General features: G+C 39.2%; 1 protein-coding gene across 4 annotated transcripts; it reads right to left on the bottom strand.

The window, feature by feature from the left end:
* Window positions 1-22,165: 22,165 nt before the first annotated feature.
* Window positions 22,166-48,954, bottom strand: LOC104604150 (guanosine-3',5'-bis (diphosphate) 3'-pyrophosphohydrolase, putative (DUF2215)). 4 transcript variants are annotated; one of them, XM_010268404.3, is made up of 13 exons: window positions 48,813-48,954; window positions 48,512-48,606; window positions 48,206-48,290; window positions 45,632-45,854; window positions 42,626-42,783; window positions 42,370-42,515; window positions 41,773-41,835; window positions 41,546-41,638; window positions 35,533-35,694; window positions 25,737-25,834; window positions 23,848-24,032; window positions 23,028-23,328; window positions 22,166-22,480 (listed from the first exon to the last, which is right to left on the bottom strand). In XM_010268404.3, exons 2-13 carry the CDS (start codon window positions 48,512-48,514, stop codon window positions 22,477-22,479), a joined length of 1,521 nt encoding a protein of 506 aa, XP_010266706.2. In that variant the 5' UTR covers window positions 48,515-48,606; window positions 48,813-48,954; the 3' UTR covers window positions 22,166-22,476. The 4 variants fall into 4 exon arrangements, with proteins under 4 accessions (XP_010266706.2, XP_088753733.1, XP_010266705.2 ...); XM_088897607.1 differs by having other exon boundaries at window positions 23,848-24,017; XM_010268403.3 differs by lacking the exon at window positions 22,166-22,480 and having other exon boundaries at window positions 22,835-23,328.
* Window positions 48,955-52,060: the final 3,106 nt, after the last annotated feature.

Raw genomic sequence — 52,060 nt, 5'->3', positions numbered from 1 at the left:
AAACACAATGTATACCTCTGGAGCTTGATGCCTTTCATCTTGTTGTTCTTGGTAGCATACTTTCTTGGGGACAGAGAGAGTCCAATACACACTTGATATAGTTTCTTAAGTAATAATACTTCAATCCTTATTTTGTGGATTCATTCATACATTTGCACACTTGACATTAGCACATTAGTACTCTCCATGAGTTTGTTATCATCAAAACACACAGGACTAGCAATCTCCCCCTTTTTGATGATGACAAACCATTGATGGACAAATGATAACAATTAAAGCTCATGAAGAGAATGTAGTTTTAAATCTCCTGTCAATATGCTACATATCATAGATAAACATATAGATGCACTTAATGACAATGTAAACATTCAAGCATTTTAAATTAACTCTCCATGAATCATGTAAGGAGTGCATCATATATTCTATAGATCTCCTCCTATTTGATCAAGTTGATACCATTTAGGATTTATAGGAGTCTTCTTCTCAAATTTCTCCCTTTCAACTTGAGGAGAAGCTATCTTCCCTTTTTGTGTCATTATCAACAATATCATTTTTCAAGCATATCAACAATATCCATCAAAACACAAAAACATAGACCAACCTTAACCAATATAGCTGATGTATAGCAATCAAAATATATAGATTAATAGAGCACAAAGACAAATCAATAGATAGTTCATATAACAATTCACTTGGTTTATACATTTGTTAAAAGATAAGTGCAACAAGAAGAAGTATTAGAGATTATTCTAGAATGAAACTATCAATAGAACCAAGTAGATCCTCCACAGTCCTTCTAGACCTATCAATTTTCTATCTACTTGAGTCGAATGATCCTTAAACTTGGCATAATGACCTTGTCACGTACATTTGTGAGGCTGTTGATGATTGAACCAAAGTAATGGCTGAGTTCAGCCATACTGAAAGAAGAGGCAGTATCAAAAGGAGCAGTTCCAACATCTATTGTGGGAACATCTCCATGTTGAACATGGTCCTCAACAAGGATCAAAATTTCGGCCTGTATTAGTTGATATGTATCATATTGGTGACCCACCAATATGCTATTATATGGACTGCTTTGGGGTTTGATCTGTTTCAAGGGTAGGTAGACCTTATACCAACCCCTTGAATTGGTTTAAAAAACTAAAAAAATATAAGGTGCCTATTGGTATAGACCGATATGCACCATCTGATGTATCAGTCTGCATCGATATTTAAAACATTGGTAATCTGCGCTCTAACTTGCTAGGTTCTCCTAAACCCTTGGGTCTTCCTCCATTTTAGGTAGAGTTTATTAAATTTCTATATCCACTTAATTTCCTTGAGCATTATTGCACAAATCCATGTTTTTTAGGGTCTGTATATTAATGTATTTCCTATTAAGGGAAGTTTTGGGTTCCTTGCTCATTTTGACTCCAAAATCCCTAAACATTTCAATGAGTACCATCCTATATGGCAGAGGATTATTGTAGTTTATGGAAACTTTTTCCATATATCATGATGATATAGACCAAATTTATCTAAATGTTAGTCTTTATGTAATAGAGTAATACAAGTTTCATCAAGGAAATGCTCCTAAAAGATCCTTTCTTGGGAAGATTGACCTTAGGTATAACCATGTGCGAGATACCCACATGGGAACCTTCAAATCTTTTGACTTAGGCTTGTATGTGTTATCCAATGTTGTGTTTTCAAAGACAATTTGTAGATCATTAACATAGTTCACCCCTTCAAGATTAGGGCACTTTCCTTTTTCATAGATAAAAGGTCCCAAAAGAGTTGTATTTCTACACCTTTTAACAAAAGTTGGTTCTCATTCCTAGAAAGTTTGGGGACTGAATAAAACTATCTAACCAACCCTTGGTAGACATTGTGATGAAAACTAACTAAAGCATCCCATCCCAAAGTTCTCAAACAACAACAATAATAATAATAATGACAAATTTCTTAAACTACCCTTAAGGTTTAGGAAATTGACTAACTTTACCCCTACTATTTTAGTATTGTCTTAACCCTACTATTTTTGACAATTGACGCACAACTCTCTTCCCGTTAAGTTTCCGTCACAAACTGTTTACACATCACGTATTTGATTTAATTTTAAATCATACCCAAAATACCCTTTCTGGCTTGCCGTTCTAGTAGTTATGAGTTCATTTCTACAACCTATGGAGATAGTAGCAATGACAATTTTGGTCGATTGAAAAATAGACAGAGGAGAAGGGGAGCAGAGGAAGGGAGGACCCCGCTGTCAGAAGTTGCAACGGTGATTTAGTTTGAATGACAAAAAAAAGGGAGATGATGGGGTGCGAGGAGGATGTGGTGATGAGAATTTCATGGTGGAGGAAGGAAGCTGCAGGAGAGAGAAAGAGAGAGAGAGAGAGAGAGAACGGTGGAGAGAAACCACCGTTGCAAATGACTGCAAACGTTGTTGCTCAGATCCCTCCACCTCAATCTGTTTAAGAAATCGTCATTTCAATTTGGGCAAGACGATGGGCTATGTTCTCTATTAAGTGCACAAACCGATTTTGCTATTGAACCAGTCATTGGCCATAAATGCTGCTTGACGGAGTGAAGCTCCTCCACCTCCGACATTGGTAGTATCCCGTGAACCACTAATTTTAAAGCTCATCAGGCGGTGGATCCCACACATACTATTCTTATCATAAATCCAAATAGATAGAATTGGTGAACCATCGATTTCAAATCATGACTGGAAAGAGCTAAACCTTAGCAATTTCTCGATCTCAGAACTATCTAAGACTGAGTGGGGTGGGTTTTGATACTTGATATAGCGGTGGCGGAAGAACACCAACAACAACACCAGATCTTGTGATATTGTCAAACCTGAATTCCATGGTTAGCAACCCATTGAACTCAATGGTGCTCATTGCTGCTGATGTTCTCAAAGGGATTTTCAAGTGCAAAAATGATGGGGATGTAAGTGCCGAGATCGCCTACTAGCCACTGAGTTCAAACCAAATTGTGGTCTTGAGGCCGAAGCTGGTGGCACCACCGCTGGGGGAGGAGAGAAGCATTTGACCTAGTGATTTGGGCGCATGAGGTGGGTCTCCGGTTTGGCGGATACCAACAAGGGTTATCCTATTGATTGAAAAGGAGATGCTCGTCCAGTCTCTCTCTCTCTCTCTCCCTTCTTCCCCTTCGTTCTCTTTCCCTTCTTTCATCACTGCCACAAACAGTGCACCCCTCTACCTCCACCCTTCTCTCTCTCTCTCATTCTTTCCATTCGTTCTCTCTCCCCTACTGATATATTTCATCCCCCTTCACCCAAGTCCTTCAAATGCCCAGCTACTCCCAAGACCTAGTCTCCATTCTTGAATACCACTATTGTTGCTCGACCCTCTCCACCTCAATCTGTTATACACCTTTGATCATAATGAGATTTCAAGGCTGGTCGATCCTTAGCATTTATTGGAACCAAAGAGCTTGGAGATCATTGGCAATGTCTTTCGTTGAACAAGGAGTTTAAGTTTACTAAATGATGGGCAAAATAGTCTTTTTAATCCTTCCATTAACGGATACTAGCGGTAAGGAATATTTAGTCAATTGTCAGAAACAGTTGGAATACTTTAAGACAATATTGAAATAGTAGGGGTATAGTTAGTCAATTTCCTAAACCTTAGGGGTAGTTTAAGAAACTTTCCCTAATAATAATAAAACAATGTTTTTAGATGGAATTTTTGGTTTTGTATTCTGCACTCCATTTCCATCATTAAAAAATAATTTTTATTTATTATGTTTATTTTTTTTAATATAATGAACATATAATATCAAGCAATGTGCCTAATTGTGTCCAAATGTTTTTCATATTATTTCTAATTAAACTCCCCACAACTTTTTATGTTTATCCTTTTTAATTTTTTTTTAATTATAACATCATGAATTGACTCATGACTTGAAAGTTTAAACACAATGGTGAATCTAGGAATTCTCGCTTTGGGGGGGGGGGGGGGAGGTATAACTCATTTTTGGCTTATGGCAATGAAAAAGTTATATAGCTTTAAAGAGAATATATACAAGCGAGAATCCACAACAAAAAAATCAAATTGAGAGAGAGAGATCATCAGATTGCTTTTATAAGTTTTTTTTTTTTTTTTTCACAAGGTGTCTTCTTGGTAGGAAAAAAGGAGATGATGAAATAGAAAATAGAGAAGCCAAGGTTTGGAAAAAAATAGATTGGGAGGAGATGGAAGGGAAGAAAGAGGGCAGGAGAGTTTAGGTAAATGTTTCAAATGAAAAATGGAAAGAAGATGATTTATGTTAGATCCCGACTATTTTGGGTCGGTTTTAAAAATATTATTTCATTTTTGTCACCAATGAAAATAGGTATTATTTATCACACTTATTTTCCTTCAACATGATTAATATAAAATATTATAGATGTGCCAATTTTTATAAATTTAAAACATGTTTTGTATTTTTGTGTTTATTTCTATTTTGAAAATTTTATTATTTAATTATATCATCAATGAGAGAATGGTTACATTTTTTTTGTCTTTTCTAAAAGAAAAACCATGGTTATTATACTTTTAAAAGTATTGGATATAAATCAAATTAGTAACATTTATTAGTGAGAAAAAATACCTTCAATAATGTTAGTCGTATGCCCTAAAACCAATTATGTGACACTATAAAGGATCAATTTTATACTATTCACATTTATTAATAAAAGGGCATTTTTGTCATTCATATTTGCAACATTTAGTTTCATATAAATAACCCATAGTTTCTTTGTTAAGCAAAAGTATTCTTAACTATGTTAGAAATTTTGAGATATGTTTCACCAAATACAAAGATCCTAGAATGGTTCCTAGTCATTATCATGAGGGCTTTGATAGTCTAGGATAGACTAGAACATATTATGCTTGCCTCATGGGGTAATAAATCATAAGTCACTTATGTAGATCACTAAAGAAAATGTGTGGGTGTCTCTTAGAGAACAGGTTTGCTAAACATGACCCATATTAGAACAGTTACATGGGATCACTAATCAATATCTATTTTTAATGTCCTAGTCATATAGATAATCTTTAGACTAGAGGCATCATGGATATCTTATATATGGAGCATTATGGTTTGATGGTGTGAATATCTATGCCCAAACTAAAGGATTTAAGCATGCACACATTAGCTATAATGTCTTGTACATGGAGGCTTGTGAATTCATAACATGGAATCTATAACTCCTTATGAAGAGAGAGAATGTCCTATATGGCTAAAGTTGACTGGACTTAGGAAGTCCTTGGCCCAGGCATTATAGTATATGAAAAGAGTTACAATTGTCACCATATGAGTAATCATCAATTTAGTGGAACATATGACTGAGCCAACAGTAGGGATTGACTTATTCACTTCGACTCTTTGATCTCTTGAGACATTTTATGATAGAAGGATTTGACTATATGGTAAGTGGAGATGGAAAGGTTTAAACTGCTGTCAGTCATGACATACTGCTGGGTGTCACTCATTGATTGTAGAACCCTTGTGAATAATGGTTGATAATTTACATTCCTGAGAATTAAAAGAGTTTTAATTTAATTCAGTTAGAAGGAGTTTAGCATCATCTGCCACTACCTAATGACATTGAACCTAAGAGGTCACAAACATCAAGGGTTGAAACACAGACAAAGTATAGAGGAAAGTGTACTCACTAAGAGGAGTTTTAGTATTAGAGGGACCTAATTGTAATTAGGAAGATTTTTTGGATAAGTTTTCTCCTAATTAGAAATTGAGTACAACCTATATAAGATATAGAAGGGGGCAGCCCTAGGGTTATAGAATACACTCTATCTGCTAAACCCTATCCTCCAAATGATTGCTAGTACAATTTTGGAGTCGCCCAACCCTCCTTTTCCCTTTCCTTTTCTCTTGGATTGTGATCTACATATACAATTGAAAATAATGCCTACTACTACTTGTAGATTTATCTTAGAGGCCAAACAATTGTCAGGTTGTAATTAGAATCAATTTTTTGAGGTTCTACTTCAAAAAACCGAATTTCCATAATAGGTATGTAGTTTTTGTTTCACAATTAGTGTTTTATGCACCACCATGGGCATGTTCTTTCTTATTCAAGATTTATTAAATTTTTTATTTCTGCTATATCAAGATAATATAGGATTCACTAGAATCTTTCAATGCTACCAAAGCCATAAGACTGAATCTTGCTACATGTATATGATGATTTTGGGTTTCTTGAGGATCCCTCCATCAAGATTCGACCTTGATGGGTTCTCGGTGTTTCTTAGGCACCAAGTTTTCATTTGATAGCTGGATCTTTCTTCCAAAAGGTTAAAGGAGATAAATTTTACAGCCTTCTTGTTTTTGGTTTATTCCCAAACAAAAATATAGTTGATTAGAGGTTTATTTGTGTCATGGAACAAGTTGGAATGTTTCAAGAATTGAAAAGATTCGATCTTGATGATTGATCCAAATAATTTTTATTTTTATTTTTATTTTTGTTTTTGTTCCCAAGAAGAGAAAATTCCGAGAATTCAAATCTTAGATTGATTGAATTGATTGTTGAAAAGGTATCCCAAATCTTGAATTGTGATTGTTGATCTCCCTTATGTCAATGAAAATGAGATTTTCTTGTTTCCATATCAATGAAAAAGAGATTTTCTTATTTCCACATTAGTATTTTGAGAAACCTAGGTCATTTCATCATTGTGTCCCATAAACTCTAGGGATGAGTTCCATTTGCAATTTGGAAATGAGAAGAGCATCCCACATTTATAAATGATGAATAATTTCTTTTATCAACTATGTTGACATAATAGTTTATTATTTATTTTTGTTTATTCTACTTTTATTTAGTTGTGGGAAGGATGACCATGGACCCAAAACCTAGTTTAATCAATGAGATTGATTATGTGAATGTTTTAGATTAATTAATTTGATTATTTAAGGGTTGCAATTTTAAATAGAGGTTTGCATTTCTCTCTTCTTTCTCAAAATTCTAGTGGTAATAGGTCCCCCATCTCGTTGGTGTATTCCTCCTTGATTTAGTATCAAGGTTTTCTTTTCAAATGTAATAAATTATCCCAAGGAGTTGATGGGTGCGGAGCTTAAGCTCAGTTTGGAAGGAGTACAAATACAATTTGTAGAGTGCAAAATCTTGTATTTTATATTATTTTGTATGTATTTGTATTGTACATATTTGTATCTATACTCCTTCCAAACTGAGCCTAGATTTGAGAAGCAAAAGGAGAACAATTCAATAATTTGTCTCAAAGAGTTGAGATAGTTTTTTATGCTTCTATTACGACTATTACTACCCCTGACCTCGAATCAGCTTTATGTCTCGAGTTGGATCGAACCAAAAGCCATGATCACCCCATTTTGATCATATACGAGATATGCATGTATTATTTTATATGTATTTGTATTATACATATTTGTATTTGTACTCCTTCCAAACTGAGCTTTAAGAACGATCAAATATGACCTTCCACCATCGTAGAGTTGTCGTTTTTTCCCTTGATGTGATCAGTATGCACACCATAGATATATGGGTTGTTCCTTCAAGAGAATGTATGATGAACACCCTATGACATATGAGATATGGTGAGATAGGGCATCATTATGGGCTAAGAAATTATTATGTGAGGTGTTTAGTGATATTCTGCACTTGCAAGTGTAGAAGGGTTGGTACACAATCCAACCAACCAAAACCCGAGTTAACTCAGCCCATTTTGCTAATTAAGTGCTAAATATTCCAGCACAATAACAAAATTAGTGCATAACTAAGGGAAGAATATTATAGAAACCAAAAGAGAATAAACATGTTCATTATAAATGAACATTCTACAAATAAATCCAGCTAAGCATATTATAATGGAAATAGATATGTAATTTAAGCGACAAAAGTGTAAACATGGAAATTGATGTTGCGCGATCCGGACACTCCTATCTGGCGGACACTTGGATCCTAACTAGCGATGGACGGTACCTGAGAAGAAGAAGGTGAAGGATTTCCAGGGAGCTCGCCTGGTAGGAATACTCCGATGCTTAAGTTAGAATACTCGAGAGAGTTGTAAAGAGAGATAAGAGTGCAGAGAGCGCTAGATCAGTAAACTCAAGGTTAACTCAGGATACAAGATGCAAGATACCTTCACCCCTTCGACCCTGGGGCCTTTAAATGCAGATGTTCTTGTCAAATCGGGCGTAACCGCCATTGGCTCTCTATCGCAGTTGTTATTCGCCAGGGTTGCGCAGGTAACTATTGTAGGGTACTGCCCAATCGGATGAGAGACACGATTCGGAAAGGACGAACACACCACCACCTGTCGAGAGACATGGGTGCAGTCTGCTGGGTTGGCAGGGACTGCACCGTCAATCAGGAGACGCGATACAGTCTGACGGGTACAGTTTCATCAGATAAGAAGCTTCCTGTGAACTCCGCATCGCTTAGCAGCAAGTTGCTTTGTAGCGAGCTATCCCATAGCGAGCTGCCTTGTAGGGAGCTCCTGGATTTGTTCTGAGGTAATTCCGCCTGAGGTTGCCTTCAGGGCAGTCTTCTTGCCTAAGTATTGGAGAGAGCTGGTTCTCTCAACTCATGAGCTGGGATATACTTGTCTTGAAGTATTCCCTTTCCACATGTCGGGGTCCATGAGCTCGCGCTATAGCAAGCTCATTCCGTGGCGAGCTGTAACGTAGCGAGCTGTCCTGGGAGGACCTTAATGAGCTCGCTACTCAGTCATAGCCAAACTGTCATGCTGAGCTGTTGCTTATGTTGAGTCACGTCCACGTGTCACCTTCTTAGGAGCTTGGGTCAAATCACCCTCCATCAATTTCCCCCCACTCCTTGGGCTAAGGATTTCGCTTTGGCGCGAGGAGTTCATGAAGTGTGACGGGTGGATTTGACTTGAAATTCAAACTTGATTGACCAATCTCATTAAATACACACACGAATGTTAAGCGGTTTTTGGACTTTTTGAATGCCAAAAAGAGCGCCAAAATGGTTCTCACCTCCGAAAGTCGTGCATCCGGCATTACCTTAATCATGGAAGATGTGCAGCTAGTCACATTTCAGTTTCAGAAGATGTGCGGTCAGGTCAGCTTGACTGCGAACTGTTAGATTTGCCTTAATCTAGGTCATTGGTTTTGTGTGCACAGTGGCTATAAATAGGAGGGCCCCAGACCTCATTTCCTTCACGCCAACTTGCCTTACCTTCGGATTCCGAGGTCGCGCCTTCACCTAGCTGCTTGAGCTCTTCTTCTTGTTCACACCGTCTTTTCGGTTCATCTCTTCCCTGGTGAGTCTTATCATTTTGTCAGTATGTATGGGTATCCATACAACATCTTTCCTCGTGGAGATAACCAAGATGATGACCCCGCAAGCTCAAGGGGAGCTTGGGGGCAGGCTTCGAAGGCTTGGGAGGCCTCTGGCGAGACGGCTTCCACCTCCCGGGGCAGGGAGCCAAATAGCTTTGGTCCTTCCTCCATGTTGATGGAGAGACTTAGGACCTTGGTTCTTCAATTTAAACTCCCTAGGAACCTCATCTATAGTCTCCCATCCGGTGACTACCCTTGGGAACACGGTCACGATGAGATCGTGATCTTCCAAGAGCAACTCATCGCTGGCCTCCATCTTCCTCTGCATCCTCTGATAGTGGAGGTTTTAAACCATTTTAACGTTACTATATACCAGCTTCACCCCAACTCAATCTGAAATGTAGTTGGGACAATTTCTTTATTTTATGAATATTTTCTTCCTCTTAACCTCGACATCTTCTCCACCATCCTCTCCATTAAGAATGCTTCCCCTAGAGCACCTCTAGAAAGGCGTTCCTATTATTTTTCTCCCCGTCCCGACTTCAAGCTCCTGCTTGAGCTACCGAACAAGATCCTAGCCTAGAAGAAAGACTATTTTGTAGTTCGCAACCCCAAAGGGTAGCCCTTTCCAACTCACTGGAGGGCCTCCATCCAAGATTCGGGTGTTAAATTGGATCCCAAAGTTTGGGAAATGCTGCAATCCTGGGCAGCAGCTGGCTTCCATTGGTCGGACTACTTGACCGAGGACAAGTTCGCACAGGCCGGCTTGAGCCCTGGTAGGTTGCCTTTTAGGTCGCGCAATGCCTCGTAATTTTTTTTACTAGACTAATGCTTTGTGATTTTTGGCAGCCATCATGTCTAGTGTAGACGCACGCTGCCTTCTGTCCAGCAACTAGAAGCGTAGAGGAAGAGGTCGCGCCCTGGCCGAGCTTCCACTTCCAGGAGCGTTAAGTTTGAGGCTACTGATCCAGCCTTCGTTTCTTCACCGCTTGAGGTCCCACCGGTCCCGTTCGAGGGAGTAGCCAAGGAAGGTGGCGTAGAAGAGTTCGAGCTCTCGGTGCAAGGGCAGTACCTTCCGCCTGAGCAGTCCCACCCCTTCGCCTTCCCGCAGTTCCCTACCAGAGGATGGGAAAGTGTCACTGACTTCACCGTGGCTTTGCGAAGGAGTCGGAAGGCAGTCTCCCATGAGGAGGTCGCCAACTGGGGAGGGATGGACCCCAACAGATCACCAGGCTAGCCTCCGCTCATTGCATGGTGGAGGCTGAGTGAGCTAAGGCGGTGTGGGATTTCAAGGACTCCTAGGAGTAATACAACCTCCAGGTGGAGTACGACTCGAGATCCTACCATTCTGGATTTAAACTCTGTCGCTGGCTGGTCCGAAAGAAGTTCTCCGGGCTCAACCTTGACGGCATAACAATGAAGGGTCTGGATCCAGAGACGGCGGACTTAGCGGAGGAGGAGGAGCCTGACTCTCCGGAGGATGACGAGGATGTGGAGGCGGTGGATTCCTGAGGCCGGTTGCTGCTCTTCTATTTTCTTTTTCTGAATGGATTCTAGTGGTTCTCGTGTGTTACAACCCAGTTTTAAATATCTCTTTTTTGATGAACTCTCTTGGGCGGTTGGGTCCTACTTTTTATTTGTTTTCTGTTGAACTTTTCCTGGGCTGTTAAGCCCGGTTTTTTGTTTATAGAAATTAGTAATGAAATGTCTTATCTTTTTCTGCTAAGTATTGTGTGCTCTTTACTTTCTACCAAAGCGATTTTTTTCACTTGAGCTGTTAGAGCTACATACACGAAGTAGGATTTTTCGGCAGTTGTTACCCCGAGTTGTTCCTCCATGCCTGGGGTAGTTTTATGGTATACCCCGAGGTGGTTAACGTAGTAAGCCCGAGCTGTATGCTCACAGGTTGTCCCTTATTGGGTTCAACTAGTATACCGAGGCTGGCTACGCTTCATAGGGTTCATGCCCGAGCTGCCTATGCCTTTGGTATTAATACTTAGCCTTTGTCGATGAAACGGTTAGGCCTTTCACAGTGCTGAGGTCTTAGTTAGCTCGGCGTTTTTGCCCTTAGGTTAAGGAAGTGACTTATAGTCCACTCTTGGAGTTCGCCCATGCCATGGAGGCGACTGGGTCCTATCGTGCCGAGGTCTACGTTAGCTCGGCATTTTAGCCCTTAGGCTCTGAGAGTGACTCGTGGTCTACTCAGTAGTTTGCCCATGCCATAGAGGCAACTGGGTCTTATCGCACCGAGGTCTACGTTAGCTCGGCATTTTGGCCCTTAGGCTCTAAGAGTAACTTGTGGTCTACTCAGTAGTTATAGGTAATATTGCCTTAAGTTGACAATATTCCATGATCGAGGTATTTGTTTCCCTTCTAGGGTTTCGAGCTCGTATATTCCTTCCCCGAGCACTCGCTTTACTTAGTAGGGTCCTTCCCAATTTGGCCTGATCTTATCAACACCGGGCTCAGGCACCATAACTTTGCGAAGGACCAGGTCACCGACGTGGAGGTTCCACTTCTTGACCCTAGCATTATAGTACCGAGCTACTCTCTGCTCTTAGGCCCCGGTCCTAATATATGCGAGGTCCCATACTTCGTCAAGCAGGTCGAGGTTGGTGCGTAGCTCGTCTTCATTTGCCTTGTCGTCATACACTTCTAGTCGTAGCGAGGGAACCTCGATCTCGGCTGGGATGATTGCTTCAGCACCATAGGTGAGGTTGAAGGGAGTCTCACCTGTAGCGGTCTTCACTGTGGTCCAATAAGCCCATGGAACAATGGGTAACTCGTCTGCCCATAGCCCTTTAGCTCGGTCCAGGCATGCCTTCAATCCACGGAGGATAGCTCTATTTGTGACTTCCGCTTGGCCGTTTGCTAGAGGGTGTGCGACTGAGGTAAAGTTCTGTCGAATTTCTATGTCTTGGCACCAGTTTTGGAATTTAATGTCCTCGAACTGCTTACCGTTGTCAGAGACCAATACCCGAGGTAACCCGAAACAACACAATATACTTTTCCAAAAGAAGTTCTGTACGTTCCAAGCTGTAATTGTTACGAGAGGTTCGACTTCTGCCCACTTAGTGAAATAATCAACTGTTACCACTAAGAACCTCCTCTGGCCTGTTGCTGGTGGAAGCGGTCCGAGTATATCGATCCCCTACTGGGCAAAAGGCCACGGCCTGGTGAGATACTTCAGATCGGCTGCAGGTTGATGGTGGATATTGGTGTGCTTCTAGCACTTGCCACACTTTCTGACAAGCTCGATCACATCTGCTTTCATTGTTGGCCAATAGTACCCCTGTCATAGCACTTTTTGGGCGAGGGCTGCCCCCCAAGTGTCCGCCGCATAGGCCCTCATGAGTGTCACAGAGCACAAGCTCGGCTTCGAAAGGTTGCAGGCAGCGTAGGTAGGGGAGCGTATAAGATCTTCGGTACAGCCGTTCGTCTATCATGACGTATTTGACCACCTGACTCTCTACCCTTCTGGCGGCATTGCGGTCTGCAGGGAGGGTCCCATGTAACAGGAAGCTCGCGAGCGGATCAATCCAGCTCGGCTCTGCTTGAACGATAGGAGCGACCTCTTCTGCCCCCCGAGAATGCTAGCCCGAGGCAGGTTCTCTATGTACATGGTTCTCATGGTATTATCACTGGTGTTGGCTAACCGGGACATGGCGTCGGCCTCAGCATTCTCCGATCTCAGGATTTGCTTGATGAAGTGTGACTGGAAGTTGAGCAGAGTCTCTTTCACTTTGGCCAAGTAGGCAATCATAATTGGTTCGCGGGCTTCGTATTTGCCTGTGACTTGATTGACCACGAGATGAGAATCGCTGCAGATGACGATATGCTTGGCTTTCAGTTCTTTGGCTAGAGCCAGCCCAGCTATTAACGCCTCGTACTTCGCTTCATTGTTGGATGCCTCGAAATCGAAGCATAGTGCGTACTCCAGTTTTGTGCTGCTTGGGCTGTACAGAATGATTCCAGCTCCGCTACCCTGCTGGGGAGCCATCTACGTGAAGGATCCTGGGCTCCTCATCCCAGTTCGCGCTTGGCCTAACTAGGAGAGATGCCACATTGGTTACTTCCTCATGGTGCTCGAGCTTAACCGGTCTAGGAGAATCGGGCTCGCCCGAGCTGGGGGCCTCGTGTTCGACCGGCCTGGGGACTTCGGAGCTGAAAGTGCATTCCACGATGAAGTCTGCTAAGGCTTGGGCCTTGATAGCAGTTCGCGGCTTGTATTGGAGGTCATACTCACTGTGCTCAATGACCCACTTCGTCAGTCTACTGGAGACCTCGGGCTTGAGTAGAACTTGCCTCAGAGGTTTGCTGGTGAGGACGATGACAGTGTGAGCTTGGAAATACGGACGAAGCTTTCGGGCTGCAGTAACTAGTGCATAGACCAAGTTTTCTATCTCTGGATATCTCGTCTCTGCTCCCTGCAATACTTTACTAACATAGTAAATAGGTCGTTGGACCCGACCTACATCTTTTATTAGTACCGAGCTGACCACCTCGTCACTTGCCGAGAGGTACAACTCTAAAACATCGTCCTCCTCGGGCCGGGTTAAGACAGATATACTAGCGAGGTACATTTTGAGCTCGTCAAATGTGAGCTGGCATTCTTCGGTCCATTCAAAACCTTTGCTCTTAATTGCCTTAAAGAAAGGCAGGCAGCGGTCTGCCGACTTGGACATGAAGCGGCTCAGAGCAGCTATTCGGCCATTCAGCCTCTAAACCTCCTTCAGTTTTGGGGTGCTCTCATGTCTAAGATGGCCTTGATTTTGTCCGGGTTGGCTTCAATGTCGCGCCGTTTAACGATGTATCCCAGGAATTTACCCGAGGTAACACCGAAGACACACTTATTGGGGTTCAATTTCATGTTAAATTTATGCAAAATTTCAAAAACTGAATGCAAGTCTTGTATTAAATCATGCAAAAATTGGGTCTTGACGACCATGTCGTCTACATAGCATTTTATTTTTCTGCCAATCAATGGCTCAAGCAATTTATTCACAAGTCCCTGAAAGGTTGCCCCAACATTTTTCAACCCAATGGGCATGACCATGTAACAGTACAGGCCGAGCTCAGTTATAAAGGCAGTCTTTTCTTCATCAATTGGGTCCATCCTGATCTGGTTGTAGCCCGAATAGGTGTCTAGGAAGCTCAGCAACTCATGCCCTGAGGTCGCGTCCACTAGACGATCGATCCTGGGGAGTGGGAAGCAGCCCTTTGGGCATGCTCGATTTAGGTCGGTGTAGTCGATGCACATGTGCCATTTACCGTTAGCCTTTTTTACCAGAATGGGGTTGGCCACCCAGCTCAGGTAGTGGACTTCCTTGATAAAGTCGGCTGCAAGGAGCTTCCCGACCTCCTCGTCGACTGCCTTCCATCACTCTAGGGCTAAGTTGCGTTTCTTCTGTCTAACGGGCCTAACTACAGGATCCGTATTAAGCTTGTGAGTTATGATGCTGGGGTCTATGCTGGGCATCTCTATCGTGGACCATGCAAAAACATCTAAATTTTCAAGTAAAAGTGTACCAATTGAGATCACAGGGGCTCCTCTATGGAAGCGTCGATCTAAAGTGTCCGAGCTGGATCCTTCGCCGATGTCGGGATGGAGACAATCTCTTCTGTGGGCGCAACTCACTCCTCACACTGCTCCATAGGTCGCTCCAGCTTGAGGTCGTTGGCCACCTTGGCTTTCCCTTTGAGGGTGGCGACGTAGCACTTGCGAGGCTCAAGCTGGTCACCTCGCGCTATCCCGATTCCGAAGTTCGTGGGGAACTTCATCGCCAAGTAGTAAGTGGAGACCACTACACGTAGGGCATGGGTGATCGGTCGACCTACTATGGCATTGTACGGGGTGGGGATTACGACTACTAAGAAGTCATGGTTGAGCCTCGCAATGCTAGGCCAGGTGCCGACTTCCACAGGTATTGTAATCCTTCCCAGGGAACTAACTTCCTCTCCGTTGAAGCCTACCAAGGGAGTGTTCACGGGCTTCAGGTCGCTTTCTTGGATTTGGGTTCATCTCTATTTTTTCCCCTGTCGACCTGCTTTATTATTATTATTTTGTACAAAATTTTTCAAGTGTCCACGACGGATGAGCTCCTCTATCTCGTCGCGGAGGTTTTTACAATTTTCGGTGCTATTACCGTGATCTTTATGGAAACTACAATACAAATTTTTATTCCTTACACTAGGATCAACCTTCAGCCGAGGTAGCCACTTCACATATGGGGCATCCTTGATCGCCATAAGGATCTCGGCCCGCTTCGCGTTCAGGGGCGTATGGTCCGTTCTTTCTGCTACTGGAGCTTGGAAAGGCTGACTCGGCCTTGCCCCCCGAGCTGGGTCTTTTTTCTTCTTACTGTCCCTTTGAATCGAGGACTTGCCTTCCCAATTTCTCTTTTCGGGCGCACTTGCATTCTTCTGGTTGATTTCCTCCTCTGTCCCTATAAACTGATCAACGAGCTTGAGGAACTCGGTCATAGTCTTGGGATGGTTAACTACCACATGCCACTTGAATTCTTTATGACTGATGCCTCGCTTGGCCGCGGTGAGACGAACTACGGGGTCCAGATCGGGTATTTGCGAACAAGCGTCTTTGAACCACTTGATATAACTCCAAATGGACTCCCTTCCTTCTGGACTATGCCATGAGGGCTTTCTTGAGTTATTGGGCACCTCTTGCTTGTGACAAAGTGAGAGGTGAAGACTTGCACGAACTATGCCTAGCTTATTATCGATCAGGGTGCAAGGTTTCGGTACCTTATGCAGGCCACCCCTTTGAATGTGGTGGAGAAGGCCACGCACACACAGGATTCACTAGCCCTTGCCAGGTGCATCTGGGACCGGAAGGCGTCCACATGGTCGTTCGGAAGGATCCGTCGAATTTATCCAGGGGAGGGAGCTTGAAATCATTCGACATAGGGACCGCAAGAAGTTCTGATGACAGAGGGGAAGGGACCGACAGGAGAGGAGTAGCTTTTACTTCATCTGAGCTTACCTCCTCCTTACCCTTGAGCTCGGGCAAGACGCGGGTAGCGGTTTGGCGAGCTTGTCAGTGCCTCCACTGCTGCTTCGTCGGCTCGGCGTTGGTGCTGCTGACTTTAGTATTACCGAGCTCGATGGGCTCGGACTGCTGATGATAGTTGTGAACCAAAGGGCCCTGCCTGTAATCTGCGGCTAGAACATTGAACTGGTTTTTTGCAAGCGGGAGCTCGAACTGAGAGTGCTGAGGTGATGCGGGCCTAACCGACTGGGAGGCCCCCGACCTGCCCGTAGGCTGTGAGGCGGGGGTGACCAGTCTCTCCTTCCTGCCGTGGGATGAGGCTTGGATTTTGGAAGGATTCTAGGTTTGAGAGGCCTCTCCCCGGCGAGGACGTTCACTCCGGTGGGAGCGCTTGGCCTACTTCGAGGCCGGATGTTGAGGGGGAAGCAGCTGCTAGGCTTAAGGTAGTGAAGGGAACTGTTGTTGGTACTGGTACTGAGAAACTTGATGCAACACTTGTTGCTGGTAGAGTTGAAACTATTGGAATTGTTGCATTTGAGCTTGCATGGCTCGCATGCACTGCACCAGGTCTTCAAGCTGGTTTTGGTTGCTTACTGGGGGAACAACGGAAGGTTCAATAAAGGTTGCTCCAACCGCGGAAGGGAGTGGAGCGGTCACAAGTGCCACTGTGTGAGGCACGTTCAAGCTGGGAATTTCGTCCACGGAGAGGGGTCCGATGAACTGTCCGATGCAGACAGTGGGGAGCTGAGGTTGTTCCCCAGGAGCATTCTGGTCGGCACCACGTCTGACATTACTAGAGGAAGCCATGACTGTTGAGTTTTTTGAGAGGGAGTTGTGGAGATTAGAGGAAGGCTTTTTGAAGTGTTCCCGCAGACGGCGCCAAATGATGTTGCGCGATCCGGGCACTCCTAGCTGGCGGACACTTGGCTCCTAACTAGCGACGGACGGTACCTGAGAAGAAGAAGGTGAAGGATTCCTGGGGAGCTCGCCCGGTGGGAATACTTCGATGCTTAAGTTAGAACACTCGAGAGAGCTGTAAAGAGAGCTAAGAGTGCAGAAAGCGCTAGATCAGTAAACTCAAGGTTAACTCAAGATACAAGATGCAAGATACATTCACCCCTTCGCCCCTGGGCCTTTAAATGCAGATGTTCTTGTCAAATCGGGCGTAACCGCCACTAGCTCTCTATCGCAGTCGTTATTTGTCAGGGCTGCGTAGGTAACTGTTGCAGGGTACTACCCAATCGGATGAGAGACATGACCCGGAAATAGACATGTTCATGGGCCGGGCCGGGCCAGGCTTTGACTCTTTATTAATAGAAAACTATTAGGCCCGAGCCCGAGCTCGGCCCGACCAACAGGCCTACAACTTGGGCCCGAGCCCGAGCCCGAAGCCCCTTTCTAATAAAAGAAATTCAAAATTTTCTGACATTTTCTATTTTAATTTAAATGTTTTTTTCACCTATTTAAATGAACAATGGGTCTACAAGTGAATCAATGACCTCAAATCAAAAAATTTATTCAAATAGACATCACATAGGGTTTTTACTTAGGTTTAACTATAGGTCGGGCCGGGTTTAGTTAAGTTTAACTATAGGTCAGGCCGGGCCGGGCTATTTTGGCAAAGCCCGAGCCCGGCTCGAATTTTATGCGGGCTGGGCTTTTTACCCGAGGTTAAGCCCGCAGGCCAAAAATCCTGTTCAAGCCCGTCCGGGGGTCGGCCGGGCCGGCCATGAACAGGTCTACCCGGAAAAGACAAACACACCACCACCTGTCGAGAGACGTGGGTGCAGTCTGCTGGGTTGGCAGGGACTGCACCGTCAGTCAGAAGACGTGATGCAGTCTGACGGGTACGGTCTCGTCAGATAAGAAGCTTCATGTGAACTCCGCGTCGCTTAACAGTGAGCTGCTTTGTAGCAAGCTACCTTGTAGGGAGCTCCTGGATGTGTCCTGAGGTGATTCCACCTGAGTTTGCCTTCGGGGCAATCTTCTTGCTAAGTATTGGAGTGAGCTGGTTCTCTCAACTCGCGAGTTGGGATAGACTTGTCTTGGAGTATTCCCTTTCCACATGTTGGGGTCTATGAGCTCGTGCTGTAGCGTGTTCATTCCATGGCGAGCTATAACGTAGCGAGCTGTCCTAGGAGGACCTTAACGAGCTTGCTACTCAGTCGTAGCTAGGTTGTCATGCTGAGTTGCTGCTTATACTAAATCATGTCCACATGTCACCTTCTTAGGAGGTCTGATCAAATTACCCTCCATCAGAAATGACAATTAACAAGATAATTCTAGAAAGAAAAGTAATCACATGTTTTAAATATGTAAAGAGGACATTAGAATTATTGGAATAAAGCATTGAATAAGCGCTATTCACTCATTAAATTCTAGTGAGCCAAGAAGCTATTATGCAAGTCCTTCCAATAAGGATTTCCCCATCTTATCATGGAAGTTTGAGGTCCAAGAAAATAGTGGAAGGTATCATTATGATTAAAATACCCTAAATCATATAGATTAAAGTGAATAGGACAAAGACCAATTTTCTAGATTGACTAAGTAATTTAAAAATAATTTTAAATTCTAAAAGGTTAGCTTGTATCCTAATTGCACCAGTCTTGGAAGCCCTTGGAGATAATGCATACACTGAAGAATCATTTGCACATGAATGGGAAGAAGATGATTTATCTTGGATCCCAACTATTTTGGGTCGATTTTAAAATTTTTTTATTTTATTTTTCCATTATAGAAAACAATTATTGTTTATCACACTCATTTTTCTTCAACATAATTAACATAAAATATTATAGATGTGCCAATTTTTTATATTTTTAAAGCATTTTTTTTAATTTTTGGGTTGAATTGATCACTCACCACCTAGATGAAAGAATGGTTTCATTTTTGAGTTTTTTTTTGTTAAAAGTATTGGATATAAATCAAATTAGTAACATTTATTGATGAAAAAAACCTTGGTAATGTTGTGTGCTCTAAAATCAATTGTGTGACACTATAGAGGGTCAATTTCATACTATTCACATTTATTAATAACAGGGCTTTTTTGTCATTCATATTTGCCCCTTTAGTTTCATATGATAGACCATAATTTCTTTGTTAATCAAAAATATTCTTATGTATGTTACAAATTTTGAAATATGTTTTACCAAATACAAAGATGGTAGAACAATGGTTCCTAGTAATAGGATCAAGTGAGCTTTGATAGTCTAGATAGACTAGCGCATATTATGATTGCTTTATGAGGCAATATATCTAAAGTCACTTGTGTAGATACACTAAAGCAAATATATGGGTGCCTATTAGAGAACATGTTCATTGAGCATGACCCATATTAGAACAATTACATGGAATCACTGGTCAATAACTACTTTTAACATCCTAATCTTATTAACATCCTAATCTTATTGATAATCTTCAGCCTAGAGGCATCATGGATATCTTATATATGGGCATTATGGTATGATGGTGTAAATATTTATGCTCTAACCAAGTGATTTAAGCATGCAAATACTAGTTATAGTGTCTTATGCATGAAGGTATGTGAATGCACAACATGGAATCTATTACTCTCCACGAGAGAGAATGTCCTATATAGCTGAAGTTGATGAAACTCAAAAAGTGTCCCTGTGAGTCATCATTAGTTCAATTGGACATATGACTGATACAGTAGGGTTTAACTTATTCAGAATGACCTTTTGCTCTCCCACGACATTGTATGATAGAAGGATTTAATTATATAGTAACTGGATGAAAAGGTTCAAAGCTACTAAATTAAAATCGTTAGGGTAGCCATGACGTACTACTAGGTGGCATTCATGGTTTGTGGAACTCCTGTAAATCGTGGTTTTTAAAACTGGACCGGACTGGACGATTGGACCAGAAAAATTGAGAATCAATTACCTGACTGATTTCGTTTTTCCCCAAAACCGTTGATTTTGGTCAGCAAACTGTTGAATTGACCGGTTAATCATTTGAACCGTTCGAACGGTTTTGACCGTTTTTCAAATTTTTAAATTTTTTATTTTTTTGTCAGAATGGGCTGATCGTTCGGGTCAAACGGTTGGACCATTTGATCTGATAACCGGACCCCTGACCTGTTCGATCGCCGGGTCGGTTTTAAAAACCATGCTGTAAATAATAGTCTATTGTCACATTCAAGGGGGAATTAAAAGTGTTTTAATTCAATTCACCTATAAAATGTTATATCTTGAATGCTGAAGAAGGGACTTAATTGTAATAACCAAGGACTTGATTATAATAGGAGGATTTATTGGATAAATCCTCTCCTAATTAGAAAAGGTGTACAAATGGGGATGGCCCTAGGATTATAGAATACACTCTATCTAACAAAGGATTGCTAGCACAATCTTGGAGTCACCAAACAATCTTAGAGGATCGGGATCTTTGCTTGCTGTTGCTTCGTGTGGCTCAATCTTACAGGTTAAAGAGTTGTGAGGCTTCAATTAGAATTAATTTTCTGAAGTTCTACTTTAGCAAATTGATTCTGCATAATATTGTTTCAGAATTAGGGATTTGTGTACCACAATGGGCTCCACTAGAATCTTTTAGATAAAGGATTTAACGTGAGAGAATGGGAGTTAATGCATTATATAAAACTTAAAAGAGAAGGAATTAAATGAGTTGAGTAATAGTTCAAATTACATTTTCTATCCTTGAAAATTAAAACTGAGTAATATCAAATATAAGGGTATTTTAATCAAGATGAAAAGTTCGACAAGATCATTCATACTTTTAATAGTAGTGGAAAAAATTTAAAAATAAGATTTATTGAGAGAAAATAGGAGTTAATAACTTAAATTTAAGACAATAAGACGGATTTGAAGGAGGTGAGAAGTAGTTGTTCGAATTACATTTGTACCCCCATAATTAGAGAGGGATCAAATTTAAAAATATGGTTATTTTAGAGAAGAAGAAAAGTTCCACAAGCTCATGCATACTTCTAAAAATAGTATAGATATAGATTTATATAGATTATGGCATCAAAGATTGAACCATTTGGCCCAAATGGTTAAACTACTTATTCCCATCTAAACTGAAAAATGGTCCTATTTCTAGACCAGTTTAAAAACACAAGTTGTCATACCTTTAAAATCATTGGGTATAGATTTGATTGGTAGAATTTAATGGTGAAAACCAAAATTACTTCAAAATGTTGGATTTGGTGAGAAAGAAGGGAAGATAGTGCATTAAATATAAAATTTAATTAGAAAGAATAGAATGAACTTATTTTAGGAGTTCAAGTCACAAGTGGATTGATAGGCCTTATTTTTGTAATTTAGGTTCAAAGAATGGAATTGATAGAGGACATCATTGTAATCTTGCATACATGACCAACTTTTTATGGAAAATCAAGGTTCAAAACATCGATAGGGGCGTATCCAGCCATATTGATACTTTTTTTTTATTTTTTTTCAAAACCGATTCAGAGGGACCGGTTTAAGGCTCCTCCACCCCCTGAACCGGTCAGAACCCCGACACACCCCCGTAAGGGCGTATTGGAGAGCTCCCGAAACGATACGTATCAACCATTACGGGCCGTTACATGTCGATGCTTTGAACCTTGTGAAAAATGTAAAATTGTAGGTTCGTAGAAAAAAAATAAATAAAAGTAGGGGGTTGTTCCACATAATAACTCCTATAGAACTATATAATCTTAAAAGTATTTTGGATCCATTATAATTTCTAAGAAACATATCACATCACATGCAATTATAAATTTCAATTTATTAAAATAAAAAAGCATTCTTCTTAATTCCACCAAGTTTTCTATCGTTTTGATGCAAATTATCAAGTGTTTCTACAAAAAGAAACTCTACCACAAGATATAAAGCGTGGAAGTGAGAAATGTGCTGGAAGAATTAAACCAATTCTGCCAACTCAAATTAATAGTTCTTTTTGATAAAAAAAAACTCGATTAATAGTTTGATACAAGTCAGCATACAGCGCAATACAAATGATAATGACTGCCCCGTGCAATAAATATGCACCAACTCCATTCTATTCATTCCACATGCCACGGATAAACACCTGTGTCTATAATTTTACAACATAATTGAATACACGTGCTTTTTATCTATAAAAAAAAATCCATGGATACATCTTCAACTTGCAACTGTTCATATCTTTGCACTAGTTTTAGTCTCTGTGCTTCACCTATCAAAAAAAAAAAAAAAAAATCAATGGATACACCTTCAACTTGCAACTGTTCATATGTTTGTATTAGTTTTATAATTTTCTTTTGGCTGCAAGCATTACTGTTATAAATGCTTGTCTACATGTAACCAAGCTATTTACTTTACTTTTTCTTACTTTTATCACCTATTGGAACCTCTTTAGATCATTTGAAATATCTTCTTTTTTAATAATAACCTTACCAGTTTTCTCACCCATTCAACATTTGCTTTTTTTTTTCTATACTCAGTCAGACATTTTATGACCTTTATTTCTTATTTGCTCCCAAAACAAAAAAAAAAAAAAAACAAAAAACAAAAAAATTTCAAGGGCTTGTTTTAAAAAAAAAAAAGCAAATGCATATTCCACAAAATCGCCACATAAAGCTGGCTGTTAGTAAATGGGTATGTAACCTATTAATTGAAAGGGAAGACACCTAGTCTAAAATTTCAGAACTCTTGTTACAAGTGTTATATACAATCTCTTGTAAAGAAAGGCTCCCACTATGATGAAATTAACAAGTTAGTACCATTTAAAAAGATTGAACCCATTGCCATTCTCTACCATAGTCTCTTCGGAGGAAGCTGATCCACTCTCCATGCTGTCATCTGAACTGTCTTCTGGAAGGAGTTGTACTCGATCAGCATGTTCAATAATCCAATCAGTGAATTCTGGGGAGGATGCCCATTCAGCAATAGCTTGCCTAGTTGATTCCCGTGTAAAATCATCCCACTCTTTCTTTGAGAATCTCTTACGAGTTGGTGTCTTGTGAAAGGTTGAGTAATAGTCCTGCTGGTTTGTTCCTCTGGGAGGGGATGAAAAGGCCAAACCTACAATCATAAAGAAACATCCGAAGAGGATCATGAAAATTACAAAAGAATGAATCACCTGTAAAGAGTGCAAGAAATTCAGTTCCGTTGGACATCCCGAATGGAATGCATGCATGATGTGCTTAGGAACCAAACATCTCAAAGACTACATTTATGAGAGTAAAATTTTTAATGATAGTTCAGAAGAAGTGTTTGCACTAAGATCAACAAAAAGAAGGCCCAGAACAAGCCGCCAGAACCTGTCTCCCTTGAATTTTATGCAACAGAGGATGTGTACTGAAGCATGTTGAGCAAAGGATGCACACACCAAACAATGCGAGGAACTTAGAAGTTAGAAGTGATTCATCTCCAGTCCATGGTAACATCTAATGCTTCATCATTGTCAATGCGCTTTCTAAATTGTTTTACTTGGAATCATGTTTGATTGATTAATATAGAAACCAATAGGAAATGAAGTACACAGAAATTTTTCTTTAAATGCAAGAAAATAATAATTTAAGGAACAAACCAAATGCGTACATTTGGTCGGAGAGTTGGACCAAGCAAAAGAACTCCTTGGGGTATTCCACATTGCCCTTTGAGATCCCACCTTAGTGGACCTACTAAGGAATTCGGCACGGTTATGATTTCCATATGCATGTCCATTCCTCCTGGACCACAGGCTTCCATTCCCAAGACTTAGTTTATTCCTGCATGAAAGCATACTATCATAACTCCAAATTGAGGAATAATATTCTGAAATAAGCAACCCAGCAACACAACAAGACTAGTAAATGAGAATGTCTCACTGTTACTGGGTCCTTGGACTTTGCTTACCAAGAAAATAAAAGACAAAAAAGGGACCAAAGAGATGTACATGCAGGTGGTCAGAACTAATTGTTCAATAAATTCAGCAACAGAACAATATGATGGATTTTTTTGAGTAAAAGGTGACTAAGATTTTATTAATAAAAGGTGGTACATGAGAAAATGTACACCAATGCAAAGAAGAAAAAAGGTTACAAAGGTAGATCACTATCACTAAAAAAACAATCTCTGAGCACCAGATGTAGCTAACCCACATCTTCTACAATGTTCAGCTCCCTGGGAATCCAGTTCAATTTAGCCTGCATTGAGTCCAAGATGTCTCTAGCTTCTGCCAAGAAATGAGCCAAACTCCAAGGCCCACTGTCCTTTTCTTTTAGCCATCTTATCATATTGGCTGAATCACCTTCAATAGCTAGGGAGGAAATTCCTAACATTTTAGCACACGAAGTCAAATGGGGGCTGCTACTATTTCTGCCTTTGTAGAATTAGCACAACCAGCCAGTCCTCTAAAAGCCCAACATATGTTCCCGTCTCTGTCCTGGATTATACCTCCAACCCCTGCTACACTAGAAGAATCTTGAACACTCCCGTCAAAACTTAATCTCATCATCCTTTCCTCCCTTTTAAAACAAATATGAGGAGCATCTTGTCTTGGGGATGACAGAAAGGATTTCCTTTAGATTTTGCTGGAAAAAATTAAAAACAAATCATTGTGAAAAGGAATCATGGCCAATTTGCTGGCTCCAAAAGGAGTGGGGATGGTGGGGCTATATCAATGAGAAAAGGAAGTTTAGATACTTGATACAAGGAATGGAAGTTAAGTTGAATTGGGTTAAGAGGGATGCAAACTGTTTGCCCGATACATTGACCAAACAAAGTGTGGGAAGAAGCAATGTTTATTGGGCCATGTTGTAATCTATTTTCTTGAATATATTCAGGGAGTTAAGTTTATCTCCCCTTTGTATTCTGTATTATCTTTTATTTCATTAATGAATTTATTTTCAGTTATTGATGAAAAAAAGGAATTATGGCCAATTTTGTCAGAAAACCTTGAGACTGGAGTGAGGTGGCATAAAGGTAACCACACAGGCTAGAGGTGTTAGTGACCCTGTTCAGACCACTACCCATTCAACTTCCCCCCAGCCCTTGCAGTGCCAAATTGCCAATTGCAATTTCAAGATAAAAGGTGCCTGGAAAAAGAGAGCATTATTTTGCACATGGGATAGCACTATTGGGTTGAAATCTACATGAAGATAAGATTATATGGGCAATGGGCACAACATACGGAGCTTTTGTGGTTAAAAAACAAAAGAACAAAAAAGTAAAAGAAAAAGTCTAGGTGAATGCCTATTTTCAAATCTACTAGGCAGCCTATTACCTAGAACCAGTTACACCTTAAGTGCATCAATTAACGCTGGCCACCCTTTCCAACTTATAGAACTTTCTGGATCATTCTAAATTTTTTTCCAAACACAAAATAATCTATTACTGAGGTATATTAAGGTCAACCTGTAGTTGAGATGTGCACAACTATAGTGAATCAATCTGTAGATTGCCTTCTGTGCATCGCACATGGAAAACACCATGTAAATGGAACTTACCGTAATGATGGTTGCCGCCAGTTAAGAGAACGGATAATGAGACAGATAACAGAAGCAGAAGCCAACACCATCATTGCTAAAGGAATATCAAGCGTGCTCTGTTTAAGAGTATAAGACCAGAATATAATTAGTATCTTCTCCAAATCAAGGCAAAAGATCCACATGCCTCAAAGGCCAAAATTCACTATCTTCAAACAAAAGGTTTTTAGGATTTAGGTATTCCCACAAATACAAGGACAATTAGATTTATCATAAATAAAAAATAAAAAAAAAATACTTAAAATATAAGAAGAAACAGCATTGCACTTATTTTCTTGATCAGTCAAATTAATCTGCTCAAGGAAGCATGTCTTTCAGCTCCACAAAGCCTTGTCCCCGCACCCTACGTGGGATCAGTTACAAAAATTGCTGTTTTTCCATTATGTTGCCACAGGGTCACACTAAAGAACAGAATATTTACCATGGGATACATGCATTGCTTGTCAATACCAGTTAATAGATTCATTTCACATGATTGGTTAAAATTCAGGCATTACAGTGATTTTAACTACCCTGGTGTTGGACCATAACCCAGCCTGACATTCTGGTCCAAACTCACAAGAACTATGTATTCAATTAACCTTCCAACTTAAAAACAGCATAACTTAGATATCATATATTTATAGGTATTGCATTGCCTCAATAATATTTAAATATGCTATGAATACAACATATCAAGTTATATTCTTATACAATACAATCTATACTACTTTAAAAAGCATGAATAGCCTCAATAATATTTGTGGAATTTTTTTAGGACAAAATTCACCCTTCCATATTTAAATTTATTGATAAAAAATGAGGGGAAAAGGGTAATCAATTATTAATATTAAATGAGTTGAAAAGAGAAAATTATAAGATATTCAATGCATTCAATTTCTTCTCATTAAATCCAACACTTAAGGTATTAATTTGCATTCACCTTCATTGAATCATATATTTAAGGCATTTTTATTCTATTAATTAAAATCTACCGAAAAAAAAAGTGTTTTCATCTAGGCAGGGGTAAGAAATTAAACCATTTCGGATCAAATGGGCCAATCCATGTTGTCACATATAAATAATAAAATTCAAAAATAGATAAAATGAAAAATATAGAAATTAAAAAAATGAAATCAATTTTAACATCATATATTTGGCATATTAAACAATAATAAATATGATAAATAAGAAATGATTTTATTAATGATGAAAATGGAATGTAAAATTTAAAACCAATTAGAAATAAAATTATTTTCCTATTCTCTCTTATTAAATCTCATATTAAGGTATATTCTCTTATTAAATCCACAAAATTAATTTTAATATTATGAAAATAAATATTTTGAAAAATAAATTGAAAACAAAACAATTTTCTTCCCTCCCAATGGTGGTTAAGCAATTCAACCATTATGGGTCAAATGGGTTAATAAATAATGTCATAATTAAATAATAAAAAATTAAAATATATAATACAAGAAATAAAAAGAATTGGATATATCTAATATTGAATATTCATTATACCAAACAAAAGTGTGTATGAAATGTAAGAAGTAATTTTATTAATGATGAAAATGGAAGGCCAAAGCTAAAATCAACCTATAAATGAAATGATGTCATAGTCAAATAATAAAATTTTTAAAAATAGAAAATATAAATAATAACAAAAATAAAAATAGAAAAAAAAATTGGGGCACATATCTAATGTTATATATTCACAAAAATAAATACTGGGTATTATACATTCATTATCAATCATGGAAATGTAATATAAAATTTAGTGTCAACCTAGAAATCAAATTATTTTCCATTTTGGGTTGTGGGTTAGTGGTTTGGGTCAAATGCATTAACCGATGATAATGATAGTTAAATAATAAAAAAGTAATCAAAAGAATATATAAAAAACTATATATTAATTATGTCAAACAAAAAATAAGTATGATAAGTAAAAATTATTTATATGATATAGAAGATATATAATTTAAAAAAATTCAAAAGTAAAGCTATTTTCTTATCTAGATGGTGGATCAATGATCCAACTTTTTTTTTTATCAATAACACCATCTTCATTAAATTAAAAGAAGAGAAGGAATAAGGATACAAAGGGGGAGATAAAATAACTTAGCACCCCAAAAACAAAAAACAAAGGGAATGCAAAGAAAAAGATTAAAAACTAGCACAAAAAACAGACTCCCTATTCACTCCTTACTTGGTCAACCCATCCGCAAATGAGTTGGCACTCCTCTTCACCCAGCTGTACTGAATCTCAATGTCCCTACTCAGCAATAAGAACTGTTTTTTTTCATTGTTAAAGTTCCACAAACCACTGTCCTCTGTCTTCGACCAACTAACCACCAACTTCGAATCACCTTCCAGAATCAAACGGTTGATATTTAATTCCTTTGCTCTTCGAATTCCTTCAAGCGCTGCAAGGATCTCAGCCCTAAGAGAGTCACCTTCTCCAATAGGGCCAGAGAATAAAGCAGTAACAATCCCTTCCTCATTCCTGAAGACTCCTCCAATCCCAGAGGGACCTGGATTCCTTACACTACTGCCATCAAAATTCAGCTTTATAAAGCCAGAGGGGGGAGGGGACCAAAACGGACAAAGAGTCATCTTGCATCTAGCAATGGAAGCAATCTCTTTCCAGTTTCCTAGCAAGTCATCCACAGGAAAATCTGAAAACAACTCCAAAGATTTTAGCCAGTGGACAGCTCTTAAAAGGATTCGATCTAACAATTCTTCCAAAGTTCTTTCCTTGTCAGAAAAAATGTGTGAGTTTCTTTCTTCCCACAAAGACCAGCATATCGCTGCCCTAATACACCTCCACATAGTCTTCCCTCACTTCTTAGTCCAACTGAAAAAAGGAGAAAACAAACCTTGGACAGTCTCTGGAGGATACCAAGAACACCCAAAACGGGAGAAAACCCACTCCCAAACAGTTTTAGCTGCCTTACAAGAGACCATGAGGTGGTAGCCAGATTCCCCATCAGCTTTACAAAGAGAACATCTATTAGGAAGTAGACAAGGGTCTCTTTCTCTGAAGTAAGTCTAAAGTGTTGATTCTTTCCAAGAAAATTTCCCAACAAAAAAAAACCAACCCGAGGAGGAATAGGCCTGCTCCAAATTTCCTTAACTGGAAAGGACAACCCCAAGGGGATAGGAGGCTGAGTTAAGGTTTCAAAGAATGAAGCACAAGAAAAGGTACCAGAGCTAGAAAGGGTCCAAAATCTGGTGTTTTCCTTAGCAGGGTTTAGGAAGACACCCTCAAGGGAGGCTAGCAGAGCTACCATGCTATCCAAGTTTGTATCCCTAATTGCCCTACGCAGGCCAAGGTTCCATCCAAAGCCAAAAGTGGAGGCTGAAGGGACCAAGAAAGAAGATATGGGTTCATTTTTCAAGTCTGATAGAGCATACAAGGAAGGAAACTGGTCTTTCAGAGGAGAATCCCCGACCCAAAGTTGTTCCTAGAATTTTATTCGGTTACCAGAGTTTAGACCATACCTGATCCAAGGGGAGAAAACTGGAAGCAGATTGTGAATGGATTTCCAAGGAGAAGTTGTTGAAGCCCTTGCCAAGATTCCAAGATCCCAACCATTGTCTTCAAGCCCGTGAATGCTAGCCACAATCTTAGTCCACAATTTATCCCTTTCCAATGAAAACCTCCACAACCACTTCCCCAGTAGACCCATATTCCTTTTCTTGAAATTACCAATCCCAAGACCTAGTTTTTTACACCTAGTGACCACCTCCCAACTCACCCTATGATCTTTCTTCTCCTCTCCAGGCTCCTAGAGAAAGTTCCTTATTAATTTTTCAAAAGATTTGAAACCTTTGAGGGGATCTTAAACACTGATAGATAGTAAACAGGTAGGTTAGCTAGGGTAGACCTAATGAGAGAGACTCTCCCACCTAAAGAAAGATAATTTCTCTTCTAGACTGCTAGCCTCTTCTCAAACCTCTCCACTACCAGAGCCCAAAAGCTAACACTCTTATGATTATCTCCTAAAAGGAGGCCCAAATATGTTAGGGGCCAGTCCGTAATTGCACAACCAAGCTCACCTGCAAATTCCCTTAGGTCCCTTTCATTCACATTCACTCCCGTCACACAACTCTGCTTAAAGAGTTGTATTGTCAACTTTAGATTCCGGACTCAATTAAAGTTCCCTCCTTCACAAAAAAGGATAGTATCATCTGCAAACTGTAGAAGTGTTAAGGGAACCTCCTCCCTTCCTACTCTCCACCCTCTTATCAAATTCCTCGAGTCTGCTCTATGGATCAATCTCTCAAACACATCAACAATCAGGGTGAAAAGAAAAGGGGAAAGAGGATCTCCTTGTCTTAGACCTCTCAACGCAGGAAAGAAGTCAACCACAGTCCCGTTCACCAGGATAGAATAATGGCAAGTCCTAACACAGCCCCAGATCCACTTGCACCACCTATCTCCAAAACCAAAACTCCTCAACACCTCCATCAAGAAAGACCAATCAACCAAGTCATAAGCCTTCTCCAAATCCAATTTGCAAACCACTCCCATTTTCTTTGACTTCCTAAAGCTCTCATTTGCAATGAGAATCTGATCGGTGATCTGTCTTCCCTCCACAAAAGCACCTTGGTTGGGTGCAATAATAGAGGGGAGCACCTTCTTTATCCTAAGAGATAGCACCTTTGCAATGATTTTGTACAAGCTAGTCACCAGACTAATAGGTCTAAAATCCTTTGGTTGAGAAGCATCTTTCTTCTTTGGGACTAAGGCAATGAAAGTTGAGTTCAAGCCCGGGTTTATTACACCCTTCCTGTGGAACTCCTCAAAAACCGATCTAAGATCATTCTCCAAAATATCCCAACAATCCTGGTAAAAGGCCATTGTGAACCCATCTGGACTCGGAGCTTTTGTCCTATCTATAGAGAATATTGCTTCCTTTACCTCCTCCATATCAAACTTTTTTTCTAACCACTCTCTTCTCTACACTTAGAGTCGGCCTATCCAAACCCTCCAACCACACTCTCCCATTCGTAGGCCTTCTAAAAATAGATTTGAAATGGTTTACTAGAGCCTCCGCAATTTCTGCCGGGTGGGACAACACTGCTCCATCAACTTCCAAATTAGAGATGAAATTCTTCTTTCTCCTCCCATTTGCCACTGAATGGAAAAACCTTGTGTTTCTGTCTCCCTCCTTTAGCCACTTACACCTGGATTTTTGCCTCCAACTGATCTCCTCCTTAACCAAGATGTCCTCCATCTACCTCCTCAAAACCCATCTCAACTTCCTTTCTTCCTCTCCAAAGGAGCCTTTCTCTTCCTTCAGGTCCAAATCCTCGATTTGCTCCACCATAACTTGTTTTCTCTCTTCTAATCTTCCAAACTTCAGCCTATTCCACTCCTTTAATTGTGATTTTAAGTATTGAAGTTTCTTGTGGAATCTCATTCCCTCCCAATCAACTACCGGATTAGCTTGCTCCCACCACTCTCTGATCTTCTCAATGAAACCCAGATGAGTCAACCACATGTTTTCAAACTTGAAAGGGGCAGGTCCAACTCCTCTTATTTCCTCCTTGACCAACACTATAGGCCAGTGGTCTGAAGTAAGTCTAGAGAGAGCCCTAGAAGTAATATTGCCCCAATGTTCCTCCCAATCTGTTGAGAACAAAAATCTGTCCAACTTAGAGCAAATTGGCCTTGATTGAAGGTTGGATCAAGTGAAGTTATTATTTAGGAAAGGAAGTTCTTTGAGTTCAAAAGAGTCCACAAATTGGTTGAACTTCCTCATACTTGTAGTCACTCTCTGTCTGGGGTTGTTGGTTTCCTCCTTAAATCTTAAAATCCCCTCCCACACACCAAGGTCCATCCCAGAGGCTTCTAATGTCACTCAATTCTTCCCATAATTTCTCCCTCTGCCTATAGTCATTGGGGTCATACACGTTTATTAGTACCCATTCATATCCATCGTCCACCTGTCTAAACTTTAGGGAGACAGAATGATCTCCAATTAGCTCCTCCACACCTATGAGTATCTCTTCTTTCCACAGGGTCACAATCCCTCCTGAGGAACCCCACGAGGGAGCAGCCACCCACTTTATACCCCTAGAACTCCACACACTCCTTTCCCATCTGCAATCAAAATCCATTCTTTCGGACTCCTGAATCATTACCATATCTGGATTAAACTTCTTAATTACCTCTTTAATTGTTGTTCTCTTCCAAATGCTGCCCAACCCCCTCACATTCCAACTTAGGATTCTCATTGAAAACTCTTAGCCTTAACCCTAACTCCTCCAAGATCTATTTAGACCCTTTTCTTCTAACCCCTTTCACTTCAAACTTCTTGTCCCCCTCAATATCTTTTTTTAACCTCTCCACTTCACTCAGCTTTCTAATCTTCATCTTGTTGTCCTCTTTTTTTTTGCATGTAGGCTTTTAGATCATTCGGGTTCTTCAGCTTGCACCCCAACTTTTTCACAAACTCTACAACTGACTCTTCCCCACTAGTGTCCTCTTTTTCTAAAGATGCACTCTCTTCACTCCTAGGAAACTTCTTGTTCCTTCTCACATTACCTCCAACTACAACCCTTTCTGTCCCCTCCAAGCTCCCTCTCTGCAATTCCTTCCTTTCCACTTCACCCAAAAGGCTCTCTAAGATTTCCCATATTATTGTCTCTCTACAAGTTTCCTCACCCACTTCCCCCCTTGTAGACGCACTGTGGCTTTCAGACCAAGGGCTTCTGACTTTTAGTTGGGAAGAGAATCTGGAACAAGAGACACAGAGCGCTCATCAATAGCTAAAACTATATTGACAGAGTTGAGGGATTTACCTGAGGCAGAGAAGTGAGGAGAGCGCATAGGTGAAGAAGTGGTAGTCACTTTCTTTTTTGAGAAATTGGAGCACTCTGTCTCCCCGAGTTGGGGAAAGAAAATCATTGTCGTTGTATCAACACAATGACCCCTTTCTGTACCCAAGTATGTACCTCTCTGTGAGGTACCCTTGTTTAGCTCTGAGAAGACCCAAGCTACCTCCTTTTCAACCTCTTGCAAGGCACTAGAAGTAGGGGGGCTTAGCCAGATTTGGGTTAAGATCATTCACCCGCTCCTCCCCCTCCTCCTTTCCCTCCCCCACCGAATCCCCTATGAACAAACAATCCAGGCTAAAAGGATCCCTGTTCTGATCTTAGATAGAGCTTCATCTGCCGCACTGCCTAAACTCCCACAGGCTTCTGATCTTTCATCATAGTCAGAATCTAAGCCGTAGCTTATCCAACCTTGGTCAGCCTCGTCCTTCTCTTCTGTTCTACCTCTCGAACAGTGCAGGTTCGGGCGATCAGGAACGTTGTGCTTTTGCGCGTCACCGGCTATCCGTCGGACCCAGCATAGAGGACAGCGTCCTACCTTGCTCGCCATCTTAGCCCCTCCATAGTCGAGAGGGCGAGACCTAGATGATGATAGATGAATGTTGCCATCTATCATCACCCCAAGCCTGCCCCGCCCCACGTGATGACTTAAGTCGTCACGTGGGCTTTTAAAACCATGTGAAGGCTCACCATCTTAGCCCCTCCACAGTCGAGAGAGCGAGACCTAGACGATGATAGATGAATGTTGCCATCTATCATCGCCCCAAGCCTGCCCCGCCCCACGTGATGACTTAAGTCGTCACGTGGGCTTTTAAAACCATGTGAAGGCTCACCCACTGACCCGTCCGGCCCAACCTTCCTTAAAGCCGGTTCAAACAAAGACTTTGAGCACAAACGAATCTTTCCATTTTAGCCACGTCAGCATAGGACGGGCCACCCTCTTTAAACAACCCCTCTTCAAAAAAAATTGAATTAGAAGCCTTAATAGGAAAGCTTCGAGACTTGGGGCACCCCTGCGACTGTTCCCCTTCCTCTGTAGTTCTCCCACACGCACCAGGCTTTCCCGCCAGCCCCTAAAGGCTACACCAACCTACAAACTCGTCAGTTCCTTCAACCTCTGTTCGTCTTCCCCAGAGCAAAGGCTTCATCTTCTGAAGCTAACCAGACCTTGTACCAAGCACCTTCTGAGAGAACTTCGAAGGCCCGCGGCAAGTTCTCCAGCTTGATCCCAGCAACCTTAAGTTCCACAGCTCTCAAGTTTCTTAAGTTAACCTCCAACAGAACTCCACCCAACGCTCTAATAATTTTCCTCAGTATTTGATCATTCCAAAGGTTGAAAGGAAGACCGAGAAGTTTAATCAAGAAGTTGCCGGCACTAGATTCAACTTCGTTGCAAACTGGAGCCCAATTCTGGACCTGAATCAAACTTCCCTTTACAAGGAATGTACTGAAATTCAGTTTCTTATCTCTAGTATCTAATAAAGCTTTCTTTTCAGCAAAAGGCAGCAACAGTACATCTTCATCTAATCCCAACTTCTCTGCAACTACTCCTAAAACCTTCGTCCAATCTTCTATCACCCTGTCTGCCACTAGGACCACCCTCTTCTCCCAGCTCCCACTCCCTTCTTCCAAAGCTACTCGTCGGAGGACAGTCGAGCTGGACACCAAACTTCAGGGTAATGCTTAAAGCAGGGCACCTGATTACACAGGACAAAATGATTACAATCCTTCAAGCCAGGGGCTTCTTCCACTCTCCCTTCGACCTCCAAGAGAAAAGCCTGAAGATTAAAAGCGAAGGAAGCCCACCCTCTCCGCTTCTAGCCTTCCAGAATACACAACACTTTCCTTTTGTTATTACCAAAGAGTTCGGTAACCATTATGAACCACCCGTTTCCATTCCTCTTTAGCACAGATTCGAACCTCTTACTCTCATAGGTCAACGAATTTCTCCAACCTTCTTCCCGTAAGGAATTAACAGTTCCATCTACAAAACCTTTCAACCACACACAGGCCTCCTCTGGTAGGAGAATTGTCGCCCTGCTCCCTTCTCTAATTTTCAAGTGAGCCTTCCCCTTTGTCCTTCCCTGCTCGAACAAGAAAGATTTGGCTTCAATGATCAACTCCAGTCTCCATTTCCCCGCCAGCCCGTACTTCCTCTCCTTTCCCATTTTCTTAGTTAGCATCAATGATCCAACTTTTCAAAGAAACTCATGATGTCATAATTGAATAATAAATATTTAAAAAAGATACAACACAAACAATGAAAACATACAAAATTCTGTCGCATTTGAGAACATTTATAATGGTATATATTCATCATAATAAATAAAAATATTTGTTAAAATAAATTTTATTTTTATTTATGGAAAAATGGAATAAAAATAAATAATAATAATGATAGTAATAATAATTGTTATTGTAATTTAAAATGTCCACATGCAATGCACGTGCACATTTACTACAAGCATTTAAGTTTATTTTTAATCATATTCTTACTTTTGTTAGTTTTCATTTTTATCTTAATTATGATATATCTAAAATTTAAGTAATTAATATGAAAAAATTTTCTGAAGTGCAATGCATGTGCTTAATTACTAGTAAATATGAGTATATAAATAGGCCAAGCCTAGTTGGGCCAAGGTTATCCAAGCTCAGCCCAAACACAACTTCAAGGGTACATTTTAGCCCAAGGTAAGCCCTAGTTTCTGATGGGCTGGCCCTTAAGCCAGTTCAATCCATTAGCCTTGGAAATATTAATAAATTAAAATACTTTACCATACATAAATATCTCGTTATCCAAGCATTTAACAATTAAACATAGTGATAAAAGTCTGACTTTTACGCTTTCAATATCAATAATAATTTTAAACAAGCATGAACTTGGAAGGGTTTTCTTTCTTTTTTCAGTAAGAAGATGTAAAGATAAGTCTACCTGAAATATTAAGGTCATTGCCATGATGCGCATTGCCCACTTCACAAATTGAGCTATAGCTGCATCCACACCTCCATCTTCTGAAATAACAAATTTTCGCACAATCCAGTAACCTAGTCCTGCTCCCGCAAGGATAATTCCTACCAACGCAAATACATAAACCTGTCACAAAATCATGTTAAAAAAGATAAAGCAATTAGAATCCCCTTTAATCAGAAAGGAAGAAATATAGGAAAAAACTTACTGGAACTTACTAAAATATATAAAAGGGATGTGGCAAGTAGTTTTAAATATTTAACGATATTCAAGCATCAATAATTATCTAGTGTGATGCAGATACAAGAAATGAAGATCCAGTTTTTAAAACATGGAGGTGTGATGAAAGGCATTCCACAACTTGGAGGCACGAGGCATATAGTTCAGAATGTAAGAGGCGTAAACTTCCTAAAAAGGACGAAGAAGAAGAGGAAGGTGGATCTCATTTTGTTTCTCTTGTTTCACTTTTACGAAAAATGTTTTATATTAACAAGAATGAAGACCCCTAGCACAAAAAAGAAAAAAAAATCAAATTGGTATGTATCAGAAAGGTGTTGGGGGGTCTAGGCCCCCTAGCCAAGGGAATCTGGGGGCAGAGCCCTCAGCTGAAACTTTCTTTCCCTTCTCTTTTCTTTTCTTCATGAAGCATGCATGAGGTAGCATGCCTCAGAAGCATCAGAGCCTCTGGCATGTGCCTCAGGCCAATTTGGGGGTGCCTCAAGTAGAGGTGCACCTCCAGGAATATGCCTCCCACATTTTAAAACATTGGCTCAACCATTCAGGAATCCATAAAACCAGAAAAAGCAGTTGTCCCCTAATGGAGGCCCTAATAGATGATGCATCCAGAATAGACTTGAGAAGATTTAGTTAGAAGAAACTCAATTTCTCCTCCTGATGAGGGTAAATTTGTAATATCTGGATTATATTTTCATCTGGGTTGACTTAACCCTAATGGAAACCCTTGGAACCATTGTCATTTTCTAAGAGGTGTTTTTTTGGAACCAATGTCGTTTTTTAATTCTACCTTAGCCATTGCTGTTGCTGCCACATAGATATGCCAGGTAAGCATACTGTTGCTAGCAACAGTAAAAACAAGAAAACACTAAAAGGGCGTTTTCTCAGACCACACCTTTCCGACTTCCAAGGCACGGTCTGAGAAAACATTTTTCAAAAAAAAAACATTGTGGTGCTGATGTGCCTCCATTTTTCGAAGAAACGATATTGTATGTTAATCCTAGTTAATATGAGTTGGAAGGTGCCAGCCTACCCCATATCCCTAATTGTGTGTACCCGCAAGGTATACTAAAAATTCTCTTTTTCACTGTCTTGATATCTTCTATCAGTGTTGCATGGAATATCCAAATGAATGAAGTGTCCATGTCAGACACACATATGAAGTCTGATGTCTGAAAAGTCAAAGAGCTATTATTCAGGTCTAAAATCTGAAAAGAAGTAGAACGGATTTTCCACTTTATAGAGACTTTGAAAAGATTAGATCATTTGAGACAGAGCAATTCTCTACCATCTGAAACTATGAACTTTACTATTTTACCCCTAGAAATGGCAAAAAGGTGGCTCATAGAATCAGGAATATAATATGTTTTACATCACATTAGCCACTTGAAGTAATGCAATTGAGGAAAAAAAGAGATTGTGGGTTTTACATGATTGAAAATGTTTTATAAGTTTGGTTTTATTTTTAAATTCTCATTTGAATATGCTTTACATGTTATGTTTATGTATTTTAATTATAGAGAATAGGTTTTTAGAACATTTATATTAAAATTTAAGTTTATATTTTTATTAATATTATATTTATTTTTTTATTTTTTGAATTTTCTGACTTTTATTTTTTTAGCATTTTTTGTATTTTTGCGCCTTGCTTCAAAAAGGCGAGCGCCTTGGGCGCAAATTGGCCCCTGCACCTTTTTTGCGCCTTGCGCTTTTAAAACATTGGTAGCAAGGTCATAACTTTTGCTCTCAGAGAGTCTCCCACACCAATGGGGCCAGAGTATAGTGCTAGTAGTCACATCCTCAACATCAGGAGCGGTCACAGGTTCAATTGGAGTCTCACTAGATTTACCTAGGCTGCTAAAAACAGGAGGATCAAGAGAAGAATATGGAAGATCCGAGGCTAAACGAGGTGCAAAAAAGAGGGAGAAGAAGAATCCTCTTTTATCCCACTAGTCTCCCCTTGAAGAGGATTCCTGGAAGACTGAAAATAGGAATGAGACTCAAAAAACATCACATCCTTGGTGACATATTTTTTCTTGGTAATTGGATCATAACAATTATAACATTTTTGTGTGGGAGAGTACCCAAGAAAGACCCCTTTAGTAGCCCTAGGATCCAACTTAGTCTTCTTAGGATCCTTGACATGAATGAAACACACACGGCCAAATACCCTAGGAGGAAGAGGAAAATCTAGAAGGTTAGGACAAAGGACAAAGAAAGGAGTTCTCATACCCAACACCCTAGATGGCATCCAATTTATTAGATACAATGTTGTAAGGACTACTTGAGACCAATAGTGCTTGGGAACCTTGTGTTGAAATAGTAAGGCTCAAGCTGTCTCCAATAAATGTCTGTTTTTGCGCTCAACAACCACATTCTGTTGAGGGGTACTAGCACAAGATGACTGATGTAACATGCTTGCATCCTCCATGAACAGATTCAAGGAGTTTTCAAAATATTCAGCAACATTATCTAAACAGAATTGCTTAATTTTCTTGCCAAACCGAGTTTCAATCATTTTACAAAATGCCATGGTTATTCGTGGCACTTCATCACGTCCTTTTAACAAGTAGATCCATGCGCATCGTGAACAATGATCAATAAAACTGATAAAGTAACGAAAGCCATCTATAGAAATAAAAGGTGAAGGGCCCCAAACATCAGAATGAACCAAATCAAAAGGAGCTTGAAATTCATTACTAGAAATTGGATAAAGAGTTTTACATTGTTTTGACAACTGACACACTTCGCAAACTAAACTTTGACTTGAAACACACTTGAACAACTCAGGAAACAATCCTTGCATTGACAAAAAAGGTAAATGACCTAGTCTAGCATGCCACAAATGTAAGAGACCTCCAGACTCATGACCGCTCCCAATCATTCTCTTCGTCAATCTGTCCTGAAGGCCACAATGAGTAAGAAAGAATGTTATGCTACAGTTTAAATTCTTGGTAAGCTTAGAAATAGATAAGAGGTTGGAAGCAAGACTAGGAACATGTAGAACAGATTTAAGAGAGAGATCCTTGCTTAGGTCAACCTACCCATTCCCAAAGATGGTAGAGAGGGAACCATCAACAACTCTCATCTTATCTTGGCCAAACATCAAGTGATGAGAAGAAAATAAAGAAGACGTGTGTCATGTGGTCAGTAGCACCGGAATAAAAAATCCAAGAATTAGACTCTATAGGACTAGTTACACTGTAAGCAGAAACAATACCTGATCTGGCAAGAGAGGTGGAAGCAAGGGAATTGTTCCTTAGACGAGCCATGGCCCGGCTAACGACTTCTACCTCATCAGTTGTGAAATCAAAGGACCCGGATGTGTGGGAATTAGTTGCCTGTCCTATAGGAGGAGGTGCAACTGTAATGTGTTCTTTGGGGTCTCACCACTGTTCCTTATGACTACATTCCCACTTGTTGTTTGACTCCTCTAAGGCTTCTTGTCTTTCCTTAATGCAATTGGTTTCAGATGAGGATAAAGAATCCAATAAGTCTCTTTCAAATGTTTGTCACCTCCACAATAAGAACACTTAAGATGCCTCTTGTCTAAATGTTTGCCCCCTTTTTGGGTTGAAGAAATCAAGGTTGAATGCTCAATAGGCTGTGTACTTGGGTGTCAACTTGCATCTATTTCCTTCTAACCTCTTCATTCCTTACAAGATAGTAAACATGATGTAAATCTGGAATTTCATCCCTTCCCAAAATTTGGGATCTTAAGCTCTCATACATCGGATCAAGGCCAGCCAAGAACTTAAAAACTCTACCTTCTTCAACTTGTTTATCATGCATCTCCTTATCTCTTGTATTTTCCCAATCAAGTACAAGATGATGGTCAAGTTCTTCCCATTGTCCCTCTAGAGTTGCAAAGTAAGTTGCAACAGACATATCTCCTTGTCTCAATGCGACAATATCTTGGGTTAGCCTATAAATTCTTGCATTGTTCTTTCTTTGTCCATAGGTTTTAGACACCTTCTCCCAAATCTTAGAGGCAGTAGGGAAGTGTTGAACAGTCCTAGCCACTCTTGGAATCGTTGAGGCAAGCAGCCAGGACATAACAGTAGCATTTTCCTTACGCCAGATTGAGTAATCAGCATCATCCTCCTTAGGTTCCTTCTTCTGTCCATCTAAATAACCCATAAGTTCCCGAGAAATAATGAAAAGCTTGGCTGAAACAGACCATTCTCTGGAGTTGAATTCATCTAACACACAGGTGATCTGCAAGCTTTGAAGATTTGGGTTTTCCAGGTTTGAAGACCTCCCACCAATCATATTGTCCTTATAGGATACTTCACCTGATATTGAAGACATACTCCTCTTACAGTAACCACAACTGAAATCTCAACACAAAGAAATAGATTTCAGACTTACCGGAGCTGTTACAAGGCTGAAAACACCCTTTTTTACTGTATTGAAGCACTTATGGGCTGAAAACAACACCACTTGTGGCTGAGCAAATTCTAGACTGAGAACAAAACCACCTCTGTAATTGTACTGAAGCACTTCAGGGCTGAAAACAACATCACTTATGGCTGAGAGCAGATTCTGGACTGAAAAACAGCACCACTTCTGGAGGTCGAACCTGGACTGTGACCACCCCTACGGTCTGTTCAATCTCCCAAACACCAACCAGGACTGTCTACTCAATCCTTCAACCTAGATCTGTTCTACACAGATCTCTCTAGCAGCCGAATGGCTACTAACTGCTGCGGAACCACTAGTAGGGCATAAGCTTCTGAGAAAAACTCCCCTTGGGCCCTACAGCCAAGAGAAACCCTAGATACAGACCTTGCTGTTGTCTACGGTCAGTCCTAGGGTTTCTTCACAGTAGCAGAAATAAGAGAGAAGGAAAAAAAAGAATAAAGAAGAGGAAAAAGAAGAAGGAAGCTAGTTGTAACTAGTCAGGCTGAATGGTGCTCTGATACCATGTTTGCTGGAGAACAGCAGAAGAGGAAGAAGAGAAGAGGTTTGAGAATGGGGCGGCAATAGTGTCTCAGCCGGCCCTAGAATCTGACATATATTTTTACAATAAGAGACTACACAAAAGGACTAGAATGCCCCTGATTAGTGATGGGACACCTAGACATAATAAACAAAAATAAAACATGTTTAGGCCCAATAACTAAAGGCCCATAATAGACTAAGGAACTTAAACATAAAAGTTAAACTAAGCCCACCAACACTTAACCACTCGAACCAACAAATACTATACTGTACACCAAGGTCTATACTAATAATGTACATTAAGATATATCTTCACAAGCATAAACACATAAAATATTTAATAAATAGGGTTAAGTAGACTGCAATCCACCTCAGAAATCTGAAATTGCAGCCCCCTCCTAGTCTACTAGTAGCCCCCCCCCATAAACCGCATCCTGCCCGTGAATTTGGCATCAATCCACAGGCAAGATTCAGTCCACCCCTAGAAATCTTAGCTCCACCCTAGGGGTGGACGGAACTATAAAAACCCCTAATAAATAAAATAAGTCCAACCAATTCAACCTTGGTCCAAAAAAGGTTCACCTATATGCCAAAAGAACTGGTCTGGTTAGCCACCTAGTTCTTACAATATTGATTAGAATATTCCTCATTAAGTAGCCAACAAAAATATGGTTTTTAACTAAAACAAATCCAAGCACAGCAAGAGACATTGGAAATAAGGATAAACAATCCAAACTAGCTAAAAGGGCTAATTATGTATGTAGTTGTATGAAGGGCAGACATGAAGAAAAAGACTTACAGGGTTGTACATCTCTTCACTGAGCCCAAAATTTACAAGAACAGAGTTGACCAGCATTGATAAGTAGTGTACAATATAAGATCCAGCCCCAACCTGAAAATACCAAAGGCATGTAAGGTCTCAGAAAATAAGACATGAGAGAACAGTACTCTAGTTAAACATTTAGCATCATAAATTACCAATAAAAATATAACAACGTAAAGTCATCAAACAAACAAAAAACTTACCACTGAACCATATAGAGTGAGGTAGAAGAAATTTTTCCTGCCAGTTGGTAATAACTTCATACCCTATGTCAACATGAAAAAGCAGTTAACTGATTAGATGCTGCATCCAGTATCAAATTTGAAATGCGTACCTAGCAGGAAATGTATTACCAAAAACATGACATTGAGATAAACAATAAGATAAAAAGGATGGGGGGAAGAGATGATTTCATACATACAAGTAACCCAACACCTAAATAAGAAACTCAACAAGTATAATGACTAAGAAAACACTCAACAGAGTACTGACTTCAAATTAACCTAACATTTGCGAATGTGGGAGCTCCAATAATAGCTCAAAATTACAGGAAAAATATTTGCAGAAATGAAAAACAACATGAAGATTTCCCAAACCAACATTAGACTGATCTCATGATATTAGCCATAAAAAAGGAAAAGAAATATAAGTTTCAGACCCCTTTGAGGGGGAATTATCACTGGAAACATAATACCAGCATAATGCATAATAAAAAGACACCAAATAAAGAGTGAAACAGTTTTCATAAAGACATCAAGTAGCTTGTTAACATAAACTTAAACCTATCATCACCAAAATACCTGAAATAGAATAATCAAAATGACAAGGAAGATTCCAATAGCCATTGAACTGCTATAATAAAATGGCACCCAATTACTGACAATTGGTGCCAAAAGCAGTAAAATAAATCCAAGAGCAAGGCAAAAGAGACGCCATTTCTGAAACTCTGCAGGACAAGTGAGCATTAGAGTCATACCTTAAACCAAACTAACCAATGCAGAAAACATAAAAAAGAATAAATAAAAAGCAAAAAACTTTCAAATAAATGAGCTTAACCTTCCTCAACAGAAACTGTGACAGACCCAGATATTCCATCATTAAATCTCACATCAACATATCTATTCCCATATGGTGACATGACAGTGCTACATGATCCCTTTTGGATAGCTTTCCATTCATCCTTTGTGCATTGGCATAACCCAAGTGAAGCATTCCTGCAAACAACACAAGAATGGGACATGAATATCCACCAGAATAATAAATTCAACCATAAAAAACACCTAGGGGTGGCAACCCACCTACTTTAGTAAAGAGTCATTATGGGTTGAGTGACCCATTTGGATCAAGGAAAAAGGGTCAGGGTGGGGTTGGGTTGAGGGTACCCATGAGTCAAAGTTAACACTAGTCATCTACCTAATTAGCTTTTAGGGTTTGATGCAAGTATTAAAAAAAGAAGTTGGAAAAATTTGAGGAACTTTCGATGGCTGCAGCGACCGATACCACCAATCTTGCTGCCGTCGAAATCACTAATCTTGCCATCACCGGTATGTCCATCCCGATTTCGCTCTTCTTCCTCTTCTCATCGCCGCCGCCGGTATCAGATATCAGTTTCAAATCTATTAATCTACCCTTCCTCCTCCCCTCGTCTTCGATCTAGATTTCAGATCTACTTCCTCCTCTTCCCCTCTTCTTCTTATTATTCTTATCGCCACCACCGGCCAATACAACCAATCTAAATTTCAGATCTACTTCCTCCACCCCTCTTCTTCTTACTCTTTTTATTGCTGCCGCTGGTACCACCCCACCAATTAGGTCTTCTGACTCTTCCTTCTCCCCTATTCTTATTCTGGCATTGGGCCAGATCTAGGATGGCATGGCCACCAGTTACAGGAACCAGAGAAGAGGCGATGTTTTTTTGCAATTTGTACATATTGCATCATTTTTTATATTTTTTTGTATTAGCTGAAGTATATGATCATTTTGATTTTTTATATTTTAATTATTTTTCTGTAATTTATTATCTTTTGTCTAAATATATGAATTTTGAAAATTTTATGATTTTAGGTATTTTACACAATTCTTGTTTTTATCTTTTTTTTTGTTTTTTTATAACTTTTCAATTGAAATATATATATTTATTTTGAATTTTTATCAATTTATGTATTTCTTGCATTTTCTACATTTTTTAAATATATATTTTAAATTTTCCTTGTTTTCTGCAATTTTTATTGTTTTTTCTGTGATTTTTTTTGTTTTTTGCAAATTTTTTAATATTTATAGTTTTATTTGGTATAATATTTATATTTTCTTAATATTTGCATTAGGTTAATGGGTCATATGGATGGCTCAGGGTAGGTCAGGGTCAAGGTGGATTGTGATGGGTGGCAATGGGTCAATGGGTCAATATGGGTGGGTTGGTACTCAACCCACACCCAACCCAACCCACCCATTTGGCACCCACTAAAAACACCCAAAATGTCTTAAAAACTTGTGATTTCAGCCAAGAATATTTAATTATCAGAAAAATAAAGTGACGAAAAGTAGTGGAAATCAGAAGGAGTAGGAGAAGAAAGAAGAAGGGAGAATTGGAAGAAACTGTCAAATCATTGGAGACTAGGATGACCCCCCAATTCTTTTGTATAAGTCAGCCAACTAATGAGAATTACAATTACAAATCTGCCCCTGTTCGAGTGGCAGTAAAAGAAAAAGAAAAAGAAAAGAATGATCTAATAAGAGGCCGGCCAATCTGTCAACAGACTCAACACTCCCCCTCAAACTAAGCATATAGATTAAGGGTTGCTTGAGTTCAATGCACTACTCAATATTGATAAATGGTGTCGCTACAGATTTCTTTCAAGAGACCTGAGACAAGGAGACCCCTTATCTCCCTTCCTTTTCACCTTAATTGCAGAGGTGATGAGTAGAATGATTATTAAGGCCGATCAGATGAATTTGTCTGTAGGGTGGAGGATAGGAAGGCTTGAGGTGGTAGTCACACGCTGCAATTTGCAGGTGATATCATTCTTTTCTGTGAGGAGTTGGGAAGAGGCATAGATGATGATGATGATAGGAGACTAGGGCAACCGGCAACCCCCTACTTCCTTTGTATAAATCGCCAACTAATGAGAAATACAATTACAAATCTGCCCCTATTCAAGTGGCAATAAAATAAAAAGAAAAAATAAGGCCCATAATACACTAAGTTAATAATTTAATTAAAACCCAACAAGAACAACTTAAAATAAGAAAATACAAGAAGTTTCCCTCAATGCTTGTATGGCCTAAGAAAAGGTGAAAAGTCATGTGGAGATGTGGACTGCTTGGAAAGAGAGAAGTGCAAGAATTTATAGGATAAAGAGAGAAGCATGGAGGCAATTAAAGGAAGCATAACCATAAAGGTGGCACAATGATCAAATCATTGGAGACTTTTCAAAAAAGAAATGATCAAATCATTGAAGGGTTTTTCCTCCTTTACATTTGATGACATCACAAGAAAGTGGAGGGAAACAGCAAGGACTTCTTCAAAGAAGGATCTGCCTAGTTCAGTGTGACTGTGGATACCACCTGCAATAGGCTTTATAAAGCTCAATGGAGTTTCCCTAAGGGCTGAGATAATGGCAATACTAGAATGTGTGCAAAGGGCAAGGAGTCCGAACATCAATAGGTTGATTATTAAAGCGGATTCCAAATTGGCAATAGGTTGGCTGCAAAAACAAGAAAAAAAAAAAGAGTTTCAATGGGTACAAAGGGAAACAAGCAGTTTTGCAGATAACCTAGCAAAGCAAGGGGTGAGAAGGGATCAAATGTTTTGGGCAAATTTGTAAGAATATAATTGAGGAGATAGAACTTTTATCTCCACTTAAATGATTGTATATTTGACACCTTAGTGTTTCTTTATTAATAACATTTGGCAATCATTGATCAAAAAGAAAAAAGAAAAGGGCCCAATAAAAGTGTTGGCCAATCTGTCAGCACATAATACTCATAAAGGAGGAACATCAAACCCCAAAATAAGATAAAAGATAATTTCACTTACTACCCATCAAAAAAGATGTCACTTACTGGTGGAAACAAACCCCAATTTTGCCATGGAACTTGTCAGGGATTACAATTGATGGTGTCAAAGTAACGCGAAATGCATTAGCATAACTTTTGATTTTCAACCTTGAAAGCCCAGTAACATGAACACGCCCACATGATACCACGTCTTTAGAACCATGACTAGATGAATACCCAGGAAGGAGCAATGGTGTCAATTGCAAAGTGGGATTCCCCAAGTGAATATCTGTGACATAGAAATGTTAACATTATCAGAGTTTTCAAAAACAGCAAGGCCGTAGGAACATGAATGTAAATGACCAAAAAAGATCCTTATTTACTTTCTATGTTTTAATAAACATGCTTTTCAAAGAAAGTACCAAAAAAAGAATTGTAGACTGTAAATGTTGCACCATTGCTAACAAACAATGATGTTACAGCGTAGTACACCATATACCTTTTTATTTTTACTTTTTCCATTTTTTGCACAATGTGACCACTCTTAAATTTGAACCTGAACCCTCACAATTGCCAATCCCAGCCTGCATTTTTTTTTGCACTGACAGCCAGGAATATAGTTTTCCTTTAATTTTCTATAACAGAACTTTATCTGATGCAATTGAATTCTCAAAATGAGCATCCCCCCCCGGCGGACAAACCTGAACAAGGCCATAGGTATTAGGTCCCATACAATTCTCAAAATGTGTTTCTGTACCCTGGAAAATATCTTAAAATTGACTGTGGTGCATGCATTAGTAAAAGAAGATTCTGACATAGAGCATCTAATATCAATATTTTTTGACAGATAACATCTAGGCCTTGTTAGAGTTGTACACACGTCAGTTTGGTTCAGTTCAGTTGCACAGAATTTTGTCAACTGAACCAAATATCTCGGTTTGACCATTATGCCAACTGAAACCAACCGAAAAGTAGCAAAAACTGACCTTTGATAGTAGCTATTGGATGCTCAGTTTGGTCAGTTTAAACTGAACTGAGATCTCTTCGTTTTTGTTTTGATTGATTCCTTGATTCATTCTTTATTTTTTCAGTCTTCTTGGGGCTCCATATGAAAATGACCAATGACAGATTGCCATTTTCTGATCATACAATTAAAATCTGTAGGAGAATCACTTTTATAAGTAATAAAAAACCTTTATTTGATTGTCTGAACATTTTATTCAAAAATCAAAACATAAAGCAATAAAAAATAGAATAATGGATATTAGAATATAGATACTACTTCACATTTGTACTGTGCCTTGGAGTAAGGGCTATGCATAAGGGTAGGTGCCAGGAGTATAGATAGACTTGCAGTGTTGCACAGTTCACTTTCTTGTGTTAGGTTAAAAGGATTTTTGTATTTTTGAATTTTGATTGGGCATTGGGAAGTGGGACATGACTAGATGAGAAAGAGAGATCACTTTCCATATAACAGGCTAGGCTGCATAATGTTTTCCACTGATATATCCTCAGTTCAGGTCAATTTTACTCTGTTTACAAGTTCATGAACTGAAACCCGAACCTATCAATCGGATATATATATATAATAAACTGAAACCAACCACCATTGGATCGAGTCGGGCCGGTTTGGCTGGTTTGGTCGATTTTTACCATCTTGTGAACAGCCCAAGGCCTCATTCAGTTGCAGGTAAGTTACTTACCCGGGGAAGTGTAGCCACCCAGGTAAATGCAATTACCCATGTTCTTTTGTCATGAAATTACACAGGTAAGATTTTCCTCCATTACCATTTTTACCTTGCCTCAACCACTTATCCATATTCTTTTCACAGGAGCATTTTAATCCAATTAATTTTGGCCATTTTCCCTCCCCTGTGGAAGAGTAATGTACCCACTTGGGAGAAGGGTAAGTCTTTCCCGGGTAAGTGACCAAAAAACTTACCCAAGGTAAAGCTTACTTATTGTGGGTCCCACATGATTTTCCAAACAATGAGGAAAGTCGGTCAACTTTCCCATCGACCAACTCACCCCACAAACTTACCAGCAAACAAACAAGAGCCAAATATCAATTTTATGAACCAAACTTTACAAAGTGTTAAACCTTCCAAGTAAAGAAAGACAAGTGCAGCAGCACATTTGTTAATATAGGATGCAAAAACAACCATAGATTGACTAGCTAACTCAGCCCTTCAATTGATGACTCAGCTAACTGATTCATCATAATCATAACAAGAAATGCCTCTAGATGCCAACTTTGCCTACCAGAAATGAAAGAAAACACAATCACCTTTCTACAAACACCAAATTTATTAGGACATGGGTTACATGCAAACCAATGTGGTTAAACCATATTATTTATGATCTTATTATCATAGCACTGGATGCTAATAATAAGAAAAGAATACCCATACCCAATAGTGAAGGAACTCTAAGGAACAATCCTCTCATATTTTATACAGCATAATAGGATACAAAGCACCAATTAACTCAGAAGAAATCTTTTCTTTTCCTTTTTATGCCCGAATTAGATTTTACAAAATAAATCCAATGCAATGCAATTCAATATCAGATTCTTTCATTAATTTGAGATTCGGAAAAAAAAAAATCTCTCTTTCAAAATATATTCGATGGAGGCCAAACCTGATACTGAAATGGTTACAAGTATCTGACCAAAGAAAATGGCCATCGACAGCAACAAGTTCAACATCGTCCCTCTGAACATTGGCTGTTACAAACAAGCAATCAATCCTTCAAAACCCTAATAATAATTTTCCTTATTCAATAGAAAGAATGAACAAATAAGCCACTCCCAAAAGGAAAAAGTAGAAAGCAAATAAATAAGATTTGAGTAAAAAAAAAAAAAAAAAGCTAATGTCCAGGGGACTAGATAGAGAAGAAAAGAAAGAGCACTAGAATGCCAAAACTAGAGAGGAGAGAGAGTTTTACCATTTTCTGCGAAAGCAGAAGCGACAAAAGATGGAAGAGTAAGCACCCCAATCATGAACTGAAATATTGCCCCTCTCCTCGACTGTTCTTCGACGCTGAAATTGTACCAAGTACGGATTCAAAAAGAATAAATAAATAATAAGCGTCTGAAGTCTGAACTGATGGCATACACAAATCAGTATTCGAGAACGGAAGAGGGTAGATTCTGGTTTTGACTTTGTATGCGCAGGTCTTTCTTCGTCACGAAGTTAAAAAAGGAAACAAATAGGAGAGAGAGAGAGAGAGAGAGAAAGCAGGATACCTTGGTGGAGAAACACACCACCGGCGTCCGATGAACTCGCTGTTGGTGAAGAACAAAAGACCATGCCTCGAAGATTTGAAAAAGAGTAGTTTTAGGTTTGTCGAAACAATTGTTTAAACGGAGTGAGATTATATATATCGAGATATATTTACTATTTTGGGTTCTACAAACACACTTCAATCAAAACTTGTATAATTAAATAAAGTAGGGGTAAAGTTGGAAATGAATTGCCATATATTAAAGCGAATGGAATCGGGTATTTAGGGATCGATCTGCCTCAACCTAAAAACAAAGGAGGGATTGAGTGTGACAGGTGTCAATCCGGTGATGAATGAGATTACTTAACGAATACGAATTTGTAATTCATGAGTCATGAGTCATGACTCAACGCGTTGATAACCCGATCTTCGAATTCGGCCAAGATGGATAGAATTCGGATTCAAATAGGCAAGTGCATATAAGATTCATAATTATTATTTGTCCTAATTAAAATGCTTAATTAAAGAGCTTGATTCAATTGAATAATGTATTTAATTATAATTATTATCTAATTAGTCACATAATTAATAATTAATTTATCACAATATAATTATTAATCAAGTAATCAAAAGGCTTGTTACTTTCGTCAGATACCCCGGATCCAGTCAGTGCAGAACCCGTTCCAATGGTCTTTATAGCTTTGTATTAGGAATATCTCCCCATGAAATAAACCACATAACAGAGATGTTTCCCATGCAAGGCTTTAAAGGTTTTTCGAACAGTGTTCAAAAGTTTCACTCCGTAGTCTTCATCTTATGTTTCTTTATTTGTTCATTTTTTATTTATTAAGATATTTTATTCTTTCATTTATATATGAAAGGGACTGATAGTTTAATAAAGCATATGACACTAAATGGAATAATTGGGTCAAGTTCTTTAGAAAGCTTTTAAGGAGCTTGACTATTCCATGTGTTTAAGCTTGTTGTCTTGAGATTTTTTGCAGCATGTTATAAAAAATTAATAAAATGAAAAGAAAGAATCCCTTGTCAAATTGATGAGACTCACCCGCACTATCAAATGTTAGAATTGTCCTTTTGTTCTTTATATTCAATGCCCTCTAATTTTGTGATTTTCCCCCTTTTGCAAAAGCTTGGGTTTAAGGGATATAGGCCCTGTAACCAATAATAGGTTTCACCTTAAATGGTTTGAAAAGGATTCATGGATCATACAACCTGAATTCTAGTTTAGAACTTTTGTTTTTAAATATTTGTATTCTTTGAAGGGTTTGAAAAGCATTCATTGATCGATCATACAACCTGAAACATATGTAGGGTATTTGGTATGACTTCCATTTATTTAATAAACCGTGTCAGGTTATTCGCCATGTGGGCATTTGTCCCATCATGCTATTTCATACGCCTATTTATCTAAATTATTTGTGAATGCATTAGTAGTATTTTCTATTAATATTTTCAATTATTTATTTACTTTTATTATGGATTCCATCAATAGGGATTGGATAATGCTTATAAGCATATCACACCCGGTGTTGGGCATAGATATATCAAAAGGCTATACAAAGGAGAATCACTGAAGCAACTTTTTTATGCAACTTCTAGAATATACACAAGATCTGTTTTTTTAAGTGCAATAAAATCCATAAAGGAGGTAAGCCCTTATGCCTACCAATGGTGCAATGAAATTGACCCAAACTTATGGTCTATGCATGCATTTCCTATTCATTCAAAGGTTGATAACATTACAAATAATTTGATGAAATCATTTAACATATGGATAATGTCATCTACGTATTTACCAATCATCCAATTACTTGAAAATATTAAAAGTCAATGGATGGAAAAATTGAGAGAAGTAACTGAGCTATTACTAGTAATACAACTATCATGGGAAACACACAAAAATTGTTAAATAGGAAGAAGTCCAACTACACATATAAAATTAATATTTCCTTAATTTCTATGCTAGTTTTAATTAACAACATTGGCTTAAGATATCCTATGTTATGATGAAAGTGAATACAAAGTGTGATACAATACTAGTAACAATGTGGTAAAACTTGTTAAAAGGTCATGTACATGTTGGCAATGGGATTTAAGTGGTTTACCTTATATTCATACAATTGCTTGTATAAAGCAACAGAGGGAGAATGTTGAAGACTATTATCATGAGTCATATATTCGAGCCTCTTATTTGTATGTTGTTCATCCAATCCCAGAGGAAAAACATTGGCCTACTTTGAGTTGGGTTCCAATTCAAGCACTTGAATCCCAAAGAAAATTGGGAGGCCAAGGGTGGGAAGGCGTCGCAATATAGACAAAGGTACATCAACAGCTAATCATGGCAGTAAACAAAGGAAATGGTGTTGTTCTCGATGTAAAGAGTATGGACACAATTTAAGGAGTTGCAAAGGGATTGTTCCATCAAGATAAGGTGATTGACCATTCAGGGGCATTTTAGTTATAAAAATATATTTAATAAGGTTGATTGACCATTCAAGGGCAGTTTGGTCATGGAAATTTTGTTAATGCTGATGTGGACTACTTCTATCAAAGATCACTAACAGTAATATAATAGAAAGTGAGTATTGGAAAAAAAAAAAAAAAACATTGATATGGGGGGCTCCCTAGACGTTTTGAAAACTTATGGTGAGTTTAAGAGAAATGATGAAAAGTTATGGTGAGTTTTTGATAATTTTCCTTGATACTTTTATATATTAGTAGAGATTTGTAAGAGATTAAGATTTTAATCCTACTGTCATATCAAACTCCAATCTAATTAATGATGTTTAATGAAACATTGAAATTGCAAAAAATAAACCAATAAACCCTAATACTCGACAGTCATTTTGTCTCCTTTCTCTCTCTCACTAGTTTCACCTGTCTCTCTTTCATCAATTAGGTTTGGATATTTCTTAGTCTCAAAACCCTCACTTGCATTAGATATTCAGTAATTAGATTTGAGTCGAAAGTTGGCAAGCTTAGGGTATATTTGGTGATTAAGTGGTTAAGTACTTATTTGAATAAGTACTTAATACTGTTTGGTGGCCCATTTCCCAAACCACTTATATTTATTTTAATTAAGTACTTATTCGGGTGAGAATGTTTGGCAAACCACTTCCCCAATAATACTTATTTTAGCAAAACAAACATTTTTAACCCATATTTCACATGCCCACATGTAATGTACATCTAGTGCCATGTAGGCAGACATGTGGCACTAATACAAGAATAACAACAACAACAACAACA

This window comes from Nelumbo nucifera, chromosome 2 (genome assembly GCF_055504915.1).
Source record: "Nelumbo nucifera cultivar China Antique chromosome 2, China Antique-T2T, whole genome shotgun sequence".
NCBI lineage: Eukaryota > Viridiplantae > Streptophyta > Magnoliopsida > Proteales > Nelumbonaceae > Nelumbo > Nelumbo nucifera.
The sequence above is the reverse complement of the archived record's forward strand: the minus strand, read 5'-3'. Positions and strand labels throughout refer to the sequence as shown.

Coding starts and splice junctions, on each gene's coding strand:
- LOC104604150 (XM_010268403.3), bottom strand. Junction 45,855..48,205: donor TGTAACCATTTCAGTATCAG/GTTTGGCCTCCA, acceptor TCTATGTCACAG/ATATTCACTTGGGGAATCCC. Junction 41,639..41,772: donor TCACTCTATATGGTTCAGTG/GTAAGTTTTTTG, acceptor TGGTATTTTCAG/GTTGGGGCTGGATCTTATAT.